Source organism: Harpia harpyja, chromosome 4 (genome assembly GCF_026419915.1).
Source record: "Harpia harpyja isolate bHarHar1 chromosome 4, bHarHar1 primary haplotype, whole genome shotgun sequence".
Taxonomy (NCBI): domain Eukaryota; kingdom Metazoa; phylum Chordata; class Aves; order Accipitriformes; family Accipitridae; genus Harpia; species Harpia harpyja.
The window spans coordinates 62,775,762-62,836,197 of NC_068943.1; the positions used below are offsets into that span (position 1 = coordinate 62,775,762).

At 42.5% G+C, this 60,436-nt stretch overlaps 4 protein-coding genes and 1 pseudogene across 9 annotated transcripts; all 5 read right to left on the reverse strand.

The window, feature by feature from the left end:
• Positions 1-1,969: 1,969 nt before the first annotated feature.
• Positions 1,970-3,007, reverse strand: TAAR2 (trace amine associated receptor 2). The gene is given in 1 exon segment (XM_052785822.1): positions 1,970-3,007. A coding segment is annotated over 1 exon segment (1,038 nt).
• An 8,732-nt stretch (positions 3,008-11,739) lies between these two features.
• Positions 11,740-20,684, reverse strand: TAAR1 (trace amine associated receptor 1). The gene is made up of 2 exons (XM_052785708.1): positions 20,574-20,684; positions 11,740-12,936 (listed from the first exon to the last, which is right to left on the reverse strand). The coding sequence occupies exon 2, from the start codon at positions 12,899-12,901 to the stop codon at positions 11,831-11,833; it is 1,071 nt and encodes a 356-aa protein (XP_052641668.1). The 5' UTR covers positions 12,902-12,936; positions 20,574-20,684; the 3' UTR covers positions 11,740-11,830.
• An 8,484-nt stretch (positions 20,685-29,168) lies between these two features.
• On the reverse strand, positions 29,169-39,231 carry LOC128140512 (pantetheinase-like). Of its 3 annotated transcripts, none has more exons than XM_052784386.1 (8): positions 37,609-39,231; positions 35,472-35,703; positions 35,237-35,367; positions 33,951-34,143; positions 33,064-33,355; positions 31,685-32,058; positions 31,344-31,514; positions 29,169-30,036 (listed from the first exon to the last, which is right to left on the reverse strand). In XM_052784386.1, exons 2-8 carry the CDS (start codon positions 35,682-35,684, stop codon positions 29,917-29,919), a joined length of 1,494 nt encoding a protein of 497 aa, XP_052640346.1. In that variant the 5' UTR covers positions 35,685-35,703; positions 37,609-39,231; the 3' UTR covers positions 29,169-29,916. The 3 variants fall into 3 exon arrangements, with proteins under 3 accessions (XP_052640346.1, XP_052640347.1, XP_052640344.1); XM_052784387.1 differs by lacking the exon at positions 37,609-39,231 and adding an exon at positions 36,602-36,774; XM_052784384.1 differs by lacking the exon at positions 37,609-39,231 and adding an exon at positions 36,081-36,774.
• A 385-nt stretch (positions 39,232-39,616) lies between these two features.
• On the reverse strand, positions 39,617-52,746 carry LOC128140511 (pantetheinase-like). Of its 4 annotated transcripts, none has more exons than XM_052784381.1 (8): positions 52,581-52,746; positions 47,870-48,101; positions 47,635-47,765; positions 45,644-45,836; positions 43,887-44,178; positions 42,325-42,698; positions 40,388-40,558; positions 39,617-40,129 (listed from the first exon to the last, which is right to left on the reverse strand). In XM_052784381.1, exons 2-8 carry the CDS (start codon positions 48,080-48,082, stop codon positions 40,001-40,003), a joined length of 1,503 nt encoding a protein of 500 aa, XP_052640341.1. In that variant the 5' UTR covers positions 48,083-48,101; positions 52,581-52,746; the 3' UTR covers positions 39,617-40,000. The 4 variants fall into 4 exon arrangements, with proteins under 4 accessions (XP_052640341.1, XP_052640342.1, XP_052640343.1 ...); XM_052784382.1 differs by lacking the exon at positions 52,581-52,746 and adding an exon at positions 50,007-50,120; XM_052784383.1 differs by lacking the exon at positions 52,581-52,746 and adding an exon at positions 49,000-49,172.
• Positions 52,747-53,075: 329 nt separating this feature from the next.
• Positions 53,076-59,574, reverse strand: LOC128140514 (pantetheinase-like; annotated as a pseudogene).
• Positions 59,575-60,436: the final 862 nt, after the last annotated feature.

Genomic DNA, 60,436 nt, shown 5'->3' on the forward strand with positions numbered 1-60,436 from the left:
GTGAAGATGCTTAAAAAGGATCTGTAGTTGCCTCCGAGTCTAGTGTTATATCTAATTTTTTGGCCCACCATCAGACTCATGGCTTCACTGCTAGAAGAATGTCAGGGATATTTAGCATTTGTTAGCTTTCAGTAAAACCCCCTCATAGACTAGTTTTAACACAAAGACAGTTCTGATGGCGCACAAGTTTCTTTGAAGAAGCCACACTGAACCGCATGCAGACATAACCTGGCACAGCTGGCTGCGACACCATCTCTGCTGTGCTCCCCATCCCCTCACATGGAGCTCCCCTCTCCCTGCCAGCACCGGCACACCGCAGGCTCTCCGTATCACCCCCAAACACCGTGTATTTCGTGTGGCTGAGCTCCAGAAGGAGAAGCAGGAAGTTCCTGATAGCATCCCAGATGGGACACTGGCCAGGGAGGCATCATGTGAGTGTATGCAAAGGTTGCCCCCCACTTCACCAGAGCTTCCAGAGAGCTGGCCCCCAGGAAAGCACTGCAGGAGCAAAACCAGATAAGATGAGTCAAGACAAACCTGAGGCTTGGCTGCAAGCAACCTGCTGCTCAGTTTTCTCGCTCTCCCTGAGCCCCACTCCCGCTGCCCTCGTGTTTAATCTGGGGGTCTCCCTGGGCATGCTTTGAGCAACGATATGGGACAAAGTATTATCCAACTTCTAGGTGCCTAAAGTCTTTATTGCATCCAGCCCTGCTTTGTTCCCTGCTCTGGCTGTTCAGCTAATGGTAACTGTGCACAGAGAAAGTATTTGCATCAGCTTAAAGACCTTGGGGTTTATGTTTCTTATTACGAAAGATGAGCGCCTTACACTTCAGCCCAGACAAATCTGTGACCTTCCAGCTCCTTTCTGTCTCAGGTGTTTCAGGGTTGGGGTGAAGTTGGGATTTTCCAGATCCCAAATAGAACGTGTTCATGTTATTACAAATCCATTAAAACGTTTTCAGCAAAGAAAATGAGCAGCTATCACTGGCATGCCATACTAATATAGATGCAATAAGTCAAGAAGTGAATAAACATGTGGGTGGCTTTTTGGTAGTCAGACTTTAATAAGGGTAGAGTATACACTATGCATACCACAAAAGGTAAGTAAGTCAGAGGTACAATTCACAATAAAAAGACTGCAGTATCTGGATTCAGTAACAACAACTCAGCCAACCTTATTTTAAGCATGTAACTGATGTGAACCTGTCAGTGACTCTTAGTGACTTCAGAGGGAGCTCAGCATGGCAAGGACCTCAGTGAGAGGCTCCAGTTCAGTGTGAAAGTGTGGTGGGGTGAATATGGCGTGGGCTGTCAGCAAGCATATTTTATAACATCTGGAGCCTAACATCTAAACAAAGAAAGAACAAGCACGTACCTGAGTGTGAGCAGTACTCTCGTTCCTGAGTACTCCTCCTCAAATACAAAGCACATGGAGGACAAGGGCTGAAAACCTGATTCTGTTGTTTTCAGGGAAAAAGATTATCTTCAAGCCAAAATTACACTTAAATTCTATTTGCTTGGGAATAACAGCAGAGTCTATACATCTGCTAATGCCCCAGTCACAAAAGGGTGACAAAGACTGTCACCATACTAGCCTGGGATGTATTCAGTTTAGGAGATTATTTGGTGAACCTCAAGAAAGATTAGCTGCATGCATACAAGATTAGGTGAAATAGTGTTTATGGACTGTATGTAAATACTTTCTGAAATTAAAAAAAACCCAATACCTTAAGAGATTGTAGGAAGAAACTTCTGAAACACTATCAAGGCATTAAGAGTGAACACAAGTGGTAAATAAGTATCATATGAAATGAGTCTGATTTTATTAAAGAAATATTTGATGAGATAATTCTACAAGACTGACTCATAAAATTCATATTGCACATTTCAGGCTTTTACTGAACTATGAATGTCCAGTAATCCACTCTTTCTTCTTCATTTCTAGAGCTGCTGTCAGTAGTAGAATCTATTACCATGACTGATCCTCAGATAAAAGTTTTATTGTACAAAAATGTGGGTTAAATATTTTGCCTTTTAAGATATATTTAAATGTTTTCCAAAACAATGGATAGAAAAAGCCATATATTAATGGATTGCAGAAAGAATTTAAATACCCAAGCCAGTTTAGAGCATCAAACAAAGGTAAAGGAGTAGAGAAATTTAAAAATGGATCAATTAAGATTGCAAAAAAACAAGGAAACCAGCATATTAAGAAACCCAGCATAACTCTACTCAAAATCTTGGCAGCTTTCCTGTCTTTATTCTTAGAAAGCTCATTTTTCTTATCACTTTTTGTGTGCCTGTGCGCCTAGCTCAACTCATGTGTGTGCCTTTGGGAGACAGTAAAAATTTTAACATAAATCCCTATCATAATACAAGCAGGAGCAAATAAACCAACTGTGAATAAAACAGCTCCCCACAGTTTGTTGAACACAATAGGGCACAAGCTCGAGCATTTAACCAGTGTTTCATAACCCTCAATTCCAGAACCATAAGCTTCTGAGAAAACTACACCAAAAGCCAAAGCAGCAGGCACTGACCAGCACACTGCTATGATTTGTTTTATGGCCGCAACAGTCATGGTGCTGGCGTAATGCAGAGGGTGGCAGACTGCATAAAACCGATCCACAGCAATGGAACAAAGATGGAAAATGGAAGCTAAACAGAGCATCAGGTCAAAACTATAATGAACTTTGCAGAATGTCATCCCAAAATACCAGCAGTTCTCCACAGACCTCACCATGCTCTAAGGCATAATGGCAAAGCCCAGCAGGAAATCCGTGACGGCCAGGGATAGGATGAGGAAATTGGTCGGAGAATGAAGCTGCTTGAAATACGAGGTGGAAACGATTATGGCCAGATTCCCTAAGATGGTGAGAATGAAGGCTGCTGTTATGAATAGATACATTACCCCTCGTACTCCTGCTGACCTAAAGCTCTCAGGACAGGATGTATTTCCAAACTCAGAGCAATCAGTCAAATCCCTCGAGATATTTGGAGAAAGCATAATCAATCTTTCATTAGACTTCTCTAATGGAGATGCAGTTCCATAGGCAGATTTAAGTTTCCAAAAGATTCCAAATCCTAACATGAGAATACAAGATAAAGTAAGGCAAGAGCATGAACTCAATTACTAAGTGAAATGCAGAAATTCAGAAGCAGACTTTCTATTGGCTTAAATAGGGACCAGTTGCAACCCATTATTTTTCTGAAATGGTACATGAAATCTGATAACTGGAAGCTATTATAAAATTCATTGCAAACAATATTTTTAAAAAAAGCAGTTGAAAGTAAACTTAATTATCTCTTAAATTAACTATATAATATGATAATATCAATTTTAGTTTGTGCATTCTATCTGGAGCATTTTGTAAAATATGGTTCTTGTACTTTTTATACATCATAGTATTAGTAATTTTAAAGTGTTAGAAGAAAAAGATGCATAGACAAAGAAACCCCTCAAGTCACTTCAGTCTGTAAATACTATATAGGATTTTTTTGTCTCTTCAATCTTAGAATACTGATCTTCTTTCTATAGGAGAAATGTTATGCGAGCTGACATACCTCAGCTTTCTTGGAGATTTCAGTTAATGTGCTATTCACCTAAATGGTCATCTTAAGAGTCACAAATCAGCTGCCAAAACCCCCTTTTCCAAATTATTTATGATGCTAAACTCACCTGCTGTGGATTATGAAGTACTGGCAATGAATGCATCTGATGGAAATCAGTTGTAAAACTGGTGTGATAAGAAGTATTATTTTCTTTCCTACATAATACACTTGTTTTCTATCATTATAGTTCCACTAACTAAAAGGGAGTGGAGATAGGTTGAGTCTTGTCTCCTGTGATAGACTGTGGTCCAGCTGCAGTAGTTATAAATAAATATACGAGTGAATATTTTCAAGGGGTAAAAAATTCCCTTCATTTATCTGGGGAGAACCAGACCCATTTCTTCCACCTCTTTTCCTGATAACTTTTTTTGGACAAAGAGCAAATTTAGAAATAGACACAGAAAGAGATACTCTCCTCCACAGCAACTTAACCCACTTAAAACAAACTTGGGAAGCAGCTCAGTCCACTGACTTTTTCCAATAGGTATCACCCTGGAAAGTAGGAAATACAGAAACAGAGCATCACAAGATTAAAAAGAGTACTTGGTAGTTAGTTTTATAGGCTAGTCCTACCTGGTTCTCTTTTAATAATACCATCAATAGCTTCTCTAAGTAGACATTTTCCTGTTTTGTTTTTGTCCTGCAAAACTGCAATGTTGCTAAAAAGCAGACCCCCTCTGCATCTTGGCTCAGATTAATGAAAGGTGGGAATTTATTTTTCTTTTATGACATTACACTTAAGTCCCAGGAGATTCTGAGTGAAAAATATGTATATAACGTAGGGGTTTACATCAACAGGAGATAAACAAAGCCAAGTGTCTCTATTCCCAAGACCATTACTTTTGTTTGCTCTATTAATTCATTTACCCTTGTGTATAGAGGCGCTATTTTGGTGACTTAAGGTAGGTACAAGTTATATCAAAATGAGTCTCTGAAAGGAAAGGCTAAAGATAAAGGTGAAAGAAAGATGTTCTGGTTTTTATGTTTTAGTGGCTAATACATTCTTTCACATTTTTTAATGATTACCATTTCTAATGAAACTTAGAAATGAAATATTTAATAACCTTGAAGATTACCACCTTGTAATTTAATGGGCAGCAACAGCACTTTCTCTCATGCTGGCTGTATCTGCAGCTTTCGCATAATATACATTACAGAAACAGATAAAAAGAAGTGTAAATTTAGGTCAATCTATCATCTGTTATTGGACAATCTATTATTTATAAATACATAAAAAGTAGGAAAGGTGGTATTTATTTTTTTACAAGAAAAGACAAAATTAATTCACTATTAATGTGAATAAGTGGAGTCCTCTGAGGTCAGAGGTTTGTGTTCAGACTTAATGCTGACCCTTATGCAGGTGTATTGAAGATGCATTACAAATCCAAGGGTAAATGACTGCTATTCAGGAGAAACTGGATTTTTATTGAATGCAATATACAGTATGTTGTAAGAACAGGGCAGAAAATAAACATGTTTTTTTAAAATGAATTAAGGGAAAAGTAAGAACATTTAAAGGAGTCTACCTTTACGGCAGCTGCTTTAAAGACAAACAAGGAAACGTTTTGTTGGAAATAAAATGCAAATCTCTGGGATTATCTACAACAGAATCATTTACAGACTCCAAAAATAGTAAAATTTTGTCAGTATGTATAGCAGAAATATTTTATCTTTGAGTTCTGTCAGTATTTTTGAGACAGGCATGTTTAGTAACTTTAAGTAATCAAGTGAGAGATATGCAAGATTCAGACAGACGATCCTTTATTAAAAGAAGTTACTAAAACATAAATCTGTGCAGACATCTATGCAGACACAATTATATTAAATTAAAAAAAAAAATCTGTGGACAGAGGCTACACTTGAAAAAGCATTACCTTCAGCAAGCAGTCCCCCGTGTGTCTCACCATTGGTCCTCCTTTCAGCATGGGACAGAAGACAGTGGAGGAGGAATGGTTTGACACCTCACCTTTCAGAAATTAAATGTCTAAAACCTGCTAACAATTGTGCAGGAATTGAAACCCTTATAAAAGAAACTCTTTAACTGGGTTAAAGCAAGACTACAGAAAGGACCTTAGAAATTGTCTCTGAGAATTAGACATATGAGGCAATGCTCTACTGCAAAGGCAGTGTGGAGAGAAAATTGTTGTAGTCATAATTTTCACTTGTAAAACAGTTTAGTTTTATTACAGCCTATGAGTTTCCTTCATGTTGTACCTCATCATTTCCATGTTGTTCTTAATTATTGATTGGAAAGAACTGTTTGGTTACTTATTACTAACTGCTGTTCTTCCTCTGGGCTGGCTCCAGTAAAGCAGAAATCACAGCAGTAGAGAGCAAAAGACAAGCTCAAATTTTCTTAAAGAGCTGTCTTGTCCTGTTGGTAACTGAGAAAATCCAGAGGGTATAGGACGCACTCTGGTTTCAGTGATCTCTCTTTAACTGACAGATGTCTTTTAGTCAGCATGCTGTGAGTACTCAGTATTTAAGGAGATTGACTTTTCCTATACTTATGGGAATTAAGAAGTTGAGACATCTAGGAGTGGGTTGTGGAGTTCCCACTGCCTAAGTTACCTGTGAATCCAGTCTTGTAGGAAATAAATTTGTTTTACAAAGGCTATTGCATAGTCATCACATAGAAACATTTTCAACTACCCATACAGTTGGTTGGATTTAAAATAGCAGCATGAAGGTGAAAATATCTTATTAAAACCCCTACAAAGTAGGAAATTTTAAATTTAATTGGAATCTGATTATGCAAGACTACGTAACATTATGCAAGACTCAGTAAATATTATGGCAATTAAATTTCATAGAATCACAGAATCGCAGAATGGTTGAGGTGGGAAGGGTACACTCTGCCCCATCCTCCAGATCATTAATGAAGATGTTGAACAGGATCGGACACCGTATTAACCCCTGGGGTACACCACTAGTTGCTGGCCTCCAACTAGACTTTGTGCATCAGACATTGTGCACTAGACATCACCACCATCTGGGCCTGGCCGTTCAGCCAGTTTTCGATCCACTTCAGTGTCTGCTCATCCAGCCAGTACTTCATTACCTTCTCTATGAAGATCTTATGGGAGACAGTGTCGAAAGCCCTGCTGAAGTCTAGGCAGACAATAACCACTGCTCTCTCCTTGTCTACCAGGCCAGTCATTTCATCATAGAAGTTTATAAAATTTAGGCTATGTGTAATGGAAACAGACTAGTCAAAAAGTGCTTACAGATAGGCATGGTCTTATTTTGAATTACGTCGTTAGATGCAGTAGTGTGGAAGTAGTGTTGCAGATAACTAAGATGATCAGAAAAACTACAGAAGTAAAAGACTTTTTCAGAACACTAAGTATCTTATGTTTAACTGTATGTAGTATTTTCTTCCTTGTTGAATGGGTATTAATGCATTGTAGAGGACAGAGAGTGCACAGTATGCACAACCTAGATGAGTTAATGATTTAAGGAAAGCCATACACTTTGCAATATTTACACAGTTTGAGTACTCAATTTTTCTGTTTGAACACTGCACTAATGATTTTTTTATCTAGCAGTTTAGAATACTCCATTTTGGAGCGAGGCTTTCCTTGCGAGCCTTCTAGAAGGGTCCTGCTTGGACAGTCAGTGCTCCTCCTCTTCCCCCATCCTGCTGCGTCTGCTGTCCGAGGGACAGACTGCAGGACTCAGCCACAGGTGGGACCGCCATGCATGAGGCCATAGCAGGTGGCAGCCCAGAAGCTGCAGCACTGTGTAACAACCACCCAAACACGAGCTACAGGCACTAAGGCAGAGGGGACAGGCAGCAGTCTACGACTCTGAAATGTACCGTCAGTTTTGTACAATGCATGAGAGGAATGTGACATTGCAAATTGGGCTCGCTGGTGGCAAAATGAACAGACACAAGTTTACTGGTGAAACAGAGCCTTTCATCATGCTGGAGTAATTGCTTTGCACAAGTTTTCAGGGAAGTTAAAACATATGAAATCACCCACTGGAGACTCATTTGTTTTGAAAAGGGTAGCCATCTGGGAAGTGTTTAATAAGGTCGCTAATTAAATGTGTTGATAAGGAATTTAACAATACCCTTTGCACTTCATTTACATGATAACACTTTGAGATTGCAGTAAGGTACATTCTCCTTCACCAGACCTGACTCATAATCTGATCGGACAACAGCATGAAGCATTTTTCTTGTGGTCTCCTAATTTATTAAAGTCTTGGGTTCAAACAGAGTCCCTGTGGCCTCATTAACATATCTCATTTGTACATCCCCTTCACAGTGAGAAATCGCTTTGCGCTGCCTGTGATTAGAGCTAAGGAGAGAAAGTAACCTGGGACTTCATTAAAGTTGCTCTGCTGGAGAAGGCACTCTGTGAACAGAAGGCAAGGAGGCTCTTTGGGAAAGTGCCACCTTTAGGTAATAAGACACCAGAGGAAAAAGTTATTTCTGAAACTTTCTGAGCTGGGCCGAGCACAAAGCTGACTTATGTTGTAGGTTATTAAGAACAAGGAGAACTGCCTTCTAGATGTGGGTGAAGGTCACCAGCAGTGTGTATGTGGAAGCCCCTTGTTACTTCTGCAGAGAATAAATACTGGTGACATCTTGGCTAGACTAGTTTGTGGGAGAGTTGTTGGTCTACGCGCTGAAAATTTCTTCTTCCACTATTTCCATTTACACTAAATACATTGTGATCATCTTGTGCAGCCACAATGTTGGGATGCCCTCTCTACTGGTTTTGGCTGAGATAGGGTTAATTTTCTTCATAGTAGCTTGTATGGTGCTATGTTTTGGATTTGTGATGAAAACAGTGTTGATAAGCCCCCCTTGTTTTAGCTGTTGCTGAGCAGTGCTTCCACAGCCTCAAGGCCTTCTCTGCGGGTCGGCTGGGGGTGCACAAGAGGTTGGGAGGGGGCACAGCTGGGACAGCTGACCCCAACTGACCAAAGGGGTACCCCACACCATATGATGTTGTACTCAGCAATAAAACCTTGGGGGAAGGAAGAAGGGGGATGTTTAGAGTTACGGTGTTTGTCTTCGCAAATAACCATTATGCATGGTGGAGCCCTGCTTTCCTGGAAACTGCTGGAGATCTGCTTGCAGATGGGAAGTAGCAATGAATTCCTTAATTTGCTTTGCTTGTGCATGCAGCTTTATTTTACCTATTAAACTGTCTTTATCTCAACCCACGAGTTTTCTCACTTTTACCCTTCTGATTCTTTCCCCCATCCCACCAGGGCAGTGAGCGAGAGTCTGTGTGGGGCTGAGCTGCCTACTGGGGTTAAACCACAACACCCTCCAAACTTCTGCACAGCATGCACGGGATGGCTGAGGCTCCTCTAACCCAAGGTGTCCCCTATCTGCCCTCCCTGGCAGGTCATCTCCTCTGGATGACCTACTGGCTGCTGAAAATTTTTTACCTGCTTCCCTCCTGATGTGCTCCAGGGCAGGACAAAAGGAACTGCATATGTGCCTCTGAGACTTCACAATCCACCATCATCTCCGAGCTGCAGCTATTCAGGGAAATCTTCAGTAGTAGCTCCATGGATCGCTGCCTAGATCCAAAATCTCATTTCAGGGCTCTTGCTAGTCAAGAGTTGGTCCTGAGAAGACATCTAACTGCTAGTTCCAGAAAACTGGCCTTTGATGCAAGCATTTTTGGAGTCCAGGATAATCCCAACTTTTCCATAGTGTGGGATTCAGCTATGCTGAGTAAGCTTCATCTCAGCTACCTAAAAATTATATCTAAAATCATCAAAACATCTGTTCTACTGAATGGAAGATCCCTCTTGGTAGTAAGAGAAAGAATATCTGCAGGAACAATTCAACTTACCTAAAAATGGATAAGCTGGTGAGATAAAGCACCCTGTGAAGATGACTATTTTTCTACAGTGAGTATAAAGAGAGCTACTAATGACTAGAGCAGATGTAGTGGCTAAGTTTTAGATGTCTAAATTTAGATTAGATGGCTATCAGCCTTCAGGAGGGTGGGTATGATTTTTATGGTTTTACGTGGATTAGCTTTGCACTAGGGTCTAGGCACAGATTGCAGAGGCATGTGCTCTATTCGAATTGGAGGCTATCCTGCAAAGAAGCTGGGATCATATTCATTCACAAACACCTCCTGCAACCAGAAAATAATGCCAGAAAGATGCCAAAACAAGTTATGAAGAGAGACTGACCAGTTGTGAACTCTGGTAGAGTTGAAATTCTCTGGAAACACAGTAATGTTCCAAATTTTCAGGGAGATAGTGGATGAGGAGAAAGAAACTACTTCCCCATTGACTTCCTGAAGAGACTATGTTAATATGTGCTGAACTTAGTAAATATGTTCAAAAAGCCTCAGATGGGCAACAGTCATCATAGGGAAAGATCACTTTCCTTCCATCTATAAGACCACCAGAAGAAAGGAGGTATCACCTGGCAGCACTTCTGAAACTGCTATTTTAAGAGAGATCAAGATGTCCAAGTGATCACACAGTTCATTTCAGAAGGTAACACTGAGCATGAGAGAATTAACTACATCAGGCCAGCTTTACTGGGCATGAAGGAAGAAGAGAATTACCCTTTAATTTCTCAGAAAGGTAGAGTTTTTTATCTTAACTTGCTTTATTTCTCTGAGATAAAGTATTAAAGTAGTTATATTGTCATTAACAAGGATTACCTTCCACAGCACAAGTGCTGGTGTGGTATATATTTCATTGGTCCTTTTTATGTCATTTTGGTGACTGCAAGCTTACAAGATGGCAATGAAACAGTAAAAGAGACTCTCAGATCCTGGTATTTTGCTCTGCTGAAATGTAGCATCATTTGACTTTTATGTCTGACAGCATAGAGTGCTTCAGTGCTCTACAAAGCACAGAGGAGAAAGGCAAGATACACATATGATGTGCACTTATAAAAGCAACATGAATGGAAGATATAATTTACTGACGAGCATAGCTCTTACTTCAGTACCGAGTCATCAAATTCTCTTCATAGTCTCTTCTCAGGTACTAATCCTTTGCTGTCGATTTCCAGGACTGGTCCTTCATAGTTCAACCAGATGTCACAGGATCAGGGCAGAGGAATTACTTCCATCTGTTTGGTGATATGTTAACTCTACAAAAGCCAGGTCATAGATTAAAAAATGACAGTCTGTGGGTCTTCTTCAGCTGGTGACCATGTACTAGTTTTTGACTTACTCGCCTGCCCTTTGTGCCCCAGTCTGGGTGTCCTGAGAAGCTGCCCACAGATGAAACGTTGACAGCCTGCTCACCCAGGTGCCTTCACCCCAAGCCACTCCTACAGCCCTTCTTCTGCTACTCCTCCTGGTGCTTCCACAGCCATCCTGCCCCATTCACCCTCCATTCAGGCCAACCATAGCATTTCTTCACAATTCTGTATATACTTTCCTCACCAGCTGTCACAGCATTGCCATCAGACAAAGTAACAGTATGTCCAAGCTAAGAAAAAGTTCTGTAATATGCAAATTGGCAAATATTTTACATTGAAACATTCATTAGACAAGCATAATTTTCTGGCATTGTCAGGTTCAATGTTGCTTTTTGCTATTGCTTTTCATTCCATACATCACATTTTTCCTTGTCTTTGATCTCGTTAAACATGCTTCTGATCTCATTAAGCAGCAAACCCTTTAAGTGACAGACTCATAAGTGACAAGCACTAGTTGAAATGGAAATAGAAGGAGCAGCACGATTTTTCTCTGTCCCATCTTCCCTCCATGGAGTGTGCTAGCATGGCTTGTTATGGGCCTGTTTTGACCTCTGCACACATACTGAAGAGGAGGGACAAAACTTAAGAGCTTTGGGTTATTACTCAAAGATGTCTAGAAATTCAGAAGGAAAGTCTTTTCTGCTCTTTCTAGAGGACAATAAATAAACACAAATATTGTAATATAGACACATCTCATTCAAGAAATTAATCTATTGTATCAGAATAATTTCTTAATGATTAAGAGCAGGGATATAAACTGCTCTAAATTTTTTTTTAACTTAAGTCTTGCTCTTCTGTGCATTGCATATAAATAGCTATAACCAAAACACCACATACAAATTCCAATCTGGAATGAAAGAAGACGTAAAGCACAATAGTTGCTTATCTGCTTGAACCAGATTTGGTAAATGAGTAAACAAATAGGTGTTGCCTTCATTTTCAGCTCTTACATCCAGTAGTTCAGCCTCCAGGCAAAAATTCAAAGCCATGAATCCAACCATTTAAAGCATGTTACTCTAAAAACAAATGAGTCCTGGAAGAGTCCTGTTGAAAAACTTTTCCAAACAGAATCATCTTCAATGCTCTGCGAAACCACATGTAAAAAAATGCATAAACAATTGGATTAAATGTAGAATTTAAGTAACCAAACCAAACCAAAGCATCAATGAGAATAGGAGGTATCACATAATTCATAAATGGATTGGTTGCTGTAAAGAAGAAGAATGGACTCCAGCAGATGAGAAACACTCCCATTATTATGCCTAATGTCTTGGCAGCTTTCCTTTCTCTGCAGAATGAAATGTGGTGCTTCATTTCAAATCTCATCTTTTTTTGGCTAATTGCATCAATGGATCTTGCCTGCCTCTTGGCTATAGAATATATCTTCCTATAGATGTACAGCATAACAAATCCAGGGATGTAAAAAGACACTATGGAGGCCACAACACCTGAAGTTTCACTAAAAATTACAAAGCATCCTCCTGCACAATGGATATGATTATAAATGTCTTCTGCCCCTCGCAAGTTTAGGTCTAGAAAGATCATCCCAAAAGCAAAAGCAGCAGGCACCATCCAACTTATGAATATCATGACCAGGATAACAAAAGTATTTATCTTTGATTTGTATCTTAGAGGATCACAGACAGCATAGTAACGGTCGATGGATATGAAGGAAAGATGGAAGATAGAAGCTGTGCTCAGCATAATGTCCGTGCTTGTGTGGATCTTGCAGAAGAGCTCCCCAAAATACCAGCAGTGCTCAACAGAGCGCACCATGCTGCAAGGCATGATGAGGAATCCCAGCAGAAAATCTACTGTAGCCATAGAAAGTATCAGGAAATTGGTAGGTGTATGGAGCTGCTTGAAATGTGATATGGAGATGATAACTGTCAAATTTCCAACCACTGTGGCCAGAATAATGCAAATCATGAAGATATACATGGAAACACGGATACTGTTTGACCAGCTGCTCCTTATGCAAGAGCCGTTTACGGATTCACAGCACAGTTGCATCCTCACTGAGGTCTCAAATGTATGTAGGTATGCAGCACAGGCACTGTTTTTCCTAATGCTGATATACATTTACAACTGTTTTTTTCTCTTCTATAGAGGGAGAGCTGCAGGAAGGAAAAAAAAGGCAATTGTAAACACCTTCATTTATTTGGATGTGTAGGACATTCACATTTCATTATTTATGAAGGATGAAACTATTTTGTAATTTTACTTTTAACAGAATGACACTTCTATCATTAGACTTCCCTTGAAATGGGAATCTCATTTGATGAAATAAACTGTATAATGAGGTGTCATCACACCAGAACAGCAGTGGCTCCCAGAGGCCTGCACTGGGCAATGTCTTGTCTAGTAGGCAGATGAGAAGTCCTTTTCGTTATTTTCTGTTTAAACAGTACTAGTCTTCATCAAAATTGCTTGGAGTCCTGTATCTCTCACTTTGCTCTTGAAAATCAGTAATTTTAGATTCTGAAGCTCCCTCAACTTATTTTTTGATACATAAATCCAATATCTACAAGTCTAAAACAGAAGGCTAAAGCTAAGGAGCCCATGCTTGGTGTCTCCTCCAGCCCTGTCCTGATAGCAATAACTGAACCCACTGTGAAGGCTGGCAAAACCAAAAAGTTTCCACGAGCCCTTGGTTTTTAGGCAGATGGCACTGACTCACCAGATCAGGTCTTACTGCAAAAGTCTTGTAGGCTCTAGCTGTAAATAGAGTGTAAGGAAAAGATCTAAGAGGGAAAAAAAAAAAATTCTGCCTTTTTGCTGCCAAATTATAATGGAAAAGCCTGACTAATCTGAAGCATTAGCTGCTGTATAAGCAAATCTCTTTTCTGTCGGGCTCTAGTTTATTTCAGTGCTAGTAGTTTAGCATTGTTATGTGTATTTATTATGCTAATACTGTTTTTAGCCAAGGCACAAACATGGAGAGAAACATTTTCTGAACATTGGTTTAGCCTGCATCTGAGGACAAAAATATTGCTGTCCTTCCCTTGTGTATGCAGTAGCATGTCCCATCTGCAAGTCTCTTTACAACAGCATTTAATGAAAGTACTTAAGCACTTGGCAAGCAATATTCATTGTTGAAAGATCTGGATTTCCTTTAATTAACAGAAAAATAGTATTATTATGATAAATAAGGAACATTAGCGTATAACATGGTTGTTTAAGTTAGAAAAATACTGACGGCAATTCAGCCAGTACTACTTTATCCTGTTTGCTTCGGGACTTTGCTGCCTCTGGTTATTCTCAGCAGAACACACAGAAGAATTAATTTTTTCCTATATCAAAACAAATGCTATTACAAGCACACCATGCTATTAGAAGCTAAATGGAAGCTGAATATAGATGATACAGATGATAAACTATAGCCTGTGAAACCCTGGCAGGTGCCACTAACAGCCTGTGTTCTACAGAGGGATTTTCAAGCAGTGCCAGGCAGTGGCACCCGCGTGCCAGGGACAAGGTGCATCCAGAGGCACTCTCAGAAAAACAGGATACATGGAATCTGAGTATATTTATTTACTGTTTGGGGTGCTTCTTGCTATCCTTTTTTTTTGCCTACTAATGTTTAACAACATCTCTGTTCTTTTCCACCTCACTTTAACTATCACTTCATATATTTTTTCCTTCACTTTTGGTCCATCTCTTCATGTTTCTTTTCCTGCCTATCATTTCTTCTTTCGGCACAATTACACCCAAGACAGAAAAGCACAGCCAGCTGGATCTTTATTAACCCAAATTTTCAATTTTCACAGCAGAAAGAATTAAACAGCAATTTAACTGTATATACTGGACATAATGATAAAAGTTTTAAGCTCATTCAGGTTATAAATGTGTCACATAGATTTTGATCTTAATTTGTTTTATGTGTAAATTAATTAAACAAATATGGTAAAACAGGCTATAAAGACAACCAAAAAGAATTAAGGTGCTATCTCTAGATTTCTGTTTAAAAGATGAATAACTAACTTCCCTATTGTTCTCTGACAGAGAAGCTGTTTAAGCTAAAGAAGTATGATCTCCCTTGGAAACTGTTTTCCTTTAAAAAAAATTAATCTTATTTTCAGAGGATTTTGTTTTTTCATTAAACAGAAAGAAGAAACTCCAACCTCCAACCAAAAGATTGAGCAAACTGAGATCAAGTATGTGGCTTTGCCTGATACGGAAACAAAATACATCAAAACTCATGTGGGAAACTCTCCAAATGAGCTGAACACTGACGAATTTTTCAACAAGAAAGCAGAACACTTCTCTTCCATAATTAATTACAAAGTTCAAAATTCAATAAAATGGAAATACGAAGAAGCATCCTTTTAAAAACCTGTCCTCCTACCTTTCTCCCCTCACACTGGGTAGAAGTCTGCTCTTGACAGTCATTTGTTTTCTGCTGAATGAGTGGCACCCCTTCCTTTTAAAGACCATCTCAAAAGACAGCTGAGCCTCTTCACTATTGTAACAGTTCTGGATAACACAAATTTTGAGAGGACAGGCACTTAATCCACAGCTGGAGCAGTCTCCAGTAGCCTTGGCACATTGCTGGAGCTTGTTGGGTGCAATGAGTAGCATTCCTGGCCCCTCGTCTGAGGAGCAGCTGTTAATGTGAATAGTAGCTCAAACTGTTTATTCTGTCACCCACTTAAGAACAAAATCATGGCTGTAACACTCACATTTGTTTAACATGCCTTATTTATAGGTAAATTGAACTCATTTGAAGTATGTTTACTTGTTCGATTAAACATTGTGGTCACACTGTGAGCAGCCCGAGATCATCTAGGTGCAGAACAAAAACCACCATGTAGTCACCCTTCTGTAAGCTTCTAAAATATACCAAAATACGTAAGTATAGGTAGTTTATAGCAGCATGTAAGATTTCCTTGAAAAGGTATATTGTGTACAGAGTGACATGATGTGTATTTACCAGCCTAGTTCTGATTACTCTACTGAACAAACGGGTTTAATCTAACAGCCTAATCAGTTAACAGCTATTTGCAAGATACAGCTACTAAAAAGGTGTTTAAAGTAAACACCTATTGTTGCCTGTACTGGCGTCACAGACGAGGAGCATCAATTTTGTGCTCAACAAAGGACCATGCAGCCCTTTAAAACAGTGATACTACTGAACATAAAGACTTAATATGGTGACCATCAGCTAAAGCCCAGTTATGCTGGGTACCTCAAGGACATATGCAACAAGGTAGATTAAGATACTACAACTTGCAAACTCTGCTGCATGACCTGGGTTAACTGCTTCATTGTATTATGTGCACAAAAATCGAAATGAATGCAAACAACTCAGTTCTTTTCTTTTTCTTGAGGCAGCACTCATGAAGGGACTGGCGTGTTGCAATGCAAGGTTCCCCTTGCTATGGGAAGGCAGTTTGCCAACTAAAAAAGTGCAGAAACAACCATCAAGCTGAGTGAGAAACCACTTGAGGTAGTCAAGAGGATATGTCGAGGAGAGGAGTCAGGTCCAATTGCTCAGAGTTGGGGAAACATCAAAGCGATGTTAGGCACCCAAATACTGATCTCTGAGAGAGGCCTTCACCCTTTTGAGATTCATAGCTGTGGGCCTTCCTTAGAGCCAGGTACTTCTGTTTGAGGCATGAAGGTTTAGGCCTTGGTAATTACCATCCTGACACATACATATTATAGGAAGGTAAAGTTTAGGGGAACAAATCCATGTTGCCTTACTCTGTACAAAACTCATACAGAAGTCTGGCAGCCAGCTCATTATGGGGAGTTAGTCAAAGGACATCCGTGCACACACACACACTGCTCTCCTGCCGCCCTTCTCCTTCGAGTGATGCAGTGGCCAAAACTCAAGGGGATGATCTGGAAAGGCAGCTCTGCTTGAAGTGTTTGTTTCAGAAGCAGCTACCTGGCAGCAACCAGCCAAAGCCCTGGGGGACCCTCAGGGGCTGGGGACCCTTCTCCTGCCCTGAGCAGCTCTGCTCCTCTGCAGGCAGGGAGGCAGCAGCCAGCTGTGAAGTCTGGATTTTTGCTCTGCCTCCTTTCACAACCAGATTTTGAGTCCGGTCAGAAAGCGTTTTCCTCCAGTTTCCGCCTTGCAATAAAATGCAAGAACAACTTGCCATTCTTCCTCTCATGTGTGACATTTCTCCAGAAGGCAATCCGCTTCTTTTTAAACCTGCTGAGGACTTTGGAAGGGTTAGGAGTCCTCAGGGAGATGAAATAAAATGAAGAGTCAAAATCCAATGATGCAAAATGATGTGTTGTAGGGTTATAATATTTATCAGTGTCCTGGTTTCAGCTTGGATAGAGTTAATTGTCTTCCTAGTAGCTGGTACAGTGCTATGTTTTGAGTTCAGTATGCGAAGAATGTTGATAACACTGATGTTTTCACTTGTTGCTACGTAGTGTTTAGTCTAAAAAGTCAAGGATTTTTCAGCTTCTCATGCCCAGCCAGTGAGAAAGCTGGAGGGGCACAAGAAGTTGGCACAGGACACAGCCAGGGCAGCTGACCCAAACTGGCCAACGGTGTATTCCATACCATGTGACGTCACATCTAGTATAGGAACTGGTAAGGGGGGGCGGGGGAATCGCTGCTCGGGGACTGGCTGGGTGTCGGTCGGCGGGTGGTGAGCAATTGCACTGCGCATCATTTGTACATTCCAATCCTTTCATTATTACTGTTGTCATTTTATTAGTGTTATCATTATCATTATTAGTTTCTTCTTTTCTGTTCTAGTAAACCATTCTTATCTCAACCCACGGGTTTTGCTTCTTTTCCCGATTTTCTCCCCATCCCACTGGGTGGGGGGGGAGTGAGTGAGCAGCTGCGTGGTGCTTAGTTGCTGGCTGGGGTTAAACCACGACAATCAGATGGCTGTATGACAGTCATATCTTGTCTGCCTGCACTGTGTACTTATCGCTGGAATATGCTGGTGGAGGGGAAGTTCAAATGACAAATGTGAGAGCAGCCGGTTCAAGTGCAGGTCCCTGGGACAGGCCATGTTTGCTCTCTAGCTGACTACCAGCATCACCTATATACTTTAAAATAATTAAATGTATTTTAAAAAGAAAAAATGCAAAGAAAGGGTCTTTGTGGCGCTAAAGCTGAATTTTGTTCCTGATACCAGTGCAGCTGGGCTCTCACCTTGTCTTCCTGCTCAGGGCCAAGGACTGCAAAACACCTACTATGTACTTTGCAAAGCATAGGGGAGAGAGTGGGCTGAGGCTGGTTGGTGAGCGTGACTGCCCATGGCAGGGACGGGACCGGTGTGGGGTCCAGCAGTTGCCTTCAGCAGCCCCACAGCAACAGGAGGCTGCCCATGGCCAGAGCCGCTGGAGGGCACAGCGGGATATCTCTGTATAGACTATCTTTGGAGATGTCCTTCACTCTTCCACCAAACACCAACCTGTGGGCATAGCACTTAGCATTCATTACCTCTGAATGCACCAGCTTGTACTGTAAGACCCATACGCATCGGAAAGGAATGAACCACAGACTGAGAGGAAGCTGCGAGCATGGGGAGGGTGGTATTTAATGGTATGTTTACTGAAATGAATGTAAAGTGGCAGTTTATAAGATATCAAGATAATTAAGTAATTAAGCAGGCCAAATTGTCAATTGATTTAGAGCCACAAGGAACACTTTGGTAACAAGCTTTCATGGTGTTGGGGCAGATGCTTCAAACAGGCATTTTCTTGCAGCTTCATGCTGATGTGGATCACGAAAATATTCTCAAACTTTCTATTTATAATATCAAAGAGAAATAGGTCAAGCTCTATTTTGGGGAGGCCTCAGAGCACTTATAAACAGTCAGTGTTCAACAGTCTTTTGAGTCTGTAATATAGTAAAGCAGTTATACATCAAAATTCAAAGTAAAAATTTGTCTACAAAATTGTTGCTGTGGCTTTCTTTTCTGCAAAATTTATATTTCTGCAATAATTAGTTTTCAAATTTTTGGAAGAGCAAGAAAAAGAGATATTGTCACACTGTCTAGCACGCCTTGGCTCATCTACACTTCTTGTTTGTTTGTTTTTAAAACATAAAATAATTAAAATGGAAAACAGCACGGAAGGGACTGGAAATAGTACTTTTGCCAGATACCAAACCCATTGGAACAATGTGTTAAAACATTATTTTGTCCTTCCGAGGCAAGACTGTGGAAGAGACACTAGAAATGAGAAGGAACAGAACAGGGCTCGGGAATGAGAACTGTTACCATGAAAAGAAATGAAAGGCAGGACAGCATTGATTTCTACTGTGATTCTTTTAGCTTGCATTTCTATGGGCACAGTTTGGTCATTTGGCAGAAAATATCATTTTAGACATATATATTAGACAGAGGAAATACATTACACAGAGGAAAGTTTCTCATTTTCATATAGTTCATTTTAAAAACTGGCTTTCTGCGAGGGGAACCATGGCTTTAAAACTACTGGAGGCTCTAAGGTGGTCCCATGGTTGGAGAGGAGTTATGAAAGCATATAACTCCACTCACTGTTTATACAGTCCTCAGGAAAAAAAGTACAGCATTACAAAAAATTATCTTCTTAAGTTTCCATTCATATGTTTGAAATCTGAAGGAAAATGCACAAATTCCCAATGAGCTATCCGTTCAAAATAAATATTTCATTATATTAGTTAAACGAGAAGATGTGCAAACCACTAATCTGAATGCTATTGCCGCAAACCTGGGGCAATTCCACTGAAGACAACCTGAAATTAGCCCAGATTTATATCAGAGGAATTTAAAGAAGAGCGGATGAGATGATTGACCTCTAGATCTTTTCCCATGGTTTATATTCTTACTCTTCCATGGAAACCATCACTTTTCCTTGCCAAGTAAAAATAGCTGTTTATACAGAGTAATGTGATGTTTGTGCTCTTTCTCAAAGTGTAGTGCTTAGGATCAGGACTATAAATCCAAACCCCAAGATAAATGCAAATCTTTGAAATGCACAGAGGAATAAGAGATTCCAAGAAAATAATCTTTTTACAGCAAAGCAAAACACATCCATCCAAAGCCAAGAAACTATCTCTGCACAGGGTGCGGGTTCTACATATTTGGTAGCCCTGCTAAGTAATGCCATAAGGCAGTCCGTTGCTCCCTCTCTGTAGCAAAAGCTGCTGGGGCAGAGAGCAGTGCCAGGGCTCCCCGGAGGGCAGGAGCAGCCCCTCGCCTCTCTCCTCGGCAGGGCGAGTGAACCCCCCCACCGCGGTGCGGGTGCAGAACAGAGGCACCCACACAGCAGGGCAGGTCCCCTGTGCCTCTCCGGTGCTCCCGTGCACCCACCAATCCCATGGGAGTGAATTTAGGACCGTGGCTGGTTTGTAGATATTTGGCAGCCTCGGAACACCACCTCCAACATGAAGGCGAACACGGAGGAGGGGGGCAGTGAGCAGTAAGTGGGTACGGTCCCAGCTTTGCCATTCTGCATCCTCATGGCCTTGGAATAACTTCACAGAAAGTAAAGAGCCTTACTCTGAATTCATAGCTGTGCCTGAAAAGAGTTGTGCCCCCTTGCTATGTTTTCCTTCAGCTATTGGGAATGAATTGCTTTTTAAATCATCCTCTCAGCCACCATCAACACCTCATTGCTGTTGGTATTACTGCTGTTTGTTACAGAAAGAACGCAGTAATCTGTGCAGAATAACAATTATTACCTTCAGCACTAACCATAGAAGATTCACCTCGGAAACAAAATAATATCCCAGACTAGCATATTAGCAGCTCACTGTATTTCAAACTGCGCGACACGGAGACAGTACCTGCTCAGGAGTTATGTCCTCATCACGAACCAGCGCAGCCTGCAGATACAGCATGACAGTGACTCATCCCACATGAATCCCACAGCTGAGCCGCTGCACGCTTGGTCTGACTGGTTTACAGCCTGCTGGAAAAATCTCATCAACAGGATGACGTAAATATTAAATATTCAGAAAAGATAAGCATGTAATAAATCTATTCTGACACAAGCCACTAGCATATGCAAAGATGAATCCCTCTGAATTAAGTTAAAGCCAGGCTCATGGAAAGAAGCATACAAAATAAAGACAAATGTTTATTATGGTCAAGGTACAGATGGAGCTAACAGCACTGAACTGTTTTTAAGATAGCCCGACATTTCTCGCCCTCCTTTCTATTTTGTGTAACGTTGACAAATGTTAGCAATTTCAGTTATCTGAAAATTTGATTTGTCTATCTCAGACTGGATATTTTAAAAAAAATCCAACCACAATACTTCAACAGTATCTGAGAACAAGATCAATTAAAAAGATATTGTTTCCTCCTAATGAAAAATTCTGCTTGTCTTTTATGTACAACGCTCTGGTGTTTATATGCTTTGTAGCAGGGACTTCAGAGGTGTTGATTGCCTATTTATATATCTTTTACCATACCAGAGGAACTATACCTAAATATGGCCAAATTACAAATCAGCAGTGGCCAAACTGCAACTTGTTGTTTTTAAAGCACAGCTCATTGACACGCATCCGCATCTTCAAACTGTAAGAGTTTTAGTATTGCTGTGGAACCCAAGGAGGAGAGTCCTTCCAGAAACAAGCAATCCCAGGGAGAAGAACTGACCCACTTGGGGTCAGTTTGTGTGCATTGGCTGGTGGGCTGTGCTGGTGGACAGCCACGTCTTCCAGCTCCTGCTCCCCTGAGGTTTCTCTGAGCCCTGAGCAGGACCTGTGGGGCTCAGGTTGCAGCTTCCCCTTGGGCATTTGGGATTGGGGGGGTGTTGGGAGATAGGAAAGTATGGCCCCGGCAAGGTGGCACAGGAGACGTGAGACTGACCATGAGGGACAACTCTTGGTGAAATGAAGGTCTTGAAAATTCATGTTCTGATCTGGAAGTGTGGCTACTCTACTGGAAGCCACTGAAACCTAAAATTGCCAATAAAGACTTATATGTCAACAAACAATACCCTGGAGCCTCCATTCTCATGGACTACTCCCTGTTGCCTTTTACAAATGCTGGATTTGACTACAGTAGACACACGCTGTTTTCCTAGAAATATTGAACAAGGTCGATTGTTTCTGATTGTCCATTTGCAAGCCCAACAGACTGCAGATGCCAGTCCTGCTGCACTGTGGGCCATTTTTAAGGGGGGGACCTGCTGGTGTCATCCTTTGCTTCCACAGTTATTTGCCACTGCAGGAAGCAGGAATGCTGTGCATGAGCATCGCTGGTATTGTAGCACTGCAGGAACAGCAACTCAAGTAGTGCAGCAACTACCAGTGTCAGAGGCTGTGCCCTTCTGTGCCCACCCTCTGCTGCCCAGTCTCAGCAAGACTTGCACGGGCAGCCTGATTTTTCACCAGAAGAGCTTCATTTATCTTCTCAGTAGCTGCTGTATGTCATTTGAATATGTTTTTTGGATCACTGAAGAGGTAAGGGTGCACTGGAGTCAGTTTGAATTTGCTCTATTACTTGTTATCAAGTTCCTGCTTGCTAGCCATCTCCTGCCCGATACCCATGAGACTGAGAGGGAACAGATGGCAGCAACAGGAGGTTTACCGTTTAAATGTGCCTCTACCAGCTTGCATGACTTTTTGTTCATGCAGGTGAGAGTTGGTGAAGAGAAAGTAAATATCTCTTTCTCTTCTTCCCCCCTCCGCCCCCACCCTGCTCTTTTTTTCCCCCCTGTAGTCCATTTTGTTCTTCTCTACAATTGTTACCACTTCTTCCTTCTGTGCCTTGCAAGCCTTGTTGCCCCAGCTGCCCATGTGGACTAATGCCTTAAATGGACCCTTGTACAGGTCCCTTTCCTCCTTTCCCTCCTTTCTAACATGCTCTATATTCATCTGTTACCACATGATATTAGGTGGGTCATTTCATACCACAGGTTTTGAAGCTTTCACTGAACATGCGCTCCTCATTTTCTGGATACCTACCAGGAGCTGATTTTACAGGTAGTTAGCACTTGCAGCTGAAGCCAGTGACAATCATGTTTTGACTATATACGGTATTTTTGTAATATGAATTATTCTGGCATCTCAAGTTTGCTGCCTAAATTAGTGTCTACTATAAACATCAGTTTCTTTGCACTTCATCTCCTCCTCTATATTACAGGATAAAAATTACTTCTAGCTTCATGGAAGTGCTGTGATTGCAAATGTTTGTAAGACATCAAGATATTATCTAACGATGAGCCTTAGCAAATCGAGGAGGGGTACAGGTCGCACCCTTGGTGACAGAAGAGCAACAATCTGTAAGAAAAGACTTATCGGAAAACAGCTGGTATTGTAAGACTCCCTTGGCAAAACACAAGAGTGGTTACATTAAGTGTTGCATGACCCTCAAATGTGAGAGGTTTTGTGCCTGCTTTTTGTTTAGTCCAACACTGAACTTATCCTGCAAACAGAGGCTAATGTTAACATGAATAAACAATCTAAAATGCCTAGTGTAACATTAAAGATAGGCTCAGAAAGTCTTCAACACAATAAATGTTTAAGCCTGTTGCTAGGTAATGATGACTGATCAAACTTCAGCTTTTTTTTTTTATAGCTCTGGTGCTTATACATACAGCCATCTGACACTCTTTAGGTATAGCTAACTGACATCTGTTATGACAGGCACCACACGTATTTTTACCCACACCTGCCAAAGGCTTTGTGTCTTTCAGTCTAGCTACCAGAAAGTACATCACTGTCCATTAATGGCCACATTTTCACAGCTTGCTCTTCCCTTTTATATCTCAGTGTCAGATATATTTGATTTCTACTTAGGCAAGCATAATTTTTCTTTTGAACAGTAAGTTTTCATGAATGAATTATAATGTGTTTTCACAGTTTTTTTTATGTTAGCTATTGCAGCCAACTCAGCGTAAGGACACCTCTGAGAAAACTGGAGAAGACAACTACTAACCAAGTAGGGGATGGAAAGACAAAAAAGGTTTATACATTTTTGATCAATTTTTGTACAGTTTGTCAGCTGGGTGACAAACCAAGATACTGGGGATTTTACAGGGCCACTGCACCTAACTTCTGCCGGGGTGGAAGCTATATGGATCACCATCTCTATGAACTCTCCTAGGCAGAGCTGATGACTTCCAGCTCCAACCAAACCCAGTCAAGCGATATGAGAGCCTCCATGCAGGGTGCACTGAAAAAAACACAGAATACAACTGAATTCACAACTAAATGCAGAACATCTCTGTCTCTGCAGATGAACAATCAGCAGCTATAAACAGATGTATCACCATTGATTTTAGTAGTAGTATAGCAAACTCACTGCCCCCATTTGACTTTATTGGACCTCAATGAAAAAAGCATTACATCAATATTTCTGGCTCTTAGTGGAGACAAAATGACAAAAAGAAAAGAGAGAGCTTTAGGTATTAGGTAGCAGCACTTAGCCAGCACAGTAATAAATGCTATATGGAAAGCTTAGAAAGGTCTCAAACAAGTATGGGGGAGTGTATCCTGAAGAGCCCGTAAATAACCTAGCAATGGCATAGGCCTGAATTTCACTGTACTCTCTTTGCTCAACTTAATGGAATTGATGCTAAGGCATTAAAACTGCTTGTCACTGTTATATTTTGCCTAAGATTTTCATAAAAGTTGCAGAATGAGGTTTAGATTTTTCCAAAACCATTCATAAATTTGACACGAATTACTAAGAAAGTTTTGCCTGAAAAAAACAACATCTTTTCCTTAAAGAACCCCCAAACTATAGCTGTATAGTCCTTTTTCTGTGTCCAAAAACCAATCTCAAATAGCCGAAAAACACAGCAAGGTAGGTTGCAGAATAGAAAAATAACCATCCTATAAAAACTGACCTTAATGTTTCCGTGTATTTGACTTTGACAAATTCAAGTATGTCTCATACTCCTAACACTCATTTAGAAGTAAATGTTCAAATATTTCTGTTACAGAAGTCATGATTTGATCTTGATGACTATCTCTAAGGTACTCTATTTTGGGTTTTTTATGTTTTACGTTATTATGTTTTGCAATACGTGAACTGGGCAACCAACTGTATGCAAATACTTGTTCTCCTTTTTTTCTGCAAAGGGTTTTCCTAAAGATTGACTATTTTTTCCAACACTAAAAGATATCACTGCTTCCTACACTCCTTGCAGCTCTTACATCCTGACACCATCACAGCTACCAGACTATGAGTTCATCAAAATTAACTTTAACATTAGAAGCAGCAAATGAAGTTGGATAGGCAAAGTTAAAATCATGTAGTTACAATGCACTTCTTATATTGAACATATTTGCAGGGGACGTTCACTGCTGCCATCAGAATATCTGAACAGACAATGGAGTATTTCACTTACAACTTTATAGTAATGAATAGCTACAGGAAACATTTTAATACTTTCACAGATGGGGGTTACAAGTGCTTCTGCTAATTCTTAATTCTTTTCTAAACTGAAAGAGAAATTAACATATTGTTGTCAATATGCTAAGTGTCTGTTTCACCAAGACTGATCATTTCTAGCAGTGTCTGATCCACAGGTAGACAACACTGCGTAATGCTGTTATGCTCATCCGTGTCTTCAGTAGGAGGTGCTGTTTGTTAATTTTTAGAAGGTATACTGGAATTATTTCTCTGTTGAGCTCCATGACATCTCATAGTGCATCACAAGCCACTGAGAACCACTACTGTATTAGCTGTGGTAAGCCTTATAATAATTGCTGCTGTCTTTATTGACCCGTGCAAGTTATTTCTCTTTTTCAGCTTTCCTGCACTGATGGTGGATGGTGACATTGCAAACACTGTCTAGATGAGGCGGGGTTATAATTTGGTTCTTGGTTAATTAGAAATGTATGAATTCTTCAGTTCAAACTCAGGTCATGGGCATTCTGTCTATCACTCACTATATCTGCACTGATTCTCTGTACCTAGGAACAGTGGCCCATACTGCCAGTAATTCACCTATGATAACATGCGTTGTTCATAAACATTTAGTATTGTATTACTAAGTCTAACAGTTGCACAACCTCTGATTGCTGTTGCAAGTTATTTAATGGATAACTCGAGGTTATGATGACTAAAGTATGCATACAAGGACACGGCTGTAGCGTCCTGTTCTCTTTAAAAAAACCCCAGATTATTAAGATTCTGTCACTCTATTTTTGCTCAAGGTCTGCTTGCTTTAATTCAATATGTACAATAAAGTACATTAGATTTTACTCAGAGTTAAATTTTCCCTAAAGTTGTTACCAGTCTTACTTAAGCCAGCTGTAAGGTTTGGATCACGCTTGCTTTAACGCAGTATTTTTCTACCTTCATCTGAAACCTTGCATCAATAAAATCTATTAAGGACTTGTTTTTCTCTCTGTGCGATCAGAAACACCATGGACAGGTGGGTCTTGTTTGCTTTGGCCAGCATCAAGGTATAAGGAAGAAATATTGACGTGTGAAGAGCAGGCTTTTCCAGCTCAGAAAAGGATGGGGCTCATTAGGATACCATCTGGAGTAGCTTTTGAGGTGGAGTTAATTTGATTCTTCTCCTCTGGCATACCTGTCCCAGAGTCAGTAAAACACTCCTGTTCTTTCAGAAACTCAAATTCTGTCCCATAAGGAAAATGTAGGAGAGGCTTTCCCCCCACCCCTAGAGATGAGCTAATGTTCTCTCTTTCCTAACTCCCACCTAGCAGGTAAGAAAGTAAGTGCATAGTCAGCTAACTTTCTGTGAATTCAACAGAAACTGTTCTAGATGAATGTGATTTGTTGCATTGGCCGTTCATTATCTCTCTGCTCCTGTATTCTGAATGTTTCTGTAATTTGCATCATTTGAAACTGGTCTTTATTACAAAACCTCACATTTCCTAACATTGAACTTTATCTAGTCACTGTGACCACTAAGTTCCTCAGATCTGGTTGGTTTTTGCACTCCTTCCAGGGAACCCTTACCCAAAAGCAGGGTTCGTGGTTCTTAAAATGATGGAGCTATTCTGAGACTGCTGCAACGGTCCATGTAACTTCATCCTCTGCGTGGTTAAATTCTTGCTTTATCATCAGAAATGAGAAAGGGATTAATAAAATCCTCAGTGGTCCATTGTGTAGCACCCTTGTTACCCTCTCAGGGAGAGGAAATCTGTGCAGCAAGTCTTGAAAACTACAGGTCAACCATTCCTCAAACTTGGTTTTAGTGTCATTTTCAAAGAATCCTGGACTTCTGCATCCCTAACGGATGAGGTTCGAGAGTCCTTTCCTGATATCCTCTAAGCCACTTAACTAGAAATATCAGTTGTATCCTACCCATTTCCAGCTCTCACAAGCTAAGACAGTCAGCTCTGCATGTATCTGGGAAGTACTCCATACTTCAGAAATGCCAGCAAGCAAAATGTGAGAGATTTTTATGTTCAATTATCACACCCTGAATAGTGACAAGGGAGCAGAACATGGCATAAAACCTACCCTTGAATAAAAGAAAAATATTTCTTTAAAATTTACTTATCTCCCCAGGGGCCCAATTTCACTAACACTAATGAACTCTCACTGACTCCACTGCTACAGATATTTTTGGGAAGTTTAACCTGATAGGAGAAAGATAAACCTAGTAATAATAAACTGAATGTCTACAATTCTGTGCAATCCAGGTCTCCCAACTGTATTCCTCTTCAGTTTCAGAAAGATTTTTATAAATTCCACATCCATTTGGAGTACATGAAATACTTAGGATTTAAAGTACCAGCAACCTGCAAAGTATTTGTTCGTTTTAAGAGTGCCACTGATGCATCTGTGAGGCATTTCTCTCTAAACTTACCCCAGCTTTTTCTTTTTTGTGGGTTAGCATGTAAAGCTATTGATGCCAACCAGTGAAAAAAGATTTTAGTCAAGTGATCTGACTGCGACAACAAAAACCAGAAGTCAAACTGCATTCACGTGCCACTCCAGTAGCAGTTCCTCTTTTTTTTTACTTTTCCACTCGAGCAATTCTAGGCCAGGTAATAAAAGCATATTTCCCCTGAAGGGCAGCCAAGGGGGAGATGGAGGCGAGTGGCAGGCCCCTGAGAAGGACGTGTGGCGCTGGCTCCGCACCCGAGGTTGCAGCACCTGCGAGGTCGGAGGGCGGCAGGAGGCAGCGGCCTTCCCCCCAAGCTGGGCTCCCTCCTGCTTCCAGCCCTACCCTGCTGGAGCCAAGGCCTGAGCCCGCTCAGGGAGTGACCAGGACTGCAACAGAAAGGTATCGGAGGTACCTCCTCTGGGGTAGAGAGGGAAAAAGCAAGGTTCGAGAGCAACAGAGAGAATTAAGTTTTCAAGTTACAAAACCGTTTCAGGATCTTTTTCAGTACCGGAGTTTACAAGTCAGGCTAGCTCTTGCCTTTCTCAGAGCAATTCCTTGAGCTCTCCCGGGGCAGACGGCTGAGTGAGCAGCACTGAGGGTGGATGGGGAAGCACCACCGTGGCGACCAGGCCCAGGGCAAAGCTCCTGGCTGCTCTGCTGCAGAGACACCTTCCACCGTATGTGCCTGACCCCAGTGCAAACCAACGGACCGGCGCGGTCGACAGGATGACCCTGCAGACCTTCATAACCAGCATGCTCAGCCTCGTTTGCCCTTCCCAAAGTGTTGCCTGTTATGGACAAGATGAGGGGCTCGAGAGTGTACCAGACTGGCTCGGGGAGCGGGGTCAGCTCCCACCCTGCAGCGCTGGCCATCTGCGTCTTGAAATTCCGGACCCCACACGCGCTACACACCCAACAGTCACGGGGCATTAGTACCGCTACAGGTCGGTCATAACCTCTCTTGAGCAAAACCTCCTCTGTTTAATGAAAGACTAGCCTGGGTTACAACCACAAGTCAGGTGAGGAAAGGGTGGTGTGCTGGACAAGGCGCCAGCAAGCACAACCTCGAGGCCCTGCCTGTGTTGGATAACTGCTCCCAAGCGGTACGGTCCCTCCCCTGAGTACGAGCTCAGCTGTTTTATTTCCAGGATGAAACAAGTCCTGGAAGGAGCCTCCAAGTTGTGTGCTGAGAGGCAGCAGCACATGCAAAACCAGAAATCATGTGATTTCAACAACTTCTGGATAACACACGTTGGTGTGCGTGGGGTGGGAAGCCAGAGTGTTTCATATGTGCCACATTTAGTGCAGCTCAGTGCTAAGCACGGTGCAGGCTGTAAGCCAGTGATGTGAAGGGCAGTAGAAGCAAAAGACTGTGGGATAAGCGTTGAGTCAGGGACCGCTCCAAGGTGTATGTCGTGCAAATGAGGCCCATTTGCTGCAGAATGTGATAGACAGAAACCAGGCCCAGGACTGCCAAGCTTTACATATCATTGCTAAAAGTCCCAAATAACGCCCATTTCTCACACTGCATGGTAAAATGTGTTTCAGGTACTAAAATGTTGCCTATTGCCTGTGTTTTCACAGTTTTGAAGACATTTTCCAGATACACAGGAGAAAGTGTTGGCATACTATGTTTATGTGGTAAGTCTGATCTGAAATGCATTGGACCCAGCATGCATCTGCCATGCACAAAGCGGTGCAAGCTCAGAGGGACTGCAGAATAGAAGGTGCTTTACGGAGCGCAGCCAGACTCAGTCCCTGCGTGGGTTATAGAGGACCACTTTCTCTCTCTCTAAGGTTGCACCTAAAACCATTTCAAATCTGGTTTTCTCTTCATTGCACAGTCCCTTGGTCAGAATGGGGCCAAGGCCCTTTGAGTATTAGGGAGGCCCTATTGATTGGCGTGTAAGGCTAAGAAACATGAACACTTAGTGCTTATACAGTCTGAAAAACAGAAAGGGGCAAAAGGGGCAGAAAGACTTCCTTGGAGAAGATTTGTTCTGCAGCAAACTGGCAAACTTCACATTTCACACATTTCAGTATCAGTCTTGTTTCTAGTGTTATTCTGGCAATCTACATGATATCTTTGAGAAAAAAAAATTCTAATTAAAGATTTTGTGTAACAGAGCTTTCATACTAAAAAATAATCGCACTGGCTCAAGTGCTATTAAAAAGGTATACACAACAGAACGATCACATCACTTTCTCCTAAATAAACCCAACCGCCACTGCTGCTGAAAAAGAAGTGCAAGACTGTAGAACAGGAATAATACAGGATAACTGCCACGGCTCATGAGGAGGTGGATCACTGTAGGAAATTCCCCTCCTGTCTATGGTGACTGTGTAACACCTAAGGAGTTACATTATGAGGAGGTTCGCAGAGGATGCGGCAGGTCCTTTTCATAAAGCCTTCCAAAAAGTGTTGCTGTTATGAGCGGTTTCGATGTGCCATGCTTACTTTTCAAACGTCCGTCACGTAGCACCTAGTTGAAAAGAGAAAGAATGACACTAATAGTCCACTAACAGAGTAGCGATATTGCATCGTACAGAAAGGATAGGCCTTAGATGTTGAATAATTTAATGCAGCACTTCTTTCAAAAGACAATCGTGAGCATGAAAGAAACCAGAATTCTCTCTGGCTCTGCCATAGCCTTCCCGCACTTCCTTGGACCTGAAGGTCTTTAAAACTTCCTCCAGCTCCATCTTTGGAAGAAAAAAGATAATCTTCTCCACCTCATAAGAAGGTGAGAGTGAGAATAACTGATTTGTTAGGTTCTCCTTTGTTACTCATACATGGCGCTGAAGGTTATATACATATCTAGGACAGTAATTTGAAATATTTTTTGATTTGTAGACCCCAAAACAGTTTCCAGATGGAAGTAGAGAATTTCAAGCTACTGGCCATATGTTGCTTTCCTTAGTTACTTTTTGCAGATCAATTTGAAATCACTGTTGTTCATAGACGGTGAACACCTGCAAATTTTTAAGAGCCTCTGTGACAACAAATAAGCATGTATTTGTTAAGAAAATATAAAATATTTTTTTTAATTAGACCATGATCATATTTTAGCATACCAGTAAATCCTTTGATGTGTATGTTTTTACAAAAGTCCTATTCAGAATGAATATTCAGATGAGCAATGCTTTTCCATTCTCTGCCTTGTAAAAAAATCACCTTTTTTTCCTCTAAAACTTTCCAAGTCTTTTTCACTGTCTTCATTGTCTCTTGTAAGCTATTAAGTACCTCTTCCAAATCAATTAAGATTTCATCTAGCCTCTTACATAAACATAAATTAAGGTTTATGAATGAGAATATGTTTTGGCAAAAATATACAATGAAGTTTCACATAAAAAAAAAACCCCTACAAAACCATCAAAAATTCCTTTTAACTTTTTTAACTGCATGGTATCTCTGCTCTTATGCATGATAATAATTAGGAATTTTTCTTGCTTGGACAATTTCTCAGAGTATTTGATTTCTTTGTCTCCTAAAATACCCATCAGCAGAAACCTGTAGAAAATAGCTCCTTGAAAGCTGCTATTTATAGATCTGGGACCTGAAGTGGGAAGGCATGTTTGCTAAAGAAAACACTGAAGAGATTCTCGGCCTTAGCATTTATATGTTCTCATCAGTAAGGATTAATTCAATCCATCTGTTTAAACGTCCCCTTGAGTTACAGTCTGCAGAACCAAAGAAAGTGGATCTTGGATGGGACTTTGCTGCTGTATTGGTTTCTAGCACCACAGTCTGGAAAATCTTGTGTCAAACAGCTCCAGGGTGTCCCATTACCTCAAACTCCCCGGGGGCCAGCTGCACGCCACTGTACAAGACTTCTGGAAAGACGTAGTTGGTGCCAAATGTGCCACTGAGGGAGAACATCTCAAACTTGGTCTGAGCCATCTCCACCGGCTGCCCGCACGTGTTCAGGTCTGTGCTCTTGCACTTGAGCAGCGTGCATATCTGTGGGGAGGAGAAGGATACAGAAAGGTGAAATACCATTAAGCTTTCAACAGTCAAGAGCTGGATTTGATTGCAAGAAAAGTTCTTATGATGCAGTAATGGACAAGTGTTTTGGGGTGGTTGGTATGTAGGCATATACAACCCACACTCACCCCTACAAAACCAATTACCTGCCAGTGGTACTTTATGAGAGAACCATGAAGCCCATCAAATGCACCCAGGACATAAACTTCATCTTTGCTCTTGTTTGACATCCGATAGATCAAATGACAGCAGAGGTCTCCTTGGCAAACCGTGTAATTTCCAGTTTTGTGCCCGAGTTCACTGAAAGTGAATATATCTCGCCGGACAGCTCCCCAAAAAGTGTCTTTTCCTCCTGGAAATCTCTTGATGCTTGTGGCATATGAGCTCCAGTTGACAGCCGGGGGGTAGGTGGGGGAAAGACGGGGGCGTGCGCTCAGCTCTGCTAGCAGGAGACATCCCTCCTCAGTCCCACTGTCGTAATGGTAGGCGGTGGGTCCCTCCGGCGTGAACAGCCCGCTGCCTGCCGAGGACACCCACCAGCCCTCCATCAGCTGGCACCCTGGAGCACGGCTTGGCAAGGGGGCCAGCTGCCCCCCATGCCACACCGGCAGCCTTTTTCGGTGAGGCTATTTTCAGTCAACATGTTGCAGAGAATTTTGGAAGAATTTTAAAGTGCAGAACTGCTAAAATACCCATCCTAGTGTAAAAACATGACCTCAACCTCAAAGGTTTTGTGCTTCGCTGGATCTCAAATCTGAGCCTTCAATGGCAATTTGACACACAACCATCCTCTTTTTTTTTTTTAGAACTTAGGTTCATTTAAATATAAATCAGAGCTCTAAGAGTGGCATATTAGTCAAAGCAGAAAACCATGGGGGTAATTACGTTTCACGGAAGGAAACCCAGGGCTGTGGCCTAAAGTCAGCTCAGTCTATTTAGGGCAGGCAAAAACGTTTCTTTGTGGCTTTCACTTCGGCTTCAGGGGAGAGTTACAGATGCAGCTACAGCAACATTTTCTTAGTTTACAGAAAAAAAATGGCAGTAAATATCTATTAAGATCAAACCAAAACATAAATATCTGTTATTCTTCAGCAGCCACAAAAACCTGAAAATGTTTTGTTCAACATACAAGAGGAATCCTCCTTTTGGTTTTAGGTTATTAAGTTCAGTTTAAAACATTTTTTTCTCCATTTAACTGCTGATGGAATTTAAAAAAATAAATGCTGCATCTAAATAAGAGGCTGATAATTTAAGTGAAACTTTGTGCTACTTTTGAAATAAAATTTCACTTTTAAATTATAAAAATTTAATGTAATAGAATTTCTAATTTTACTGGTCCCAGAACATTCAACATTTTTTTACCTGAAGCTGTTTACTACATTCAATACAACATCAAGAAGATTTTTAGTCTGACTGAAACACTATTTTCCAGAGACTTCAAGACTTCACTATTTGTAAAACATTTCTGCCTGCTTCTGAATCCAGTAGTCTGAAGACAATTTCCCTTTTCCCAAATGCAACTCACCTGTCATTGCCAAACTGATGTTGTGAGTATTTGCTGAAAGTAAATTAACACCCATGCCAATAGCCCAGGCAGAGTGAAACTCAACTGCAGTCAGAAACGGCAGGACGTTCATCCAAGCCGTCGGGAAGAGCACGGTGTCCACCTGCAACTCGCTCACCAGGACCACGGCAGGCTTGTGGAAAAGGATGTCGAAGCAAGTGAAAATGCCAAACTTCCCAAAGGGGGTCTCAAAAGTGACGGCTTCTGGCTCTTTTGGGTAATTAAACTGAGTTTCTCTTCTAAACAGGTTGTACTGCAGGTGAAGAAAATGGCATATTAGAAATTAAAAATAAGGCAAGATTATCAACAGCTATTTTTGCATCTAAGATAGTCTTTAAGGCAAAGCTGGGGGTTGAGATACCTAAGCTGGCCAGCACACTGCTTTTGCATCCATCCAGCCGACCCTCTCCCCCAGCAAAATGGGGTGGCTGTGCCCCAGCTGCCCACTGGAAGCAATGCCCAGCTAATGTTAACTGCTAAACCCTGCCAAGATGTCACCTGCAAAAGCTCCATCTGGCTTGGCTAAAACTGTACCGAGGACCAGCTAACATGTACTGCTTATGGAAAACTCTGTCACTGCTTCTTTCCCATTTACTATCATAAATGTAGCCCTTAGGTGTTTGGTATCCAGAATGCACTCTGCAGCTCTGTGCTCCTGGGCGCCTGATCAATCAAGCACTTGCCTACTTTTCCTTCTGGCCATAAGATCCTTGCATCAGATCATCTTAGATTGGTTGTCGCTTTACAATAATGTAAAATTATTGTATAAACCAGCTGAAATTGGTGCCAGAGAAATGAAAAAATATACTGATAATCAATTACAGGGTGATGCTGAAGCACCTCCTTACCTTGTGGTAACGAGCCACCAGTTTCCCCTCCGGGTCAAAGACGACATCAGTGTTGTACTGATAGCGGCCGTCACTGGGGCAGCCGGGATCACTGGAGTTACACAGCTTCTTGTCCCCCATGTTTGCAACCACATAGATGGAGTTATTCCTGGCCATGCAGCTGAGTCGTTCCTGCACTGGAGCAGGAGCAAACCTAATGCATTTTTGGCGAAAGAAAAAAACCCCCAAATTTTACAAGTTTAAGTTCAGATGTGGAAGAAATGCATTCAAAGTTACTATTCCACTAACTAACTGCACATCCCCAGGTGCTGAAAAAAAGGATAGATCAAATCATAGTTTCTGTTCATTTTCTTCTCTGTTTGTAGCATCATTTTAAATTGGTGGTCTCTTTTAACCTTTAACAAATGGTCTCCCTGTGTTCTTCTTTCTGTACCCTTAACAATGCTATTTTCTGTGTGGATATAATTCCCAGCTAACACACATAAAAAGATATGGACAGCTTCAGAAAACAAGAGAGAAAATAAATCAGTATACAGACATAAACTGAAAATAACTTACAAATAAATTTTCAGGCAGATCTAAACCTTGATTTCAAAAGACCTTTTTAGCCTTTTTTAAGACTCTTCGTTCTGTTTAAGGCAGCTGCCCTTAAGCCTTTAGTAAAAAGTGGCCACAGCATTTACAGAGATGAGGACTTCTGAAATCTAGCTTCATAAAGCCTCAGAAGAGAAGAATAAAAAAGCTTAGCCTAGACATGAACTTGGTCCTCTGGGTGTCCCCTGCTGACACACATTCAGAGCAACCCTGTGTAACACAGGAGACTGTGCAAGTGGTTGGATTTCTAAAAGTCACTTCTTTCAGATCTAGATAAATATATTGTGCAATTTGATTTAGAAATCACCCAGCCACATGAGCTGAGGACTGAATCACCTTGTCTAACCTATGCATCTGACATGATAATAAACTAGCTTATACTTACAGAAGATTTTCACAATTGATCTGAAGTGATAAAGTATTAAATGTTTTAAAAATAATGAATTTGACAAAAATTTCCTCATTTTCCCCTTTTTGCAATTTTTAGAAGTGAGACAGTCTCAATGCTTTTTAACCTGCATATTCCCATTACCATTTGATTAAGAGTTCTTTTTGATGCAACTCATTTCTATGGCACTTGGGATGTTTAATGCATGAAAAAAAATAGCAGTATTTAGGCATTTATTGGGAGCAGCTCATGACTCCACGAGGCACTAGTTTGAAACCACATAAATCACTGCAGAAGAAATCACCTTGTGGGGTCGGTGCAAGGAATCCAGTTCACTGCCGGATCAGGGATATCCTCCAGGTAGGGGTAGATGGCTTCTCTCGTGAAATGCCAGCCATAAATGCCGTCTTCAGGAGTCACAATGATGTGGGCACCCTGACACGACAGGCTCCGTTAAGAATTCACCCATCAACAGATAACCAGGAGGCTCAGCAGCAGCAGAAAACACTAATTAACAAGGCTCACGATACACCTAGTACCTGCTGGGCGGCTTCCTTGATGGCCCCTTCCAAGACATCCATGTTTTTGTTCATCAGGGCCAAAGCATCGTCGGGAGAAACGGGCTCGTCAGTGACATCTGGCAGGATGACCGCGTGCTCGTAGACAGCTGCAATGAAGGTGTCGGAGGCAAGGGCCTGAAGGACTGCGAGTGCAAACACCGCAGCGTGCAGGAGAGGCTGGGAAGGGAGCATGGCTGGTGCCTCGCAGCTCCTGGATCGGGCATGGGGAATATAAACAGGATAGCAAGAGGAGGAGTAAAGACATAATAAGTTTGCTTTGGAAATGATTTTCTGGTGAGTAGTCTGGGAAGGTACAGTATAGTTCTGCCAACAGTCAGGACATTTATTTATAACAAGAAGTCAAAAAAACACTTCTAGGAATTGGATCTTGTTTGCAATTCAAAATGCTGTAAAAGAAAGGTGAACAAAAGGCTAAGAGACCACGTCAGAAGCAATGCTGATCTACGAGGGGCTCTGCAGAAGGAAGACTTGTGCACTCCGTTTGTACATCCCTCTCCAGGCTTCCAAACCCATCTCGGGGCGAGCCCAGACTCCCCTGGTTAGGGCACACTACTCCATATAACTTACTGCGTGCAGCTGCCGCTGGTTAAAAATTCAGCCGGTGCTGCAGGCAGACCACCTGCGTGAAGTACAGCCCTCGCGCTTCAGAGTGTAGCTGATTCATCCACGCTTATGAGACACACGGTCCTGCCATGCCTCTTGCCTTGGGCCACTGGCTTATTATAGTTGTAGCAGGTGCCCTGAGAGCGTCCTGCCTCCCGGGCTCATACTGCAATATAAACTAACCCTTGAACTGTGCTGATCTCTCTGCCTAGAGCTAACATACTCGCTCACTTTGTGAGAAAGAATTAAACAACACAGAATGATTTCTTTTTTACTATTTTTGTTACAGATGGCCTTTTTTTGCACAACAAGCAATTTGAAATTACTCAGAAAAAGCAGTTTTTTCTCACAGAAAGCAATTTTTGCATAGCATTTTGGAAATAGAATATTACTACTATAGTTTCAGGTACTTTGTAAAAACACCTTTGTTAGAACCTGCGGTATGTCTGTAAGGGTAAAGGAACATAACCTGGCTAATCATTTACCGCTCAGCAAGAAGCCAAGGAAAATATGCTTCATCCCGACAACATCTTCCTCTTTGCTATGTAGTTTCACCCAGAAGTCTTATTTTTGTCCACCAGCACCAAGGCCTCCTCAGGAGAAACTGGCACTGCAGCACGTTCCGACTAGACCACGCTGTGCTCGTAGATGGCTGCGATGTATCCTCCGGAGCAGACAGCACCAAAAGCACGGCAGAGGCACGAGCTTTAGGAAGCCGCATGTCTGGAGCCTGGAAGTGGCCCAAGAGGAGGCTGGGGGCAAGCAAAGAGAGGGGGCTTTAAAAGGGGAACTCTTGCACAAAATCTGGGAATTCCCCAAACTGGCGGGAAGCGGACACCAGGAGATGCAAGCACCCTGCCCGGAAAGTCTCCCAATGTCAAAGGCAAGAGAGCTGCCAGGATTGAGCAATCCTGCCTTGTATCACCTGTAGTGAAGTCACCACTGTGCTGCAGCTGAAGAAACACATCCCCTGCCAGATCTGCAAACTAACGTGGCGTGGCATTGCTGTAGTAATGCAGTTCAAGGCAAGCCTGGGTCGCAGCAGGAAAACAAGCCAGAGTTTGGGAAATCTCAGCAAAGACCAGCACGGACACATTCCTGGCCAAACTCGAGGGCGCGGGGCGCAGGCAGGGCTGCAGGAGGCAGGCGGCCGGTGCCCGGCCCAGTGCTGCCCCACAGCCACCACCTGTGCCACCCCAGCTCGGCACAGCACCGGCTCAGAGTCGCGGGGCTTTTGGGGGCTGCCCCACATCGCAGGGGGCTGCCAGGCACGCGGCTTGTCTGGGCAAACCTGTCAGCACATCACTCAGTGACTGAGCTCTGAAGATCTCAGGTCTCTGTTGGAAGAGCATCGTGAATGGGAGCCACGATTTCTAAATTTTGCCTATTGCAACCTGCTTTCTTACGTCTACAGAACACTCCAGCAGAAATCTTGAAGCCAAAGCTGCACAGGCACAAAAATCACTTGTCGCAGGTTGCCCAAGTTTCTTACCTTCTTTGGTTCTGACTCAGCTGTCAGGCAACAAAACGCTTTTTAGCTGCACGTCCATCGAAGAAGTGTTTATTGTTATTGGTGGTTACACGCAGCCTTGTCTTTATACAGACTGAGTTGGTATGTGGATAATGGGCACATTTGCATAGGATTACTTTCTGTATGCTTGACTTACACAATAACACATTTCACAACGACAAATGTTAACACAATCTTTGTAGCAAAAAGAATTTAGTGCCACGATGGCTTATGCCAGTCTTCTGTCGGAAAATATTCAACATACAAACATGCCTAAACCAAACCACAATGGCCTTGACCCAGATCCTGAATTCCAGATACTCACGAGGTTCAGGGTTGGGATCATGTACTACTTGCACAGACGTCCCCCTAGCCAGAGGACTGGTATCAGCAGTGAACAAACCTGAAGGAGACACCGCTCAGCTCTGAGACTGGCCACACACTCCCGCTGAATCCCTTCGGCATTGCAAGATGAGACCTTCTTGCGTGCCATAGCCTCCCTTAAATCCAGATCCTTTCCCTGGGAGAGAGCTGAGGTATCACCCACCAGGTTCCCGGGGGACAAGTACAGTGTCTGCCCTGAGTCTGTACCCATGGGAAGAGGATCACACTGGATAATCCCTTGCTGGACTGAGATCAGGCTGTGGTCAGACAGGAACTGACTCCAACAGTGAACAAGGTTTTAAGAGAGCATGGCACTAGCAGCAGTGATGTTGGGCTTCCATGAGCCAGAGTACATTGTCTGGGCCTTTTGATAAACATGTCATTATGTTAGACATGACACTATGTTATTTCACATGTGAGTATCTATTCACATTGTAAAACTGAAAAGGTCATATGGTGCACAGCAGTGATAATCAGTGCTGGAGCGTGGATAGTATTTGCACTCCCAATGTCTCACCAGCTCCATAACAGAAGTACTTGGGACTGAGGACCTTGAGACCACCACGCTGAGACCAGGAATGGTGCCAGTGTAGGGAAAAGGAAGGAGAAATTAGACTGATAGAGGTCTCTGGCCACTCTTAAACACACAGCCACAGAACATGCACATCTTTATACATTGATATGCTGAAAGAAGGTCACTAGGGTCCAGCAGCAGCAACAAAGCACAGGTTGCGGGGGGAGAAAAGGAAGCAAAGATGTGAAGAGTGCCTTCTGACCAAGAAGCAGTGGCAGGTTTTGTTTCAGGGTTGGCTCTTTGACTGGAGTCCTTGCTCAGTCTCCATGATGCACTATTCTGTGCTACCATGTTGTCCTGGTTTCAGCTGGGATAGAATTAATTTTCTTTCTAGTAGCTGGTATAGTGTTATGTCTGGGGTTCGTTATGAGAAGAATGTTAATAACACACTGATGTTTTCAGTTGTTGCTAAGTAGTGGTTTTACTAAGTCAAGGATTTTTCAGCTTCTCATGCCCAGCCAGCAGGAAGGCTGGAGGGGCACAAGAAGTTGGGAGGGGACACAGCCAGGACAGCTGACCCAAACTGGCCAAAGGGGTATTCCATACCATGTGACGTCATGCCCAGTATATAAGCTGGGGGGAGTTGGCCTGGGGGGATCACTGCTCAGGAACTAACTGGGCATCAGTCGGCACATGGTGAGCAATTGCATTGTGCATCACTTGCTTTGTATATTCCAGTTCTTATACTATTGTTATTGTCTTTTTTTTTTCTTTTTCCTTTCTGTCCTATTAAACTGTCTTTACCTCAACCCATGAGTTTTACTTTTTTTTTGATTCTCTCCCCCATCCCACTGGGAGCGGGAAGGAGTGAGTGAGCGGCTGCATGGTGCTTAGTTGCTGGCTGGGGTTAAACCACAACACATGTGCCACAGAGTGTACACCAATGACATAAGGGCAATAAAACCAAAACAACACAAATAGGAAAAAAAAAGTATAAGTGGGGTAAAAGAGCAGACTTGCATAGGTCAGCATAAGTAGTTGTGTATCAGAGAAAAAGCATTATTGAGCTTTTTTGTATAGAGCTGCCGCAAATCACATCTTCCACTGTTTTACTTACTCGTCCCATAATAATCTGCAATTATGAAATACGCAATGCTGTTTTAATAAGAATGTATCCTCTGGCCCACAATACAGATTTCCTGAGGGCTAGAAAAATAAAAATCCAGAAAACAGAGAGAGAAACACAACTGCTGTTTTGCACTAATAAAAGATTAATAATGTTATAATATAGAAATAGATACTTCTCAATAAATGGTAGCAATAAAATAATATTGCTGCATTATTACTAAACAAAGCACACTGATAAGAAATTTGTGCAACTGGAAATAAGAAACATAATTGGGATTGTTGTAGTAGAGGATGCTGTATCTCATTTGGACATAAGATTCATGGTGTACAGCTTCAGTTATGGTATTATCACGGGAAGGCTGGTGGTTGTGGGTCTTGTTTCAGATGATCCTTTTCATACCAGCGTCCAAAAAGCATAACAGTGATGACTGGTTTTGTTGTTCTTGTCTTACTTATCAAGCGCCCATCATTCAATACCTGATTGAAAAAGGTAAGAGAAGGACATGACTAGAGCAGTACCCATTTGAACATGCTAAGAGCTCAGAAAGATGCAACAAAACAGGAGGAAGGAACGTCAGACCATATCTCTTACTGAAACTAGTGACTTCATTAAAAGGTATTTAATAGATCTGATATTCACTATAAGCAAGTTCACTTTGGCTGTTTTGAGACAGTTTATTCCATTCTTATCCCACAGAGAATCTAGCATGACACAGCTCCAGGGTGTCCCATTACCTCAAACTCTCCGGGGGCCAGCTGCACCCCACTGTACAAGACTCCTGGAAAGACGTAGTTGGTGCCAAATGTGCCGCTGAGGGAGAACATCTCAAACTTGGTCTGAGCCGCCTCCACCGGCTGCCCGCACGTGTTCAGGTCTGTGCTCTTGCACTTGAGCAGCGTGCATATCTGCGGGGAGGAGAAGACAACAACATATATAGCCAGATGGAAACACTTCGGTGGAAAAGCCTTGCGTCATCAAAGCTAGCATGTGTCAGAGCATGTCACCATCACAGGATCTCTTTCATAATTTTTAAGCAACTCCTTTTTAGTTGTAGCTTATTTTTTTCACCCCTTGATCTGATTGGGAGTATTCCAGACCTGCATTGTCTTAGTAGTTAGAAATAACCTGCTTCTGATGTAAGTGCTGCCAGAGCACCTTATTTCATTCCTGAAGCCCAATCATGTCACTTCCACTAATTCTTCCAATTGCCAGTTCTCTTGTTTGAAGGTTGCTTTCTCACGTGTTTTAGCAAGATAAATTTGTGAATGGAGATTTTAGGCAAATGAAACCAAGTCCTCCTCATGGGTACATTGTGCAACTGTACACACAGGTTCTCTTACTGGTATTTGCACATGTTGCTAATGATGGTTCATTAGATGGGCTGGTAGACCATGGGAAATATGAATTTGATGTTCTCCATCCAACTCCTGGTGAATATATGTCAAGGTGATGAAGTTAGCATCCTCTGTTACAGTTTTCTGTTAGGAGTTGCAGCACATAGAGGAAAGTAGGAATGGCAATGTTTTCCTTTTGTCCTTAGAGTTAATTATCCAGCTGATAAATGTTTATGGACAACATGAAGAAATATGAAATAGGGCTAGCACTCCTGTGAAGATTCAAAGGATGTTGGCTGGTTTTGCTGACAGGTGATGGAGTTTTTCTATTTGTGTCAGATATTGGGGGATAGAAGCAGCATATTTGCAAACATCAGAAGTATTATTCATCAGCAAATATGGTTTTGTGTTGAAATGCAAATAAGCAGAGAAATAAAGAATAAAATTCTCTCAGTATGTTCTGAGGAAATGACAAACAAACTGAGGGAAAAAGGAAGAGTAGAAATTCCTGTCTTCTCTAGAAAATTTAGTACTGGTAGAGATCATCTGGCAGCTTCCACAATCACTGAAATAAATTTTCCAAGTGAGCTCGCCAAGAACTGAATTTATTCAAGCTACCTTCTTAAATGTATTAGATGAACTGTTTGCTGGCTACGACCTCCCCCCATATCCTGGAGTCTGTACCAGATGATATGCAAAGGCCATGTTGACAGACACAAGTAACTAACTAAAAAAGGAATAATCTGCTGGCACAATAACTTAATTATGAAGGCAAAGAAGGTTTTCTAATATGGCTTTAAGCAAATTCAACCAGGATGTAACGCACTGTCTTCCCAAACATTTGATTAAAAGAGAGGAAGAGTGCACATTTCCAGCAAAAGTCATATGCCATTTCAATAAACTTTATTGCTGTGATTTGAGTAATGACAAAAAATTAACATCTCTGTGACCCTAAGTTATCAGTGTCTCATAAAGATAGATATGATCAACTGATTTTTTAACAGCAACTCTTTGATGATGATTACAGAGGAGATTCAGAACACTTACTGCAGATAGTCACAAAAGAGGACCTAAATTCAGCCAATATTGCATGCTTAAAAAAATAGTGAGCATGCTCTGGGAACTTAAAAGAGGTTTAGAGATCTCTCCACTGCATTTGTTGGATTTAAAGGTAAGTGGGCTTGGACATTTTTGCAACTACTTCCCATTGCTAACAAATAGGATGCCAGGACTCCAGCATACAAGAAAGTTATTGTCTTTTTCCCCCACAGAGGTGAAGGTTTCTCCCTGTGAAGAAGCTTCCTAAAATAAGTACCCCCCCTCCAAAGAATCATTACCTGCAGATAGTATTGTCCTTCAACAACATGAAGCCCATCAAAAGCACCCAGCACATAAACTTCATCTTCTTGTTTCCCTGCCATCTTGTAGCTCAAGTGACAGCAGAGGTCTTTCTGGCAAACGGTGAGATTCCCCTCAGGCTTAGTGAGCTCAGTGAAAGTGAACTGGTCGTGGAAGATGAGTCCGCTGAAATCATGGTCATTCGGTGAGAATCTTTTGACACTTGAAGCATATGAGCTCCAGCTGACAGCAGGCGGGAAGGCAGGAGAAAGGCGAGGGTGTGAATCTAGTTCAGCAATGAGGAGGCGACCATCCTCATTTTTCATATTGTAGTAGTATGTTCTGGCTCTGTCTGGTGCATAAATACCACTCCCTGAGGACAGCACAATAGTCAGTCCAAAAAGAATAAAAAATTTTGTATTGCCCTTTCAACTGTCTCTACTGCTAGCTTATCCACTATTTTATAAATATTACAGAAATTTTAGTGTCACCAAAGGTGACCATTAGCAACTCAGTACATAGAGCTCATGCTTTAGCAAAGAATAGCATTTATCTTCCTGGGTGAAGTCTGCTCAGTGTTGCCAAAGGCAGAGGATGTTATGATGTTATGTTATGGTTGTGTTTATGGCCTCCCAGTTCTCTTTTCTCCTGTAGGCAACAATGTTGCTTGAGAATTCCTTTATTCTCAGCTAATTGATGTAAAAGGACCATCTACCAATTGAGACCATCCAAAACACAACACAGGCGAGTATCACAGGCACGACCTGGTGAACAAAGAAGGAGATAGCAGCTGTCCAGTCCTGTTTACACTGTCTGAGGACTCCTCCCCACATGGGGAATTAACACCTGACCAGTGCCAAGTGACAGAGGAAAAACAAAGATCTGTCATACCCATCACTGCCGAAGAGCCACATAAAATGGACCACAATCAGTAGTCTGTCAGGCATTTCAAATGAGAAGCCCCAAGCCAATACTGTGGTTTCACAGCTCAGCAAAGATACTGGTCTAGCTGAAATATACTATCCCATAAGCTAAGCTCTAGAAAATCAGTGCTACACTCTTAAAAGAAAATGCAGACTTCTTAGCAGCATTACTGCAACAGGTCTGAAAATTTTTTTTTAACACTTTTCCACAACTGTGTTAAATGCAGCTACAAGTAAGTCTTTCATTTGGCCAGAATAAATGGAGCCATGTATGTGGTTTACAAGTATATTTAGAGTTTGGCATTCAATCACAGACTTAGAGGTGGAGAGGAAAAGAGCCTAAGTATCAAAAGTTTCTACTCAGGTAGAAAGGGCAGTAACTTACTACTTGTTCAGAGGCATTAAAATAAAGAAAGGAAAATCCTAAGAAGCTAGGGAGAAGAAAAGAAAACACCACAAGTCTTGCTGTACCTTGTATGGCATCAGTAGGGATGGGATTTGTCAGTTTTAAAATTTGGTGACTAGACTCTTCACCTTCCAGACAAATACACTATATTTCTCTGCAAAATCACCTTGCAGAACAGGGAATAAAGATTCATGGTTATAAAGGTTTTTCAGACAGAGTGACAATTAATTACCTGTCATAGATATGCTGGTGTAGTGTGTATTGGCAGCTAGGAAGTTGACACCCATGCCCATAGCCCAGGCAGAGTGAAACTCAATCGCAGTCAGAAACGGCAGGACGTTCATCCAAGCCGTCGGGAAGAGCACGGTGTCCACCTGCAACTCGCTCACCAGGACCACAGCAGGCTCATGGAAAAGGATGTCGAAGCAAGTGAAAATGCCAAACTTCCCAAAGGGGGTCTCAAAAGTGACGGCTTCTGGCTCTTTTGGGTAATTAAACTGAGTTTCTAACATAAAGAGATTATACTGTAGGGGAAGGAAAAAAGAGAAACCGGTTAAAGGCACTTACTGCAATATCCTGGAGTCATTCCCTAAAACGGCTCAGAATGACTAGAGAAGTTTTTTGACCCATGTTTAAAGCCTTCACATGTAGGAAGTAAGGCTAAAATTGTATGATCACCACAGTGCCCAAAAGGTGGATATGGGGAGACATATACTGCCCTGGCATCTAACTAGGAAAGCAACCAGCTATCTGCAGGTCTGTTGCTGTCAGCCACCTACAACTCCCATAAAAATAATCTCTCCACTCTCCCCACCTAGTTTATAATTGTGGTGACCCGAAAGACACACAGAAGACAAATAATAATGGAAGAGGAGCATGGACGATCTGGTGCCAAGAGACAGGAATGGTGACCTTGGTGTGGAGATGCACAGAAGGACTGGAAGCACACAGCACCAGCAGGAAGCACAAGACAGTACTGGGAGACTGCAGAGCCGAGAAGAAAACAAAGGCTGTGGTGATGGGGAAAAGGCAGATGATCTCAGCCAATAGAAAAATCCAAGTTTGCAACATTCTCAGCTTTCCAACATTTTCCTTCTTCCTTCACATTCATGTTTACTAAAAGAATCCCTTAATCTCCAGGTAGTCTGGACAATAAAGAGGTGCACCAAGCCAGAAAAGAGGTTCAAGTTACTGAACTTGTAACTCAGCACCTGGGCCGTGCCAGGCTGGCATAGGGGGAACCAGACTCACTTTATCAGCGTCCCCCTCACCCAGTTTTCTCACAAAGAAATATCTTGGCAACGTCTCTAAAGAACCAGGTGAAATACTGGGCCCAAAATACATTAAATAAACAACTGACTTCAGTCTAGCCACACTGGCATGATATCTGGCACACAGTTCCCAAACAACTTTGATGAACCTTGCAGGTAGGCACATAAAACTGGAAGAAGATACTTTCATTGGGTGCAAATGTTTCAATGCCCTCATCTCTTTTTACATCCAGCTTAGGTCCCTGGTTTTGTCCAAATAATTCGCATTACGCAAAAACTGTGCTGAAACATCATCAGGAAAAAAAAATTATAGGAAAGGAACTATCTTCCTTAAATCAGACTACTCATCTAAGACGAGATGCAGAAGAACATTTTAAAATCCTGGAATGTGAAGGGGTAGTCTGGCACTGAAAACTAAAGGTGCTTAAGCAGCAGGATTTCCAGTAATAGGGAGTTAATGAACTGAGGAAGTCAACCAAAACCATATGCCGCTAAATTGGACCTGAGCAATCATTTTTCATTCTAGTCTGTTTTGATAAACATGACAGCAAATGCAAATTCAGAGTCAACACTTCACAGCAAGAGAGAGATTCTTTTAAATTATAAACAGAAGCAAAAATCTGCCATGGGACAATGACTGGCATTTAATTCTCTTGCCAAATAGAGACATTTTGCAAGTAGTGGAAAAATAGCTCCTGACTTTCCAAGGCCACTTTACCTTGTGGTAACGAGCCACCAGTTTCCCCTCCGGGTCAAAGACGACATCAGTGTTGTACTGATAGCGGCCGTCACTGGGGCAGCCGGGATCACTGGAGTTACACAGCTTCTTGTCCCCCATGTTTGCAACCACATAGATGGAGTTATTCCTGGCCATGCAGCTGAGTCGTTCCTGCACTGGAGCAGGAGCAAATCTAATGTGTTTTAGGAAAAAGAAAAAAAAAAAAAGACTAACAAAAACTGTGCTGCTGGTGGCGTCCATCACTGGAGTGCTGAGGGCACGCCGGCAGCACCTCCAATCCTGCAGTCATGGCAGGGCAGGCAGATACACAGGGTTGCTGCACCACTCCCTCAGGTTGCTTCCCGCACCCCGGGGTAGATCCTGGAGCCCTCCCATCGGTGTCCAGAGGGACACGCTGCCCCTGGGCTGCCTGCCAGCACCCCTCGGCGCCAGGAACCCGCTCTGCAGCAAGCAGATAATCCTAGGGCTGGGAAAGGGCGGGAGAGGAATTGCTGGGCAGAGGAAGAGACTAACTTGATGTCACACAGGAGAATATCTTAGCATCTGGCACAGCGGCACCTGAGGACTGTAGCTCTGGGCCCTTAACACACCAAGCAGAGTCGAGCTGTGGAACAGTGCAGCTGACGTGGTCAAGGCAATTCATCTCCTCCCACAGATGGGAGCACACAGTCCTCCAGCCATGGCATGAACAGCAGTGGGATATTCATTTCAAGATGTGACTGGCCATGTGTCATGAACTGGCAGCACCTCTGAAGCACCCGTACCAGGCCAGAAAGAGAGCAGATATCCCCCTCTGTAAGGTGGCAATGCATATGGCTTTGCAAGGTGTGCACGGGCCACACAGAAGGACCAGCATGCAAGATACATATACAGCACCAAGGAATAGGTCATGCCAGACTGTGATGGCAGGAGTTATATTCCCATAAGCCGCTAATGAAAACCCTGATTGAGAACAGTGAAGAGACACACAGATCACCTTCACAAAAACTAACTGTGTGAAGAACTGGAATAAAGACCTGCTTAGACACTCTGCCACCCCACACCCCACATTCACTGAAAGACTCTGTATATTTTAGCTACTTATGTCTCAGTAGAAAGTTGCAGGTCCTGCACTTCTCCCCATTGTGAATCTTCCTCTCGGGACCATTGAGGAATTACATCCTCACAGATGTAATAACATGCTCTAAGCACCTCACCATCGAGCAGGTGTAGAAAGCCATGGTGAAAAAGGCAGACCACAGCTGTAGTTCCATGGCTGAGCACTTACTGCATGCTGTATGGATCTGAAGTCCAGCACTCAACTACAGGTTAGCTTGTCCCTGCTGGAACATGATGCTTGAATGACAGATCATGTTCTACAGCACAGAGACTCTAGCAATTAGAACCTTATCTTATCTGAATTGTGAAAAACTAAGATTAAAAGTTTCTGGGTTTGTATCACTCAGAGGTTTGGACCTTGACTACTAAACTCATCACCTGTTATCAGCTGCTCAGAAACTAGTTCTTGGCTGTCCACAAAAACAGTACGTGTGTTCATGTTTGTTTGTAAAAAACCAAACAAACCAACAAAACAAATAAAAACTAGTGTCAAGAATTTACAATCAGTTCTATTCAAAATAGTGCGAAAAAACTGAAAGCAGAATGAGAAGCAGCATATTCTGGCACCAAAGTTTTTCCAAGTGAAAAAAAACATGTTTCCTCTACATTCAGTAACCCAAATTCTATATATTGTTTGAATTTCTCTTCAAAGGGTCTAATTCAAAAACCATTTTTCTTTAACAGGGTTCCCTCATCAATTAGTCATGGAGATAATATATATTTTATCATGTAACTTATCTTCATATGCAACTTTAATTGAAACTTACCCTCACTTCAAAAGCATTAGCAGTATTTAGGCATTTATTGGGAGCAGCTCATGACTCCACGAGGCACTAGTTTGAAACCACATAAATCACTGCAGAAGAAATCACCTTGTGGGGTCGGTGCAAGGAATCCAGTTCACTGCCGGATCAGGGATATCCTCCAGGTAGGGGTAGATGGCTTCTCTCGTGAAATGCCAGCCATAAATGCCGTCTTCAGGAGTCACAATGATGTGGGCACCCTGACACGACAGGCTCCGTTAAGAATTCACCCATCAACAGATAACCAGGAGGCTCAGCAGCAGCAGAAAACACTAATTAACAAGGCTCACGATACACCTAGTACCTGCTGGGCGGCTTCCTTGATGGCCCCTTCCAAGACATCCATGTTTTTGTTCATCAGGGCCAAAGCATCGTCGGGAGAAACGGGCTCGTCAGTGACATCTGGCAGGATGACCGCGTGCTCGTAGACAGCTGCAATGAAGGTGTCGGAGGCAAGGGCCTGAAGGACTGCGAGTGCAAACACCGCAGCGTGCAGGAGAGGCTGGGAAGGGAGCATGGCTGGTGCCTCGCAGCTCCTGGATCGGGCATGGGGAATATAAACAGGATAGCAAGAGGAGGAGTAAAGACATAATAAGTTTGCTTTGGAAATGATTTTCTGGTGAGTAGTCTGGGAAGGTACAGTATAGTTCTGCCAACAGTCAGGACATTTATTTATAACAAGAAGTCAAAAAAACACTTCTAGGAATTGGATCTTGTTTGCAATTCAAAATGCTGTAAAAGAAAGGTGAACAAAAGGCTAAGAGACCACGTCAGAAGCAATGCTGATCTACGAGGGGCTCTGCAGAAGGAAGACTTGTGCACTCCGTTTGTACATCCCTCTCCAGGCTTCCAAACCCATCTCGGGGCGAGCCCAGACTCCCCTGGTTAGGGCACACTACTCCATATAACTTACTGCGTGCAGCTGCCGCTGGTTAAAAATTCAGCCGGTGCTGCAGGCAGACCACCTGCGTGAAGTACAGCCCTCGCGCTTCAGAGTGTAGCTGATTCATCCACGCTTATGAGACACACGGTCCTGCCATGCCTCTTGCCTTGGGCCACTGGCTTATTATAGTTGTAGCAGGTGCCCTGAGAGCGTCCTGCCTCCCGGGCTCATACTGCAATATAAACTAACCCTTGAACTGTGCTGATCTCTCTGCCTAGAGCTAACATACTCGCTCACTTTGTGAGAAAGAATTAAACAACACAGAATGATTTCTTTTTTACTATTTTTGTTACAGATGGCCTTTTTTTGCACAACAAGCAATTTGAAATTACTCAGAAAAAGCAGTTTTTTCTCACAGAAAGCAATTTTTGCATAGCATTTTGGAAATAGAATATTACTACTATAGTTTCAGGTACTTTGTAAAAACACCTTTGTTAGAACCTGCGGTATGTCTGTAAGGGTAAAGGAACATAACCTGGCTAATCATTTACCGCTCAGCAAGAAGCCAAGGAAAATATGCTTCATCCCGACAACATCTTCCTCTTTGCTATGTAGTTTCACCCAGAAGTCTTATTTTTGTCCACCAGCACCAAGGCCTCCTCAGGAGAAACTGGCACTGCAGCACGTTCCGACTAGACCACGCTGTGCTCGTAGATGGCTGCGATGTATCCTCCGGAGCAGACAGCACCAAAAGCACGGCAGAGGCACGAGCTTTAGGAAGCCGCATGTCTGGAGCCTGGAAGTGGCCCAAGAGGAGGCTGGGGGCAAGCAAAGAGAGGGGGCTTTAAAAGGGGAACTCTTGCACAAAATCTGGGAATTCCCCAAACTGGCGGGAAGCGGACACCAGGAGATGCAAGCACCCTGCCCGGAAAGTCTCCCAATGTCAAAGGCAAGAGAGCTGCCAGGATTGAGCAATCCTGCCTTGTATCACCTGTAGTGAAGTCACCACTGTGCTGCAGCTGAAGAAACACATCCCCTGCCAGATCTGCAAACTAACGTGGCGTGGCATTGCTGTAGTAATGCAGTTCAAGGCAAGCCTGGGTCGCAGCAGGAAAACAAGCCAGAGTTTGGGAAATCTCAGCAAAGACCAGCACGGACACATTCCTGGCCAAACTCGAGGGCGCGGGGCGCAGGCAGGGCTGCAGGAGGCAGGCGGCCGGTGCCCGGCCCAGTGCTGCCCCACAGCCACCACCTGTGCCACCCCAGCTCGGCACAGCACCGGCTCAGAGTCGCGGGGCTTTTGGGGGCTGCCCCACATCGCAGGGGGCTGCCAGGCACGCGGCTTGTCTGGGCAAACCTGTCAGCACATCACTCAGTGACTGAGCTCTGAAGATCTCAGGTCTCTGTTGGAAGAGCATCGTGAATGGGAGCCACGATTTCTAAATTTTGCCTATTGCAACCTGCTTTCTTACGTCTACAGAACACTCCAGCAGAAATCTTGAAGCCAAAGCTGCACAGGCACAAAAATCACTTGTCGCAGGTTGCCCAAGTTTCTTACCTTCTTTGGTTCTGACTCAGCTGTCAGGCAACAAAACGCTTTTTAGCTGCACGTCCATCGAAGAAGTGTTTATTGTTATTGGTGGTTACACGCAGCCTTGTCTTTATACAGACTGAGTTGGTATGTGGATAATGGGCACATTTGCATAGGATTACTTTCTGTATGCTTGACTTACACAATAACACATTTCACAACGACAAATGTTAACACAATCTTTGTAGCAAAAAGAATTTAGTGCCACGATGGCTTATGCCAGTCTTCTGTCGGAAAATATTCAACATACAAACATGCCTAAACCAAACCACAATGGCCTTGACCCAGATCCTGAATTCCAGATACTCACGAGGTTCAGGGTTGGGATCATGTACTACTTGCACAGACGTCCCCCTAGCCAGAGGACTGGTATCAGCAGTGAACAAACCTGAAGGAGACACCGCTCAGCTCTGAGACTGGCCACACACTCCCGCTGAATCCCTTCGGCATTGCAAGATGAGACCTTCTTGCGTGCCATAGCCTCCCTTAAATCCAGATCCTTTCCCTGGGAGAGAGCTGAGGTATCACCCACCAGGTTCCCGGGGGACAAGTACAGTGTCTGCCCTGAGTCTGTACCCATGGGAAGAGGATCACACTGGATAATCCCTTGCTGGACTGAGATCAGGCTGTGGTCAGACAGGAACTGACTCCAACAGTGAACAAGGTTTTAAGAGAGCATGGCACTAGCAGCAGTGATGTTGGGCTTCCATGAGTCAAGAGCACATTGTGGAGCAAGGCTCATGCCTCGCAGCTCCTAGAATGCTCTGAGTCATGGAAAAACAGTGCAAAAGGAGCATGCGTAGAAAAGAAAAGAGGGACAAAGTTTAACTTTGAAGGAGGGAGGAAGTGCTGGTCTGTTAAAGCATTAGCTTGGAATCAGGCGTCGCTGGTGACAAACAGGAAAGTATAACGGTACACAGTAAGGATGTCACAACTCAATGAGACTAAAAAACTGTGCAGTGCCAAGACTAATTGTGCCAATATAAAAATAAGTCATTAAACACATGGCTAGAAAGAACAGTCCAATTTTTGTTGTTATACTTTTCTCTGTCATCGATTGCAAGAGCCTTTTGCTATGCATGTTGGCTCAACTGATACCCAGGTGAAGGGTGGATGTGTTACCCCTGGAGCTAGTCTTCTGTGAAGTTTGAGTGGCAAAACTGAGGGTCTTAAAAACTGCTTTATTCTAGTGTCTTCATATTCCACAATTCCTGTGCTATGTGTCAGTATGTGCAGCTTGCTTCCCTGAGTTTCTTTAGACCAAAGTCATTACCTTAGCATCTCACTGTGCTGAGGTGTAATGCACTTAACATGGTGGCAACAGAACTGTCCCTTGTGTTTACCACAGTGGCTCTCCCAGTTGCTTCTGTTTAGCTGTACATCACTTTCCAACAGCCTTCCACCAGAAAATATGCATCTGGAGGGAATGTTTTCCTCTGAAATCAGGCAGGTAAGTGCCTCATTGCCTGGCTGCTGCTAGCCTGAAGCAGAAGAGCATGCTAGTTCACCAGGTGCAGTGGCAATGCCTGTTCCTCTGCTCACCCTTCCTGTGCCCAGGAAGATGCTGTGTACTGAGAGGCCTTCATTTTTAATCTTCAATTCAGTTCAAATGCATTTTTTTGCTATGACATTTTCTATTTTTTTACTTTCTAGTAGTTGCAGTATTCTCATTTGGAAAAGGTTTTCTGAATAGTGGGAAGAAGAACAGGCTGTCTGCCTTCAGCTACAGCAGACTGTCATTGTAGAGCTGTATCAGAAAAGACAGAAATGGGAGTGAACGCAAGCACCAGAGAGTTCTCTGCAAGAGTAATGCTGACTGATGGTTTCAACCATTGGGAACATTGCATCTGGTAACATTCACCTCTAAGTACTTCTCTACATATGTTATTAGATACAGCATGCTCATTCAGGAGCCTTAAATATGAGCCTTTAAAAGGCTGCAATAGAGATTTCTGTGATAATTGACGTAATGTAGCTTCAAAGCCTTTTTCCCCCACCCTCTTTTTCTTACCAAATGAAATATGGATTGAGTCACATTAACCATAATCAGACGTAAGTCTGAAGGAGGAAGCAGTAAATGCTCCCTTGTTTAGCAACAGCTAGAACAACAGCCAGCCCAGAAAGGTGACTACCCAGGCAGGGCTTAGCAGAAAAAGTTACAAGTGCAGGGCTGGAGTACTGCCCCGCAACGTTTCAAGTCCCACTGCCAGGACAGGGGGGGTTCTGTAGTACGGAAGGATGGAGGCATCCCTGTCTGCCTCTACCAGCAGGCACCACGCCTACTGCCTGCAGAGCTGGGAGCCCAGCCAGGAACATAATGCCAGTTAAACAAATCAACCCACTGAGCCCTCTGAATAAAAACTTAACAAAACTACAGCGGTCCAGGCTATACATGGCTATGGGCAATGTAAGAGGAAGCTTATCCTAGAGCACCCTCAGCTTTTCACACCTCCATCCTCCCAATCCACTCTCCCCACCCCTGTACTGCTCCATGGCCCATCTCTGCTACTGCCCGAGGGTGGCAGTTATCTGAGGACTTACTTTTGTGAAACAGGATGCAATATGATGCTAAATCAGCTTAGCTGTAGAGGTAGTCTGTCTTCAGAGTGTGGTCCTGCTCCTTTACTTGTGCTAAGAGAGACAGCGTGGAAGACTACTCCTCATTCGAAGCATTAATCTTGCTGTGCAGAAGCCCCTGTGAAAGGTCACGCCTGCAACCATGCAATCACTGCAAAGCAGTGAGGAAATGCCGGCGGCGTGAGGAAATCGGAAGCCACGCATTGTAGCAACAGCACACACTTATGTTGCTTAGCTGTAACAGGACACCATGTCCTAGGGCACAGATATAAACGTAGAGATCCTGTACTTTTTCTCCACAAACAAGTAGAGTGTTTTCCATTACTTCTATTATATGAATTGCAGACGGTTACAATTTAATACATTTACAGACTAAAATCTTGTTTTTACAATATTCACTTTGTTCAAAAACAATGAATTTTGCATCCTGCAAGTCTATTTTTTATGACGTTGGTCAGCTTAAATGTGACCAATGTTTTTATTTGAAAACAAACCTGCAGAACAAACAATAGAATTAACCGCACATAGAAATCTTAGCTGCCCCACACAGAGGAACCAAGTCCACATGCTCAGAAAGTACAGTCTGCAGGGCCTGCACCCGCACACATGCCGGTGCGTTCAATCTGTTCAAGCTGTTCACTAGCCTTTCCCAACACCTGCCTGCACAGTCCTGCCTCTCCCTCGCACCAGCATGAGCAACCATTTCATGGGAAGACAGATACGCACCTGCAAAATTGCTCACTTTGAGGATTTTTGATATGGACCCACCTGACTGCTTGAAAAAGGTGACACAGTTATCATATATCAATAGTTTTGTGGAAAGGAAGTTTTCCACACCCTAAACTGTGGCCAGAAAGATTGAAGTAGACTCTTCCAACTGTAAGAGCACGGCATGAGAACACATTACACTGTGTGCTGAGTTGAATGACTGTTTTTGAAGCAATGGTGTTTCAAGGCTTGTTTTCTTTTTCAAAGTAAATGATAAAAGTTCAACCATTGGCCTTCGAAGGTTCTGTTAGCCTCTTAGAAAAGTGTGTTCAGAAAAGTGTGTCTTCAGAGATGGGACAGAACAGTGTTGTGGAAATGACTTCTAATACTCCACCAAAAATTTCAAAGAATTAAAAATAGGTTGTTATTGGGCCAAAACCCACTTCTATGTGCCTGAATCCTACACCACTAAAGCCAGAGGAATTTATTTTCTATTGTCCCCAGTGTCAAGGTCAAATCTATGACAACCAACACTATCATATAAAAACACATACAGCACTGCCCAGCAGAGTAATTTCTTTTTGCTGCAAAATCAAGTCAACTAATCAATGTGGAATGACTATGCTCTTAGATAAGGCAACTTGAGAAATAGAATGTCATTATAATTATGGGTATTAAGATTAATTAACATTATGATTAATTATGATTAATCAGCATTACAGAAACAAGCAGATGTGATCTTAAAGGATCTGCAGTGAAATCATGGTGAAGCTTGCTGTGTGTGTGGAGGGTCCTTTTCATACTACCTCCCAAAGAGAGTTACACTCAAAACTGGCTTTGATGTACTAGTCTGACTTATCAGATGTCCATCAGTTAGCACCTAGTTATGGAAAAGTAAAATAAACAGGAACATCAGCAAAGCAGTACTAATGTATGACAGACACAAAATAATATATTCATTAATGTCGACCTAGTTGAGCAATGTGGTAGCTCACCTGGAGCTACCATGAAGTCTGAGAAAAACTACACTTCTGTCTTGAGCAAGATCTTGTTCCAGGGGATTCAGGGGGAGGGGGAAGAAGGGAGTCAGCAAAATGGACCTGCTGTATGAATGCAACCAGGAAAACCAGGCAGAAATAAAGCTGCCTTGAACTCAAGCCAGTTACTGAAGTAAAGGACACTGATAACTACCAAGATGCTCCTGTGTCTTGTAGTGGCATTTTGACCATTTGTATTACAAGTCTGACAAATCACAAGGGTGTCCCATTACCTCAAACTCCCCAGGGGCCAGCTGCACGCCACTGTACAAGACTTCTGGAAAGACATAGTTGGTGCCAAATGTGCCACTGAGGGAGAACATCTCAAACTTGGTCTGAGCCGTCTCCACCGGCTGCCCGCACGTGTTCAGGTCTGTGCTCTTGCACTTGAGCGGCGTCCATATCTGCAGGGAGAAGGATACAGAAAGGCAAAATACCTCTAAGCTTTCAACAATCAAGGGCTGGATTTGATTGTAAGAAAAGCTGTCATGATGAAGAAATGATCCAATACATCTACTCATTTCTTGAGGCCAAGAGGATCCATGGGTGGCACCTGAAACTTTGTAAAAAGACGGTTCTTTGCCAGCACTGCAGCAAAGCACTGCGTCTGTGTGTTTACAAGTTATGTACGCATTCATGCATAATGCATATGCGTTTAGTCATAGATGTGGAATAGTTTGTGACCTAGGGAAGTTACTTCAGCTCTGGCTGAGTTTCCTAAAAAACTGAAGCCATACTTATTTGCCTACTCTAGTGGGAATACTCTAAAGATACAGAGAAAAGATATAAAGCCTAACAGCGAAATTTAAAAGAATCAATACCCTGACAAGCCATGTGAATACAAATGTTATATCTGTATTTAGTTTCTTCATTTTGTTAGATAACCGCATGTTAGAGAATCACATCAGCACAATGGTAAAAATCATTGAGCAGAAAACAGCTCTGTTGTGACAAGACCATCCCTATGAAGACAGGGAGAACTCTACAATCTTCTCTCCCTTTTGCACACAGATATGGAAACCTCCTTGAAGCGTTATAGCACAGGGTCAACTCAGGATCTTCACTTTCATCATTTATAACATAGACAGAAAAGCAGGATCAACACCCCTAATGAAGTCAAAATGCATCATGAAGAAAACAAATGTTTTCAGAGGGGCCTAAAAAATGCCTCCTCTTAAAACCCCTCAATCAAAAATGAGACAAACGCAAATAGGCTGCAAAGAGAGTACTGCAGCCTTCCCACTGTCCAAATAAGAACAGAAAACCTTTACCTGCAAATAATACTGTCCTTCAACAACATGTAGCCCGTCAAAGGCACCCAGAACATAAACGTCATCTTTCTGCTTATCTGCCATCTTGTAACTCAGATGGCAACAGAGGTCCTGCTGGCAAATGGCACAATTTCCCTCGGGTTCAGTGAGCTCCATGAAGGAGACGAGATCATGGTAAATGACCCCACTGAAACAGTGGTTGTTTGATGGAAGCTGCTTGATCCTGCTGGCATACAATTTCCAATTAACAGCAGCAGGATAGTCAGGAGAGAGACGTGGGCATGAACTCAGTTCTGTCACCAAAAGGTGACCACTCTCCATTTCTGTATTGTAATAATATGCTCTCGGACCGTCTGGGGCATAAATACCACTCCCTGCAAACACATAACACCAGAAAGCTTTTAATCTGAAAGCAAGTGTATGGGACAAGTAGGCAGTCTTCACTAATTAAACATGTGCCAAATTTTATTCTAATGTTTACCAGATTGTTTTGAAACTAAATTAAGCCTTCACAGACTACAGTCCTAACCTAATGCTTTTTGCAATCAATGGAAAGTAGACCAAACTCTGATGTTTCATGTATTGTAAGATTAGTGTGCTAATTATACGCCATTTTATATGATTTAAGTGGTTGAAGCTATACATTCCTCATTGAGTTTAGCTGCATTAGGAATCAGTATTTCTGATGTAAATGAATGGTAACACTGTCTAAATCAAAAAAATTCTGTAAGGAAAAGATATTACCAAAAGTCAAATCTTTATGCAAGCTCTTTACATAAATAAACAAATCTTTAAAGCCCGGAGTAAAACCTATCCATAAAGGAGTTGTATGACATAGGGTCATCAGTGACTGAGAACTAAAGGAATGGGTTCATATCTGCTTTTATTTAGAAGGCAAAGTTTAGGGCTACATTTTAGGAACACCAGTAAGTTTCTCTCACTTCTGCAAGCACGTGCCCACAAAACTTGCACTTGACTTCTAGCATCTGCTCAGGAAAAATACACAGTGAAAACAGAGCCTGCAAAGAAAACTTAACAGGAGGTCTCCAGACCAGAAATAATGTTTGCAGGACTCACAAGAACATTTCTCAGAGTTAGGTTTCCACCTAGTGGAGACAAAAAAAGTTTGGGCCTTCACATGACCAAACATCGACAGACACCAGGGTCAGAAGATGAAGAATCACATGCATAAACTCTCAGGACTGATCATTTAACAAATAACTAAAGGTGTTCTAGTCAACTTAAGCATTTCTGAGTTCTTACCTGTCACATTTTGATTTCCCTTTTATCTGCACGAGTTCTCTTGTCCTAATGCTGTTGACATGGGTATGCATGCCTAAACCTGATTGATAGGAATTTTTGCTCAGGTCAACTGCACTACACAGATATAAATGTTGTCCATGTGAACAAGATCAATTAGAGCAATATCACGTTACCTGTCATATCTAAAGTGAAGTTGTGCGTATTTGCTGAAAGAAAGTTGATGCTCATTCCCATGGCCCATGCTGAGTGAAACTGGACCGCTGACAACAGTGGAAGAGTGTTACCCCAAGCGGTTGGGAACAGAATGGTGTCATCCTGAAATCTGCTTGCCAAGACCACAGCTGGGTCATGATAGAGTATGTCTGCACAAGCGAAAATGCCAAAATAGCCAAAGGATGTATTGAAAGTCACAAATTGTGGATCCTTGGGGTAACTAAACTGTTTCTCTGTCACAAAAAGGTTGTACTGTTCATGGAAAGGAAGGAATGGAGGAAAAAAAAAGATTAGAAAAGAAATCAAACCATTTAAATCAGTCTAATATTGAATATAATAGTCATTCACTTAAATACAAGTGGAGCGTATGTTTTGTGAACATGCTATACCTTAATTTCAAAAAGAAGAATTCATACCTCTGCAAGAGGAGTCAAGCGCAAACATCTGTGGTCCTGATTTATACCAGTGAAGTTAATATGTGTTACTTCCTATTGAGAAGCAGTAAAAATAGAGGGCTTATTGAGTTTTAATTAATTTAATTTAATTACTTGCTATTAAATTCAGAATAGCAGAAATGAAGATATCTTAAGGCAGTGGCTTTCACCCGCCCTCTGACACCTGCTCTGTATTGACTCTATGTACAAATACATTTAAGCCTGGGAAGCAGCTTCTGTTTCACATCGTGAATCACCCAAGGATGATGCACTTCCTGAACACTGTAAAATCCTCTTACCTTGTGATAACGAGCCACCAGTTTCCCTTCTGAGTCAAAGACAACGTTGGTATTGTACTGATAGTGACCATCACTTGGGCACCTTGCATCACTGGAATTACACAGTTCTTGTCTCCCATATTTGCAACCACATAGATGCAGTGACTCCTTGCCAGACAGCTCAGTTTTTCCAGCACAGGTGAGGGACCAAACCTAAACAGCAGGCAAGGAAAAAAGGAAATAAAACATCAAAACCAGCCAATCCATAAAAATGCCAACGCTAAGACTTCTGATCACAAGAATGATAGGTTTAAGTTAGTCATATCTAATATGAGACTGTCGTTTCCTGTTATTCAATAGCAGGTAGTGGTTTTGTGCTTCAAAGCTTAGTGTGGCGATACTCTGGCTTCACCTCCCATTACCTAAGTGAGGAACGCAGGGGTTTCCTTGCAGTGAAAATGAATCTTTGCACCTTCAAGTCTCTGTTCTCTGCCAGCGTGTGGCACAGCGTTGAAGTTACACCGACACATGGGCTAGTATCAGCCGATCTGCTTCAGCTCTTGATTTGGCTGCTGCACTGAGGTAGCTTAGGATTTGTTTCTTCCATGGTGCATTTTGTTATCTTTCACCAAATATTGCAGCTTCAAAAAATGGTGCAATGTATTAAGGAAAATAACAGAATAAAAAGGCTACCACATCATGATTCAAAAATACAAATTTGAAATTGTGCAGTATATCATTTCAGTAGTAGCTGTTATTTTATTCACAAATATTCCTAATATTCCTATATCTTAAACATTTTCTACAACATGCATGGAATACATTACTGAAATGTAGATTCTGTAAGTTTTTTGGTTTTCTTTTAAATAAATCTCAACCTTTATGAGTATACTAACTAAAATCAAAAGAATTACAGTGAGAAAAAATGATAAAGAAAAATGATGAAGGAAGTTTTCTGAAGCTATTTATGGCAACTACACAATGTCTAACCTGCCTTCATTTCACAACAGTTGTTCCAAGACACTTAAAAGTATCGACAAACACTCCTAATGGTAGCTGTCTTTCCCATTGGACCCTTCCCCTGTGCATAGCAGGGACAATACGTTCCAGGATCAGCACACAGAATCCAGTCCACCTGTGGGTCCGGGTTATCCTCAAGATAAGGGTATATTGTTTCCCTTGTGAAGACCCAGCCATAAATGCCATCTTCAGGAGTCACAATGATATGGGCACCCTGGTACCAACATACAAACCCAAAACCCACCATTGAGAAAATGAATAAATGGTCAGTGTTTACCAAAATGAATGTCTCTAAATCTGTCATAATACCTGTCTGGCTGCTTCTTTGATGGCCGCTTCCAAAATTGCCATATTTTTGTCCACCAGCACCAAGGCCTCCTCAGGAGAAACTGGCACTGCAGCACGTTCCGACTAGACCACGCTGTGCTCGTAGATGGCTGCGATGTATCTGTCCGGGGCACAGGCCTCCGGAGCAGACAGCACCAAAAGCACGGCAGAGGCACGAGCTTTAGGAAGCCGCATGTCTGGAGCCTGGAAGTGGCCCAAGAGGAGGCTGGGGGCAAGCAAAGAGAGGGGGCTTTAAAAGGGGAACTCTTGCACAAAATCTGGGAATTCCCCAAACTGGCGGGAAGCGGACACCAGGAGATGCAAGCACCCTGCCCGGAAAGTCTCCCAATGTCAAAGGCAAGAGAGCTGCCAGGATTGAGCAATCCTGCCTTATATCACCTGTAGAGAAGTCATGAAGAAGTAACTACTGTGCTGCAGCTGAAGAAACACATCCCCTGCCAGATCTGCAAACTAACGTGGCGTGGCATTGCTGTAGTAATGCAGTTCAAGGCAAGCCCAGGTCTCAGCCAGGCTTGTTGGAAAACAAGCCAGAGTTTGGGAAATCTCAGCAAGGACCAGCACGGACGCATTCCTGGCCAAACTCGAGGGCGCGGGGCGCAGGCAGGGCTCCAATCTAGCTGAATGTAGTTTGGCTGTATCTGACACAGTCCCTACTTATCACAGCTTCACAGATTGTACAACTGAGTTAGTCACGACAGATCGGTATTTAGACCTGACACTGCATGAGACAAGCACAGCACTAGCCAGGGGGGTGCCGAGTTCCCCACAGGAGATCCAACTCCTCTGCTTTAACCATGCGTCCAGGACCCCTGGATAATCACAGCAGGAGAACACACTTGTGACTTGATTTGAACAACAAACCTGGAAACCGGGATTCCTCTTCAGGTTTCTTTCGCCTCTATTGTGTACATGAAAGAATGAAGAGGAGAGAAGATGTGTTGCCAGAAAACTAGAGGGGTTAGTTAAGCCTGTCTAGTTTCTACCAGAGTTCTGGTAAAGTTCATGCATTGGAGGACAGCTCATTAATTTCAATGACACTTCCGCTCCTTCTGGTAATCCTGGCCACTTCTGAGTCCTAACAGCACAAGTCAGGTAAGTGAATAAGTCATTCCACAAAGAGAGATAATTTGGTCTCATGTCTACAGATCTGTACCTTGCGTATACTTCTAGTCCTCTCAGCTCCTTCTCACCTGCCTCACCATTGGCACCAGCAGGGTCAGCACTTCACAATAGGTTGAGGAGTGCATT

Coding starts and splice junctions, on each gene's coding strand:
- TAAR1 (XM_052785708.1), bottom strand. CDS start 12,901: ATGTATATCAGCATTAGGAAAAACAGTGCCTGTGCTGCATACCTACAT.
- LOC128140512 (XM_052784386.1), bottom strand. CDS start 35,684: ATGCTCCCTTCCCAGCCTCTCCTGCACGCTGCGGTGTTTGCACTCGCA. Junction 34,144..35,236: donor CCTTGCACCGACCCCACAAG/GTGATTTCTTCT, acceptor AAAATGCATTAG/GTTTGCTCCTGCTCCAGTGC. Junction 31,515..31,684: donor TCATAAAGTACCACTGGCAG/GTAATTGGTTTT, acceptor TCCTCCCCACAG/ATATGCACGCTGCTCAAGTG.
- LOC128140511 (XM_052784381.1), bottom strand. CDS start 48,082: ATGCTCCCTTCCCAGCCTCTCCTGCACGCTGCGGTGTTTGCACTCGCA. Junction 40,559..42,324: donor AAGGACAATACTATCTGCAG/GTAATGATTCTT, acceptor TCCTCCCCGCAG/ATATGCACGCTGCTCAAGTG. Junction 40,130..40,387: donor TGGCCCCCGGAGAGTTTGAG/GTAATGGGACAC, acceptor TTTTTCAATCAG/GTATTGAATGATGGGCGCTT.